At 38.0% G+C, this 72,089-nt stretch overlaps 2 protein-coding genes and 3 pseudogenes across 2 annotated transcripts; all 5 read right to left on the bottom strand.

Moving 5' to 3' along the window:
• Positions 1-10,558, bottom strand: part of LOC142440449 (exosome complex component RRP43 pseudogene) — a 17,212-nt pseudogene extending 6,654 nt beyond the window's left edge.
• A 3,839-nt stretch (positions 10,559-14,397) lies between these two features.
• LOC142441279 (olfactory receptor 2G3-like) lies at positions 14,398-15,333 on the bottom strand. Its single transcript, XM_075543319.1, has one exon. The coding sequence runs from the start codon at positions 15,331-15,333 to the stop codon at positions 14,398-14,400; it is 936 nt and encodes a 311-aa protein (XP_075399434.1).
• Positions 15,334-32,945: 17,612 nt separating this feature from the next.
• On the bottom strand, positions 32,946-33,899 carry LOC142441278 (olfactory receptor 2G3-like; annotated as a pseudogene).
• A 2,108-nt stretch (positions 33,900-36,007) lies between these two features.
• LOC142440448 (exosome complex component RRP43 pseudogene) lies at positions 36,008-53,395 on the bottom strand (annotated as a pseudogene).
• Positions 53,396-55,852: 2,457 nt separating this feature from the next.
• Positions 55,853-56,788, bottom strand: LOC142441277 (olfactory receptor 2G3-like). Its single transcript, XM_075543318.1, has one exon. It carries the CDS (start codon positions 56,786-56,788, stop codon positions 55,853-55,855), a length of 936 nt encoding a protein of 311 aa, XP_075399433.1.
• Positions 56,789-72,089: the final 15,301 nt, after the last annotated feature.

Below are 72,089 nucleotides of genomic sequence, written 5' to 3'. Positions count from 1 at the left end.
TAACTGTCTTCCAGGAGTATCAAAGGGCAACTCTGTGTCTGCTCTATTGAAGTTTTCAATCTGGTTACAAGTGTTATTTTATTTGGATTCAAGAACAATTTTAAATCATCAGCAATATGATGTTTTGTGCAAAGTTGAAGTACACATTCTATATGAACTACGAGTGAGACTTTTAAAGTCAACGTGAATGCAGACAATTTATTTGAACAATTATCTTAAAATCATAAAGAACAGAAATCAGTAACATGATTAATTAATGTGCCAGTTGCAGTAGCAATGATAGTCATTCACTTTTAAGCCAGTGTGTTTCAGAGTTCTGTTAATTGATATATCACACGCATATATGTTTCATGCATATATAATATCTACATATTTACATTTTAGCTCATTAGGAAAAGCATCCTTAGGACTCCTTAGCAGCTGTCTTCTTTTAGAGAACTTCACAAAATTCATGGTGGTTTTTATCCCCAATTTTCTTTTTGTGTTTATTGAAATTTTCTTGTCTTTTTAAATCATTTTATTGGGGGCTCATACAACTCATCACAATCCATACATACATCAATTGTGTCAAGCACACCTGTACACATGTTGCCATCATCCTTATCAAAACACCTGCTTTCTATTTGAGCCCTTGGTATCAGTTCCTTGTTTCCCCCCCTCCCTTCCTCTACCCCTCTCCCCCTTGAACACTTGATAATTTGTAAATTATTATTATTTATAATATCTTACACCATCCAACGTCTCCCCTCATCCACTTCTCTGCTGTCTGTCCCCCAGGGAGTAGGTTATATGTTGATCCTTGTAATCTGTTCCCCCTTTTCCCCTCACCTTCCCTCCACCCTCCTGGTATTGCCAGTCTCTCCACTGGGCCTGAGGGTTTCATCTGTCCTGGATCCCCTGTATTTCCAGTTCCTATCTGTGCCAGTGAATATCCTCTGGACCATTCGGATATGTAAGATTGAATCAGGATTGGGGTTGGAGGAGCATTCAAGAACTAGAGGGAAATTGTATATTTCATCATTGCTACAATGTACCCTTACTGGTTCCTCTCCTTCCTGCAGCCCTTCTGCAAGGGGATGTCCAATTTCCCACACATGTTCCCTGGGTTCCCACTCCACATTCCCCCTCTTTCACAATGCTATGATTTTCTTTATGTTTTGGTCTTTGATGCTTGATACCTGATCCCTTTGATGCCTTGTTATCTCACAGGCTGGTGTGCTTCTACCATGTGGCCTTTATTGTTTCTCACTTAGATGGTCCCACTATTTATCTTCCAACTTTTAGGTCCCAGATTCTATATATTTTGAAAGCCCAGTACCGTCAGTTTTCTTCACCGCATTTGCCTATGCACCCGCTTTGTATCAGGGTAGACTGGTGTGCTTCTTCCATGTGTGCTTTGTTGTTTTTTAGCTAGATGGCTTTAAGGCTTCAGGTGTTATATCGTTTGGTAGCAGGACACCCTCTGCTTTCTTCACCCCATTTGTTTATGCACCCATTGTCTTCAGCGACCTCAGGTGCTATATCTTTTGGCAGCTGGACACCATCAGCTTAGTTAACCATGATGGTATTTTGACGACTGTACACGAGGGAAATTATTTTTTAGTTTCTTATCAAGAAATCACTCTCAGATTCCAACTATTCCCCCTTTAGTCTCAAAGAAATTTTTTTCTGCACAGGAAGTAAAGGACATTTAAGTATGAACACTAGTTAATACTCTGAAATAGCTACACTTCAGAATAGCATAGATATATAATTAATTTCAACCTTATAGGATAGAGTAGTTTCCATGACTATGAATTTCCAAGGCTGTAACTTTTAAAACAAAAATTTGTTTCAATTTTCAGATGCTTCAATTTTTACAGAGTATCATGACAAAGAAGGAGGAAATTGACAAAAGGCAAGAAACCCTTTGTTTAGAGAATGGATTATAAGTTGTTAATTACTTGAAAGGAACAAATGGTCCACAACTATTTGTATTAAAAAGCTACTATTCTCCTTTGAAACACAGCCTTGAAGAATAATTTTCCCACCAACTTAAATGGAAATGGAGATTGTCTCTATCCAAGGAGACCAAAACTCTTTATGAAAGTAGAACACCCATCTTTCTCCTGAAGAGCACCAGGTGGATTTGAACTGCTAAAATTGCAGTTAGCAGCCCAATGTGTAACCACTATACCAGCAGGGCTTCTTGCAGTAGGCTAGCATTGTGAATGATAGCTTATCTTATGTAAATTCTTTGAAGACCATCCACATCAACCTCCCCTGCCACATCCCTCACCCTCAAGAACTCCAGACTTCTCAGAAAGTATTGTTTGTGTTAGGTGTCATCAGTAGGTTTGACTGGGACTCTATGTACAACAGAATGAAGTGCTTCAGGGTTCTGTGATGTACAATTGTGATGCTAGAGACCATTGTTACAGCCATCCAGTCAAAGGGCTTCCTCACTTTCCCTCAGACCACTATTTATTTTTCTATGTAATCAATGTTTTAAATTCTCAATCCACATAGTCATCTGTCCATTCATCAGCCAGTTATTGAACATATTATCTGGAGAGACTAGGCCTCAGAGAAGGACAGCATGTTTGTAAAGCAGAAGATCAATTGAAAGAAGGAAACTCCATGCGATGCACTGATGTAGTGGCTGCAAAAAGGGACTCAAGTATCATAAAAATTGTGAGGTTGGCACAATGTTTTATTATGTTTCACAAAGGGTCAGAAACCAATTCAATGATAACTCAATTAGTCAGAACCATCTCAGTGATAACTCAGTTAGAACCAACTCAGTGATAACTAAAAACCTATCCATTATCTATTTATCTAGCATCTGTCTATCTAACATCCCAATTTCTATTTTGCTAATAGTTTATGTTGCACTTGAAGGATTCTGCAGGCAAATATTGAATGATTCAGGAAGCATCAAGAGACGATGGAAGAATACAGAATAACTTTAACAAAAAGAACTAGTCAACAGTCCAACATTTCAGGAGATAGCATATAAGCAAGAACCAATGGCGCTGAAGGAAGAAGTTCAAACCGCACTGAATCTATTGGCCAAAAATAAGGCTCCAAGAATTGATAGAATATTCACTGAAATGTTTGCAAAAGTTGAAGAAGCACTCTAAGCACTCACTAATCTGTACCAGGAAATTTGGAAGACAATTACTTGGCCCACTGACTGGAAAAGATCCATATTCGATCCATTCCAAAGAAAGATGACCCAAAATAATGCTCAAACTGTAGAACAGTTTCATTGATATCACACACGAGTAACATTTTGCGTAAGATCATTGAACACAGTTGCATCAGGACATTGACAGGGAACAACCAGAAGTTCAGGCGGGATTCAAAAGAGGATGTGGAACAAGGAATGTCATTGTGTCCATTCTGAACTTGTGCGTGGATCAAGAGGCAGTTGTGCAAAGGGAACAATGGTTTAAAATCAGGAAAGGTGCTTCGGGATTGTATTCTTTCACCTTACTTATTCAATCTGTATGCCAGCAAATTACCAGAGAAGCTGTATTACATAAGGAAGAGTGTGGCATCAGGATTGGAAGATGGCTTATTAGGAACCTACGATATGCAGATGACACATCATGCATGCTGAAAGTGAGGAAGACTTGAAGTACTTGCTGATGAAGATGAAGGATTGTAGTCTTCAGTATGAATTAAACTCAATGTAAGGAAGACCCAAATCCTCACAACTGGACCAATGAAGAAAGGATTGAAGTTGTGAAGGATTTTGTTGTGCTTGGATCCACAGGCAGCTATCAAGCAATCAAAAGATGTGTTTCATTGGGTAAATCTGCTGGAAGAAAGCCCTTTTAAGTATTGAAGAACAAAGATGTTTCTTTGAGGACTAAGGTGCACCTGACCCAAGCCATGGTATTCTTCATTGCATTACATGCATATGAAAGTAGGACATTGAATAAGGAAGACCATAGAAGAATAGACGCATTTGAATTGTGGGCCTGGAGGAGATTGAAAATACCATGGACTGCTGAAAGGACAAACAGATTTGTATTGGAACAATTAAGACAAGAATGCTCCTTAGAGGAACAATGTTAAGACTTTTAAAAGACTTTGTCTTATACACTTTGGACACTCTTACTGGAATGCCATTTTTTTAGGTGTTCCCAGTCAATGAACTAGAAAATACACTTACACATACACTCATCTATATCAAGTTGTATATTATCCTCTAATTAGGAGGTTGGACTAATACTTCTAGTGTAATTTGGAATTTTAACAAACAGATGATGCTTATGCTACTGGTTTGATAACCACACTTTGAGAACCTCTTCTAATAATAATTCAACAATACGTGTTTATTCTGATTCACCTCTCACATTTTGCTTATATGGCATTTGCATATCTTATAGTAAGAAACAATATATTTACTTCTATGTTCAATATCCCAGTTAACAACCTTTGACAAAGTGTAAACATGTAGATGCTTCTTCATTCTCTCTTCTGGAAAACATACTTGTTGAGTCCTTAGTTGATCCCTTACACTCAGTAACACCTCAAGAAAATAATGCAGATACCTGAACCTATAGACTCTATTTTTTATATAGAATATTCTAAAATTTCTTTAGAGATTTTTTTATCTTAAATTGATTTAAAAAATCAAAAACATAAAACAAAATCGTATACTGCAAACAGAAACAAATACCACACGAGAGCAAAATTTTCTAGCGGAAATTGTTTATTGACCTAATTTAAACTTTTCATGATATATTACAACTCGATTATTTCTTCAACATTGCAAGTATATTTTCCCTTAAAAATGTAAAAAAATTCAGGTCTAGAACTTTGAATCTCTAACTTGATGTATGGATAGCTTCGAGAAGAATGGAAATTCCAGAACATTCCATTGTCCTCACGAGTAACTTGTATGTGCATCAAGAGGCAAGTGTGCCAACAGATCCAGAGGATAGTGTACACTTTAAAATCAGGAATGGTGTGCATCAGGATTGTATCCACTCACCATATTTATTCAACCTGTACACTGAACAAATAATCAAAGGAGATGGCTTAAATGTACAAGAGTGTGGCATCAGGATTGGTGGAAGATTTACTAACAACCTGTGATATGTAGATGATAAAACTTCCTTGATAAAAGTTGGCAGGACTTAAAGCACTTGCTGATGAAGATAAAAGGCGACAGTCTCAAGTATGGTTTATAACTCAATATGAAGATGACCAAAACACTCACAACTGGACCCACAGGTAGCGTTATGATAAATGGAAAAAAGATGGAAGTTTCCAAGGATTTTGTCTCGCTTGGTTCCAAAATCAATGGGCATTGAAGCAGCAGCCAAGAGATCTAGCGATGCATTGCATTGGATACATCTGCTCTGCGAGAACTCCTTAAAGTCTTGGTAAACAAGAATGCTACTCTGAAGGTTACGGTCCTTCTTGCTCAAGACATATGCATGTGAAAGTTGGATATTGAATAATCAAGACCATGGAAGAATTCATGCATCTTAATTATGGCGCTGACAAAGAATATTGAAAATACCACGTACTGCCAAAAGAACAAAGAAAAAAATGTGTCTTGTGAGAAGTAGCTGAATGTTCCTTAGAGGCAAGGGTGACAAGACTGCACCTCACATACTTTGGATATGTTGTTAGGAGAGATAAAAGCCTGGAAAGAATGTCATGGTTGGTAAAGCAGAGAGCCTTCATAAAAGAGGAAGACCCTGGACAAAATGTATCTCAGGCAAGGCTGCAACAGTGGCCTTAGATATAAGAACAATGGTGAGGATGGTTCAAGACTGGGAAGTCTTTTGTTTTCTTGTACACAGGAGCGTTATGAGTCACAACTGACTCAGTGGTAGTTAACAACAACAACAACAACTATAGGGACAGGTGCAGAGCCAAACCTAGGGGATAGGTGTCTGTCAGCTTTATTGCCTTACCATTGTTATTACTGTTTAAAGGGGCACATCTTTTTTTGACAAAATGGCTTAGTGTCCTAAATATATAAGAAATAAAAAAATTATTCTAAGCATGTTTTGTATGCTAATATGGGAATGTTTAATATTTCATTGAAAGATTCTCAAGCAATCAAATGCAGACAGTGGAAACAGACATAAACATAAAATGTTGAACATTAGTATTAAGATTTCATGATAATTATGGGAAAAATGAAAACAAACTAATAAACAGCACTAGTGTTGCGATAGCTAAGCACTCAGTTTTTTTTTGGAAGCCTGCCAATTAAACTTTTCCAGTGGATCCCTGGGAGAAAGAGCTGCTTCTATGCTTAATAAACACAAAACTAAATCCACTGCCATGAAGTCAATTCTAACTGATAGCCATGCTACTGAAGAGGTTAGAGTGGCCCTAGTCCAGATGGTTTCTGTGGCTACCGCATTGAAGAAGACGAATAATTCAACTTTGTAGCTGTTGTTCCAATGGTCAACTTTTTGGCCAGCAGGCTAATATTTTGGCTAGCAGGCAGAACAAGAAGGCGATATATGTACATATTACAACCAAGCCAATTCCGTAGTGAGAGGGGGCCACTATGAATTAAAATTAGACTCTATAGTACTTAGCAACACCCACAATGTTTACAAAAAATTGGTGCCAGTTAAATTTAAATTATTTTGTGTAAATCTCATTTATTTTAAAGGAGCCATAGAGAAATACATACATTAATTCTAGATACTCAGAAAACAGTATAATCACACTAAAACACATTCATCCATATACACAAATTCACTGATTCAACAAAGTTAAGGAGAAGCTTAGTATTATGTTTATGATGTGAAGGAAGAAATCTGGTGTTTTATCATGCACTAAGTGCTTAATTGCATCTTTAAAAACATTGCCTACTTCCTGAAATTTTAGGAAAGATAATGTAGACAAGACAGTCAGTCACACGAGCGTGTATTCTCATTCCATTTCTGTTACAGATCAGACTAGGAACCTAAGGAACATTGCAGCAAATAACTCAAGAGGCCACATCCAACCTCCTTTCACGTCTGTATCGCAATAAGGTAGAGATCAGTGATCCCTCTGCCCTTCACCTTATTTACCTAATCTGACATCAGCCATTCCCCCAGCAGCACACCACTGATACATTGGCTTTGATCATTTGTTTCAATGGCCACACAAATCTCAGACAATACTCACAGTTTTCAGGGTTTATTAGGAAACAACAGGGTGCCACAAGCCAGGGCCAGACAAGAAAGGGATATAGTCACTGGTCCTTAGCAGCAGTTCTCCTCATCAGTAGCCAATTTTCTCCGCAGTCTTCAACTTCTCAGCCATGTGGTCCCTTGGCCTCTTCCGTTGTGGCCAGAAAGCCAGCCCACTCTTCTGCCTCACAGTCTTGGAGTTTCAATGTGGCTCCTTTATTCGGTCTCATGGTCTTTATTCCTAGGATTCTGGTGCCTCTGCTCTCAATCTCTGCACTTCAGACAAGAGTTCTTGAATGTGCTGTACTGGGAACACTTCTTCCAATGGTTCTGGTCTTTCCCTTTCTTCCTGCCAGGATGGCTCACCCTGATAGCTACAAATGAACAAACACAAACAAACAAACACACCCATTGCCATCCAGTTGATTCAGACTTACAGAGAATCTACAGAAGAGAGTAGAACTACCCTTGTGGGTTTCTGGAACAGTAATTCACTAGGGAGTAGAGAGCCTCATTTTTCTCATGCAGAGCAACTGATGGTTTCGAACATGTGACTGGTGGCAAATGAAACTGATCAACCCCCTCTATTCATGTTACTCGTTTCCTATTTGCACTGTTCCACCAATCACTTGATGGGAGTTACAGAAACGTGGGTAGAAGAACCACATTAAGAAATTTTACTCTGCCGCACGACTTTTGGAAAAGACAATGTTTAACCAAGAGAAATATCTGCCAAATAAATATCACCGGAAAAGAAGATGTAATGTTAACATTTCAGTGTAAAAGCCTCCTTCTTAAAGTGTTATTACATATGAATATTTTATTAGTTCAAGAAAAGACAGGTCATATATAGCAAAACATATTTTTTTTAACAATTTATTGGGGCTGATACAATTCTTTTCACAGTTCATACATATACATACATCAATTGTATAAAGCACATCTGTACAGTCTTTGCCCTAATCATTTTTTTCTCTTTTCTTCTTTTACATTTTATTAGGGACTCCAACAACTCTTACCACAATCCATACATATACATACATCAATTGTATAAAGCACATCCATACATTCCCTGCCCCAATCATTCTCAAGGCATTTGCTCTCCACTTAAGCCCCTTGCATCAGGTCCTCTTTTTTTCCCCCCCTCCCTCCCCTTGCCCCCCTCCCTCATATGCCCTTGGTAATTTATACCTCGTTATTTTGTCATATCTTGCCCTATTCGGGGTCTCCCTTCCCCCCTTCTCTGCTGTCCCTCTCCCAGGGAAGAGGTCACATGTGGATCCTTGTAATCAGTTTCCCCTTTCCAACCCACTCACCCTCCACTCTCCCAGCATCGTCCCTCACGCCCTTGGTCCTGAAGGTATCATCCACCCTGGATTCCCTGTACCTCCAACCCTCATATGTACCAGTGTACAGCCTCTGTCCTATCCAGCCCTGCAAGGTAGAATTCGGATCATGGTAGTTGCGGGGAGGGAGGATCCAGGATCTGGGGGAAAGCTGTGTTCTTCATCGATACTACCTCACACCCTAATTAACCCATCTCCTCTCCTAAGCCCCTCTATGAGGGGATCTCCATTGGCCGACACTTGGGCCTTGGGTCTCCACTCTGCACTTCCCCCTTCATTTAATATAATATATATATACACATACATATATACATATACACATATATACACATACATACACACACTTATATCTTTTTTTTTGCATGATGCCTTATACCTGGTCCCTTTGGCACCTCGTGATTGCACTGGCTGGTGTGCTTCTTCCATGTGGGCTTATTTGCTTCTGAGCTAGATGGCCGCTTGTTCACCTTCAAGCCTTTAAGACCCCAGACACTATCTCTTTTGATAGCCGGGCACCATCAGCTTTCTTCACCACATTTGCTTGTGCACCCATTTGTCTTCAGCGATCCTATCATGGAGGTGTGCAGTCCATGATACGATTTTTTGTTCTTTGATGCCTGGTAACTGATCCCTTTGGGACCACTCGATCACACAGGCTGGTGTGTTCTTCCATGTGGACTTTGTTGCTTCTGAGCTAGATGGCCGCTTGTTTATCTTCAAGCCTTTAAGACCCCAGTCACTATCTCTTTTGATAGCCGGGCACCATCAGCTTTCTTCACCACATTTACTTGTTCACCCACTTTGGCTCCAGCCGCAAACCATATTTTATGGTGTTAAAATCATACTTTAAAGTTGCAATTCGTGGTCTGAGAAATTGATAGTTTGAACTCATTTGCTACTTATATTCTACTTTAGTAAGTTTTTATTTCATTGTACTTAATGGAATAGAAAATGTGAGATGGTTTTCAAAGGTCCTCTCTAGTTTGGGAACCCACTAACTACTAGCTAATTAAGGAATTCACAACTTAATTCATAACTTACTTGAAATTAATTTCTCTTTGTGAAAACTAGAGTCAGAATTTTCTTTTACAAAGTGTATTCAATACTATAAACATATACGCACAAATTATCAACAAATTGTAAACAGCAAGAATCCATGAAAATCGAATGTGCTATTTACTATTAAATCTCATAGTCGTGTGTAATGCCAGTTTAAAGAGTTAGATAGAATGTTACCAGCCACGTGGAAAGCTGACATTCTTGTCTGGATTGTTTGGGAAGTTGCCTGCAGTCCGTGATCCAAGGCAGACTTGCTCCATGAGAAGACATCTTCATTGGCTGGTCAAACTGGGCAAGGCCAACAGCAAACCATTGAGGATATGTTCACATTGGACTGTGCTGTTAGAACATCAACTTCCTTATGCAATAAGATGAGAGTGGGGAGACCAAAGTCCATTGGGTGGAACAGAGAGAAGGGAAGTTACCCTTGGTTTCTCAACCTGGCAATTGACAGATGAATGACTTATCTGAATTTTCTTTCTTCATCTTTACCATGTGGATGTTGTTTTCAGATGCTGCTGACTTCTGAATAATGTTGTTAGGTGTAGTAGAGAAGGTTGTGACTCATGGCCGCCCTCTGTACCACAGGATGAGACTCTAGCCTGTGCTGCGCCATTCTTACAATTTCCTTAGGGGTGAGTCCATCCATGTAGCCACCACGTCAGTCCATCTGGTTGATGGTCTTCTGCTGTTTCATTTTTTTCACTGCCCCACTCCTTAACCAAACATGATGTTCTTCATGGATTGATCTCTCCTGGTCGCATATACAAAGTTCCTTAAGCAAAGTTTTGCAATCCCTGCCTCTAAGGAACATTCTAAGTATACTCCTTTGAAGAGGGATTTATTTGTTCTTTTGGCAGTCCAAGTACTTTCAATATGTTTTTTGCCAGCACCATAATTCAATTGCATCAGTTCTTCACTGATCTTCTTTATTCAATGGCCAATTGTCTTATGCAAAGAGATGACTGAAAATACCATGGCTTGAATCAGACATACCTTACTCCTCATCGCAACATCCCTGTTCTCAACACTTTAAAGAGGTCTTGTAAGCAGATTTATCCAATGAAATGGCTGTAGTAGTGACAATGAGTCATTGCCTGGTTCTGCACTATCCTCATAAGCATTGTTATGTATATCCAGTGTTACAGCCATGAAGTCAATCCCTCTTCTTGAGTCTTTCTTTTATTCACTTGGTTTTCCAAGCATGGTGTCTTTCTCCAAGGATTGGTCCACCTGATAAATAAGTTTTAAGTCAATGAGACAAAGTTTCACCATTCTTCTTAATAAGGAGCATTCTGGTTGCATTTTCAACACAGGATTATTTTCCTTCGGGAGTCAAGGGTACTTAAAATATTCTTTTCCAGCATCATAATTCACAGGTATTGATATATATATCTTTCTAATTAAGTATACAGCATTCACATGCATATGAAATTATTGAAATTACCATTGCTTGGGTCAGGCACACCTTACTCCTTAAAGGGATATTTTTGCTTTATAAAGCATTAAAGCAACATTTTTGGTCAATGCAGTATGTTATTTGATTCATGCTACTTTCATTGGTATTGATTTTTTTGAATCAATGTAAAATGAAATATTTCACAATCTCAAAATTTTCTCCTTATGTTAATATGCAAGAATGCAATACTTTAAAAATAATTAATTTATGTTGTAGTTTGGATAATAGCTAACAGAGAAAATTAATTTTCCACTTAACAACTCAAAACATTTATATGTTATTTCCTAACATGAGTTGCAATCCCTTAAAGGTAACAACACTCTTCCCACTTCCTCCCTGTGCACCATTTTTCCATTTTTAAATCTTTCTTGTATCTGAGACTCATTTGGGGGCAAATACTGCCCTTTTGTATTATATGGTTGATTGAGGTGGGAGTACTTGCCTCCTCAGGGTTAATATGTCCTTTGGAAGTCTGCTACTTGATAGAGTGGATATCAAGGGTAGGTTCAGTTTCAGGTTTGAAAGGTGTCTAAGCATCACAGCCTCCAAGGTTCCCCCAGTGTCCACCAGTTCAAATCAGTAAGTCTGATGTTTTTTATACTTTTGAACTCTGGGTTTCTTAAGGCACTGCTTCAAGGTTGCTTGGTTCTCCACAGTTTTATGTTTTTAGCTTTGTGAGTTTCAGAGAAAATGAAATAGTTCCATTTTTATCTTTCCAAAGATCCAGAAATCAATTCTCTCTTTAGGAACACCTGCGACCACATTGAAGAACTTTCCCTGGTGCCTCCCTGGTGAGTTATACCTTCATACTGTGTGCGGAAGCATGGGCCTGCTCCCATTTCGGATGGTTAGACCCATCCATGAGGCTTTACCTCTGTAAACACGCTGACATTAGTTTTCCTCAGCCACTCTGACGATTCCACATCTCCAAGGAATTGGGGATTTAAAGTATCCTCTGCTCCATTACAAAGATAACACGGTACATCTTTATGGAGCTTAGAATAAAGTGGGTTCTGCTTGGTCCCAGGGGTGGTCTTCTATCCTCGGTTATGGGGTGACTCCATTTACGGGTGTGAGGTCAACACTTTCCAAGGTGGTGCTCAGCCTCTTCTCTTGCTCACCCACAAGGAGATGCTGCCCTTAACTGATTCTGATCTCTTCTGTGCAAAGTTCATTATTTCCCTTTGCAACTCTGCTACTTAAATGTTCAACGGGACACAAGGTTTTTAGTGTGTCCAAGGCCCTTGGGGGTTTTCCTTGGTATTTCTTGTGGACGAGCCAGAAACTGAAAGAGATCAGAATTATCTGCCTTGGTACTGACAATACTCTTGGTTAGGACCTGGAATTGAAATAAGGAGGGCTGATAAAATCTTACAGCCTCTATTTTGTGGGAAGAACACTCATGAGCATCGTTTTTCAGGAACTTGGTCATAGAAATGAGCTCTGTTTCTGTGTCTTTAATCTCTTGTATGTATCTGTATCTGTGTATACGCATCCTACTTATGGTCTCCATTTTGGAATAGAATCACTGCATCGTATTCAGAAATCGTATTCCAAATTCCACAAGGAGGTATGCACACACATGTAGAATAGATGTAATTATGTTATACCTACTTCACCATTCTTAGCTAGACCAAGTCACTGGCATTCTTAGTCATTGGCCCTGACCACAGACGCACACTGTTTCAGTGAATCTCTCAATTGCAATGACAGACAATTTGGCATACAAGGGCCTAATGATAGAATTTATCCTTATGAACAGTTTCCAGGGGAAAGCTTGAAAATCATCCTTAGTTTGCATGAGATGATTTAAAATGCATGATGTTCCCCTAACCTGAAACAAAGTAATGAACAGGATCTCTTTCAGTTAGTGGGATGTAGCACACAGCAATCAGCTTTAAGCAACCACAATCTTGGTCAGGATATCAAGTGCAAGAGTAATATAGGACTAGGAGGGACATGCCAAGTGAAAGAAGTGAGACTGAATGACTTTAAGTAATCTACTTTGTGGAAGGAGTGGCTTAAAAGAACCTGTGTAGGAGGTCTAATAAAGTCAATACAATCTCATTAAAAACATCTTGGTAGAAGCCCACTAGCCTGTGTGACCAGAGCTGAAGAAGGGACCATGTATCAGACATCAAAGAAGAAATAAATCACATCATCGGGTGCAAACCTTCACTATATGATCCCTGAAGACAAATGTGTGCATAATCAAATGTGGTAAAGAAAACTGATGGTGCCTGGGTATCAAAAGATATAGAATCTGGTGTCTTAAATGCTTGAAGATAAACAAGCGGCCATCTAGCTCAGAAGCAAGAAATCCCACATGGAAGAAATACACCAGCCTGTGTGACCACGTGGTGTTGAAGGGATCAGGTATCAGGCATCAAAGACCAAAAATAACATATCATTGTAAATGAGAGGGAGTGCAGAACGGAGACCCAATCTGTAGGCACTGGACACCCCCTTACAGAAGGGTCTTTGGGAGATGAGTCAGTCACGGTGCAGTGTAGCAGCGATGAAATATACAACTTTCCTCTAGTTTTTAAATACTTCCTCCCCCCACTATCATGATCCCAATTCTACCTTACAAATCTGGCTAGATCAGAGGGTGTACATTGGTACAGATAGGAAATTGAAACACACGAATCCAAGACAGATGATCCTTCAGGACCAGTGTTGAGGGTGGTGATACCATGAGGGTGGAGTAGAAAGGGGGAAGTGATTACAAAGATCTACATATAATCTCCTCCATGGAGGATGGACAACAGAAAAGTGGGTAAAACGAGATGTCAGACACCATAAGATATAACAAAATAACAATAATTTATAAATTATCAAGGGTTCATGAGGGAGTGGTTAGCAAGGGTGAAACATGAGGAGCTGATATCAAGGGCTCAATTAGAAAGCAAATGTTTTGAGAATGATGATGGCAACACATGAACAAATATGCTTGACCCAATCGATATATGTGGATTGTGCTAAGAGTTGTAAAAACCCCCAATAAAATGATTAAAAAAACCAGAAAAAAATCTTTTTTAAAATCAACTTTTCTGGGAGTCTGCCATGTAAAGTGGGGTTGTGGTAGCAGCAATTTGAAAAAATATTATAATTTCTTCTGCAGAGGCACAAACATTGGTGCTTGTTCTGTGTACTGAAAACAGCATTTGGTAAGAGTAAAGAAGGTATGAAAAAGCTCTATGGGAGATTTCAGAAGATAACATTTTCTGGATGAGTTTCCCTAAACTTCGGGATGGTTGATGAGGAGATATATGCCATCTTTTACTGGGGCTCTTGGACACTCATTTGGAAGCACAAAAGTATTCATGTTCATTGAAGATTTGTATGCTATGTTCAAAGAATCAAGATTCAAACATGTTTATATATGTTAGGATTTTAACCCCCTCTGGGATTGGTGGATCCTCCTCAATGCTTGTCTCACATCCTTATTTCTCAAGGTATAGATTAGTGGATTCAGCAGAGGGGTGATAACAGTATAGCAGAAAGACATGAATTTGGCTTGAGTACTGTTGGCAGGGGGCTGAAGATACATGTAGATGGCAGGTCCATAGAACATGATGATAACGACCATGTGAGAACTACAGGTGCCGAAGGCTTTGCGCCTTCCTTCAGCTGAAGGTAACTTCAATATAGCCCTGACAATGAAGGTGTAGGAAATCAGCACCAAAAATGGAGCAACCAGTGCAAAGGGAATAGATCCTACAGTTAAGCACAGATCATTAGCAGTGGTGTCTTCACAAGCTAGTTTGATCAGAACAGGCACCTCACAGAAGAAGTGGTTTAGGGTATGATGACCACAGCGGTGAAGTTGGAGAGTGAGAGTGGCTTGGATCAGAGAATTCACTAAGCCAGTGGACCAGGCTGCTACTGCCAGCTGTATACACACGTGGGAGCGCATGATAAGTGTATACTGGAGTGGTCGGCAGATGGCCACATAGCGATCGTAGGCCATCACTGCCAGCAGAGCGCATTCCGTGCATCCTGTCCAGTGGAAGAGATAGGCTTGTGTCATACAACTCCAGTAAGCAATCGTTTTTTTTGGTCCCCAGAGATTGAACAGCAGCTGGGGCACAATGGTTATGGTGACACAGAGGTCCAGGACAGAGAGATTGTCTAGGAAGAAGTACATAGGAGTTTGGAGCTTGGAATCCATCAGGGTAAGAAGGATGATGGCGCCGTTTCCTATCAGCGTTAGAATGGAACAGACTAGAACAATTCCAAAGAGGGGCACCTCCAGCCACGGGTGATCCGAGAAACCCAACAAGACAAATGCGTTTGCAAAACTCATATTTTCTCCTTCCATGGCCTGTATCTGATGTGTAGCTGCAACAAAAGAAGCACACTGTGGATGAATTCTGTTGCAATATTTTTAACAATCGTGTTGGTGAGATTCTTGAAATCATCAGGAGTTTTCTGAAAAGGACACTTGTTTATATAAATGTCTTAGTACTTGCTATTGAACTAGGGATAAAGATGGAATAGTCTACACATGATGATGTTTTCTCTGTGGATTCCATTCTTGTAGACCAATCATGTAAATGAAGATCTCTGTACCTTATTTCTCTTGCTTCTTCTCTCTCTCTCTGTCTCTCTCTCCTCTCTAACTACTTGATCTCTCAAGTCTGTTTGTTGTATAGTACTGCATGGTGCATCCAGAATCTAGAGTGCTTTCTATCACTTTGCTCTAGACTAAGTCATTTAACTTCTCTGGTTTCAATGTTCTTTAAAAAGATTGGGAATAAAGACTCTTTATTATATGGATTCCAATAATTCCATGAAATTTAAAATAATTTTATATCTATCTATCTCCATCGCTCATTATCTGTCATATGGTCAGGACTATGGGTTAAAAACAAAACAAAAACAAAGCCAAACCTGTAGCCATTGAGTCAATTCCAACTCATACAGACGCTTATTCCAAAGCTGTCATAGTAATGGAAGCCGGTCATCATGGCTTTTCCTATGGAGTGGTCGGTCAGCTCAAAGGACTCACCTTTCAAGTAGCAGAGGAGTACTTAACTACTGCTCTTTGTATTTAATCCATGTCTGTTTCTATGGCGACCTAGCCATTTCTCTCCATCTTCTTTATTCACTTCCCATCTTCCTTTTATTCATCAAGTATATCGTTATAAAGGAAAGAAAAAAATTTTAAACTAGCACAACTTTTAGAGAGTTACAAAAGAAATATTATTAGTTTTTCCTTTCAGTTCTATTAGATCAGTGGTTCTCAACCTTGCTAATGTCACAACCTTTTAAACTGTTACTCATGTGTGGTGACCCTCCTTTCCCAACCATAACATTATTTTCGTTGCTATTTCATAACTGTAATTTTGCTACTGTTATGAATTGGGTGGCCCCTGTGAAAGGGTCATTGGACCCCCCCAAAGGGGTCGTGACCCCCAGGATGAGAATGGGTGTATTAGATGACAGCTCTTTCTGTGAGCAGATAGAGAGTGACAGTGCTATTCTAGTCATGTGAAGCTCTAGTTACACTCCTATCTGTGGGGAGAGACCAGTACACGTCAAATTCTTTTATGCCTTCATGCTGATCTCTCTCTTTTAAAATATCTACCTCCAATCTTCCTCATTTTCAATTTTAGCTTTTCTCCTCATTTGCTTTTGCTTTTTTACCTCTTTCTCTTTTTTTCACTTCCCCTTGCTTTTTCAACTCACAATTTATTCTCCACATTCCTCCCCAAATAGTGTCATTTCTTATATATAGGCTCTGGAATTTGCAAATTGTATAAATTTCCAATCTGTAATTTCCTACATACTACACAAGATTTCTTCCCTGCGCCCCATCAATACCTCAAACTTGGCATATCCCAAATTTAGTGCATCACCACTTCGTGAAAAAGCAAGTACTTTCTACCCATTGCTTTATCATTGGGTTAAGCAAAATGATTATTGTTCTGCAATGCAACAATTTAGAATTATTCTCCAAGGAAGCCCAAAATATTTACAGCTCTGTCATAATTTAAAAACTTTGAGTAGTACACTGTTCCAATACATTTTCCATATTAGATTTGTAAAATTCTTTAATTTTTAAATATTATTTAAGTTTTATTTTATACTGCAAATTTCTACCATTGTGGATGATAAAAAGGAGTGTCACTTAAATAAACCTGTTATTTATTCAGGGGTGATTATAATACTAAAATATTATAATTTATTATTTATATATCATCATTATATTTATCATTTATATACATCATACCATAGTTCAATCACATCAAGCAGAATTGTACATTTGCTACCACAATATATTTCCAACATTCTTTTTCTACATGGACTCCTGACATCGTCTCCCTTTCACACCCCCTCCAACACTCACACCTCTCCCCACAAAACCCTTATTCTACCTGCAGTCTCTATAGGTCCATCAAGGTTGGGCCCCACTTATCGAAAAATGGACAAACAAATAACACAATTTTTAGAACGTGACCTCCAATGGTGAGACACCTCTGAGAAACATCCTAATATGGACAAGTGAAAACCAAACAGATCAATACAAAGCAAAGGCAGATACAATTTAGGAACCCAGATCAGGTATAGCATGCACAGTAGGAGGGGTATCTATTGACCAGGTTTTTACTATTCAACTCAGATTCATGCCTTTGTTCTTCTAGACTCACCTCTCCAAAGCTCTCTATTTAGTAACAACGCTCCTCCCATCTGTCAGTTGTAGATGGAGGGAGTTCTCTGGAGATGTCTTTCCTGGGTAGCTTCACAAATGAATCTTGGGCTCCCACAGTCAACGTTAGCCCTCTGTCCACCGGTTTCTCATAAGTTAGGCTCTGATACTCCCCTCTCCTTCAATGTCAGGTTATTTGGTTTACCATTCTTCAGTGACTGATGATGGTGTGCTTTTCCCCACGGACTTATCTGACCTCCCACTGGATGACTGGTTGTTGGAAACAAGCCTTTAAGACTCAGACACTATTTTATCTTAGAGCGGGTACCATGTACGTCCTTAGTCACATTTCACTATATCACTCATGTCTTCTGTGTTCTATTCTTGAGGGCGAGTATCAAGCAGGGCCTTGATCTAAGAACTAATTGTTCTTAACTTTGAGCCAGGGTTTAGTGTGAGCCCCAAACCCATGTCTGGATCTAGGCTTTAATTTTTTCTTTTAATTGGTATTATTTGTCGAACAGAATTGTGATTGCTTCCATTAACAGTTCCCAACATAGATTTCCTTGATATCATCTCCCTTTGATCTCCCAGCCCTCATTAATGGCTTTTTAGTAAAAAAAAGTCTTACTTTTTTGGAAAATTGATCGTAAAAAGCAGGAGATTTTAGGTAACTGAAAATATTTCCCTTCCAGAAGTTAAAATCAAATCCATTGTCATTCTTTACAACTTGAATTCATATTCTTTTAATTTTTGTTTCAAATTTTACATTTAAGAGGAAAATGTCCATCTACCAAGGCTTCCGTCTTCCTTCTTAGTGAAGAACATTAAAACTAATCAACAACACTGCCTGACTTTGTTTATTAGTTTCTTCAACACCTCCAGTCCTAGATTTTATTTTAGAGACTGTGGCTTTGCTGTTTTATTTTCTGCTTTTGAGCTCGCTCTTAGGTCACAGTTGAGATAGATTATGGATGCCCTTTCATCTCCACATGTAATTTATCCATTTATTGACTAACCAACTGACTGACAGACTCACTAAATGTAAATTTGTTTTAAAATTATTCCATTCTTTAATTTTTTCCATTCTTTATACTTCTGTGGAAGGCAAATATTTCTGTGAACATTAATTAAGACAATGTGTTGAAGAAGCTTCTATTTTCTATGTTGAGAAACAAAGTTTGCCTGAACAAAATCAGTCTTCCATGTACACACCTGCAATATTATCAGTGTTCTTATTTGCCAATAGTTTTATATTCACAATATCTTGGTGTTTATTATGTTTCTTTCTTTGAAAACATCATTTTATTGGGGGCTCATACATCTCTTATCACAATCCATACATCCATCCATTGTGTCAAACACGTTTGTACATTTGTTGCCAATATCATTCTCAAAACACTTGCTTTCTCTTTGAGCGCTTGGTGTCAGTTCTTCATTTCCCCCTCTATCCCCCACCCTGTGTCCCTCAAGAACCCTTGCTAATTTATAAATTTTTATGATTTTGTCATGTCTTACAATGTCATGTTTCTCTGGTTTTCCATATGACAATCATTCTGATACAAACTGTAGCCTTAATTTTTCTAAATAAGTTAAGCATCTTTTATCATAAATTATTTTCCCTGACTCTTTCTTCTAGTCTTTTAATTTCAGTCTTTTAGAATATGTCACAGAGTCTGGATACACATAAAACACTTTCATATGTTCCAATTTTAAAGAATGTTTTACCCCACAAATAGAAAGTGCATACATGATATACATACCTAAGCTCAAAAAGTCAAACTCATTTTCACGAAGTTGATTCCAACTCACAGAAGGCCCATAGGATGGAGTAGAACTTCCCCTTTGGGTTTCTGAGGCTATAAATCTGAGCCTCACTTTTCTCCTGTCAAGCAGCTGGTGGGTTCCAACTGCTGACCTTGCAGTGAGAAGCCAATGCATAACTAGTGCTCCTATGCAACCTAGTTTCAAGAAAACAAATATGAGGCTCTTGGAAAGATAAAGCGAGGATGTCTGGAACAAACATCATATTTAGTATTGGAAAAATACTAAAAACAATATTAATTTCACTTATCCCTGAAATGAAAAATACATGAATAAGGAACATTTCTCACCCTAAAAAGTCAATCTTAGGGAAAAAAATAAGGAGCTGATGCCGAGGACTTAAGAGGAGAGGCAATGTTTTGAGAATGATGAGGGCAACGAATGCAAAAATGTGCTTTACACAATTGATTTATATATGGATTGTGATAAGAATTGTATTAGCCTCCAATAAAATGATAAAAAAAGAAAACAACAGAGAAAATAATCTGTAGTGTTTGGTTCTTGAAACCTTATAGAAAAGAGAAAATATTCTTTAAAAAACCTTTCGTTTGTTTGGAAATATTATAAAGCAGTACTCTGTATATTATTAAAAATTGATAAATACAGTAAAATAAAATTAGTAAAACAATGAACTGATTTCATCTCCAGGAGAGAGAGAGAGAGAGAGAGAGAGAGAGAGAGAGAGAGAGAGAGAGAGAAAAGTGAATCTGCTCTAGAAAGAAATAGGTTCAAAATTGAAGGATTTTAAAGAGTGTCATATTATTTTAAGGATGTGCACCTTGCATCTTGACTCATGGAAATTACACCATGCTGTGTAAATGTCTAGACTTATTTTTGAGAAAAGATATGTTGGATGCTTTCAATGGAGAAAATACATCATATATGGACAAATTGTCGAAAGATAATTTTAGATATATAAAAATAATTTTGGAAAAAATAATCAACCCTGTCCAAGAACATTATAGGAAGTAATTTGGTTGTGGTTGAAACACCAACTTTTGGGAGTACCACAAAAAAAAGGAGAATTTTCCATGATATTCAACTAGGCGTTAAATGCCATATTGCCACAATGTAAGTCTTTGTCATGGTAATCATTCTGTTTGTAGAGTCACTCAAACCAAACAATGATTCATGGTAATTTCCTTGCGTGTTCTTAAAAAACTGTAACTCTCATCTTACCACTGCATTGTTTCACATACTTTGGACTTTGAAACCCCTACTTGTAGCACATAGGCGGTTCTGTAATCTGGTCTCTCTGGTCTTACTCATGCTCTCTGTGATATCAACTCACCATTCTCTACCATTTACTCGAACCATGTTCGCAAAGCCCGCACTCAAGCCTATGGGTTTTGTTGTTGTTTTTGCACATGATAGATCCTCTGTTGTCCCCTAGAGTAACTTCCTAGAGATCTATTCATCTGATGAGACCTAGATCAAGCACCATTTCCTCTGTGAAACTTATTCTTTTTTCTGCTGATATTTTATTTTTCCTCCATCAGGTTCTCATTTGCTTCCCCTTATTTCTTATGAATATTACAGACGCTTAATCTACGTTTTAATTTACCTTACTTCCAATGTATTTATCCTACAGGAACTATTTAATAAATAAATGCTAATCTAAATTTAATAATATAGAAGCTATTTAATACATGGATGACATGAATATTTGGAGTCTATTGTTACTCATATGGACATATTTAATTTTTCTCCAAAATGTCAACCTAACCTCATTTCAACTATTGCATTTATTTAATCGATGTTCAGGTATGATGATCATGCCAGTTTCTTCCATGCTCACTTGTAGTCATTTTTGTTTCAATTCAAGGTCTTTTAGTTGTGATATATATAATACATTCCCCCCCCCATCCTAATATATACCTCAGCTTGAAAGGATTATCCATTAGTGCTTTATCTCATGTTACCTAGAATAATCCTCCTTAAAATGAGATAATTTGCTTTAGGGATACTTTTGTGGGATTCATTAGAAGAGAAACAGGCATTAACAAAGGCACTCAACCTCTGCTGGCCTCTCTTACCCACTTTAATCAGCGATTGAAAGAAGGAAGAGGTGTAGAAAAGCCAGGAACCATGACAATAAGTTATAATCAAGATGAGAAAGATGTGGATTTTCTTCAGTTGAAAGAGGGTGGGAGACTAACCTGAAATCAGTCACAGGAGAGCAATCTTGGTGATGTGGGCTGGATCTTCTCTGAGATTTATTCTCCTGCATCCCGAGACCTGATTTATTTCTGGTACGTAATTATTTTAGGTGCCACATTTGCAGAGAGATGCGTGCAGTGGAGAATCTTATCTCCCTAGTTTCATCTTTGGAATAGTCTTTAGGGAGTATTCCTGAGAGAGCTGAGGGAAAAATCCTGAAGCAATAATAGCTTTCTGAAGCAAGACCAAAATTAGATTGTTGTAGACCTTTGTTTGTTTTTATACTGAATAATATGCAGAGGGATCTATTGACGTTCATCAAATGGACTTCTTTTTTTTTCTTTTGTAAAATTCTGGTGAATGACTTGTGGACCAGTATGAGCCCAAACCAAACCCACTTCCATGGAGCCAATGCGTGTCCTTAGAGGAGAGGGTTGGAATGTCTCTGTGAGTTTCTGAGACTGTCACTTTTTATGGGAGTAGAAAGGGCCATCTTTCTCCCATGGAGCTGGCTAGAGGTTTGAAACCGCTGACCTTGCTGTTAGCAGTAGAATGCTTAATGACTATGTCATCACAGTATATTAACACAAATACATAACTTCAGTGGAAAACCTTTTATATAGGTAAACTTATATTTTTTTCATCATGGGAACAATTTAATGCTATCTTTATAACATATTATATTCCACAACACTGCTTTCCATAATTTTTTTCACATACTGTAAAGCCATATTATTTTTCTTCTTTTCATGTATTGCTAACATCCGTACAGTTAGGAGAAATTTGGAGATCAGAAAAGCTGACCAAATTTTGTTTTGAATACATTATTGATGTGCAAGACTATTTTTATACCAAAGATGACTGGCAGCAAGTTGGAGCAAGAAATGCCCAAAAAACTTTATAATAAAACAGCAGACTTCTTAATTTTTAAAACTATCCCTTCTACGTTCACACCATCTAATTGCCAGCTATGGCATACATGAGGTTAAAAAAAATAACAAAAAGCATCCGAAAATAGCCTGAGCTCCAGGGAGATTGAAGGACAAGAAAGAACAATGGAAAACTATGAATGAAATACAGCATTTTCAGAAATATGTTAGAGTACTTTGAACAAAAAATTTATTGTTTGCACATTTCCTCTATATATGCCAATACCTTTGGACCGTGGCCTCTCTTAGGATCAATACTTAAGTTTTGTAGTATCAAACTCCTTCATATCTTTAAAATATTAATGTTCCTGAAATATTTTCCCATTGCAGAGAGGGTTGTAACTGTCTTCCAGAAGTATCAAAGGGCAACTCCGTGTCTGCTCTATTGTAGTTTTTAAGCTGGTTACACGTGTTATTTTATTTGGATTTAAGAAAAATTTTAAATCATCAGCAATATGATGTTTTGTGCAAAGTTGAAGTACACATTCTTTATGAACTACGAGTGAAACTTTTAAAATCAATGTGAATACAGATAATTTATTTGAATAAGTAGCTTAAAATCATAAAGAACAGAAAGAAACAGTAACATGATTAATTAATGTGCCAGTTGCAGTAGCAATGTTAGTCATTCACTTTTAAGCCAGTGTTTTTCAGAGTTTTGTTAATTGATCTATCACACGCATATATGTTTCATGCATATATAATATCTACATATTTACATTTTAGCTTATTAGGATAGACTGGTGTGCTTCTTCCATGTGTGCTTTGTTGTTTTTTAGCTAGATGGCTTTAAGACTTCAGGTGCTATATCTTTTGGTAGCCAGACACCCTTTGCTTTCTTCACCCCATTTGCTTATGCACCCATTGCCTTCAGCGACCTCAGGTGCTATATCTTTTGGTAGCTGGACAACATCAGCTTAGTTAACCATGATGGTTCTTCGATGACTGTATACTAGGGAAATTATTTTTTAGTTTCTGAACAAGAAATCACTCTCAAATTCCAACGATTCCCCCTTTAGTTTCAAAGAAATTGTTTTCTGCACAGGAAGTAAAGGACATTTAAGTATGAACACTAGTTAATACTCTGAAATAGCTGCACTTCAGCCAGCAGCCTGTCCTTAGACTCACATGAATGATAACCTAGGCCTATAGATAACCTGGGAGACTAAGCACTGCCATAGATGTTGTGCATGTATCCTGCTTCCCCCGTTCAGAAGAGCATAGATCTAAGAATGCATTTCAACCTAATGGGATAGAGTAGTTTCCATGACTATGAATACCCAAGGCTGTAACTTTTAAAACAAAAATCATTTCAATTTTCAGATGCTTCAATTTTTACAGGTTATCATGACAAAGAAGGGGGAAATTGACAAAAGGCAAGAAACCTTTTGTTTAGAGAATAGATTATAAGTTGTTAATTACTTGAAAGGAACAAAAGGTCCACAACTATTTTTATTTTAAAAAGTTACTATTCTCCTTTGAAAACAGCCTTGAAGAATACTTTTCCCACCAACTTAAATGGAAATGGAGATGGTCTCTATCCAAGGAGACCAAAACTCTTTGTGAGGGTAGAACACCCATCTTTCTCCTGAAGAGTACCAGGTGGATTTGAACTGCTAAGATTGCAGTTAGCAGCCCAATGTGTAACCACTATACCAGCAGGGCTTCTTGCAGTAGGCTAGCATTGTGAATGATAGCTTATCTTATGTAAATTCTTTGAAGACCATCCATGTCAACCTCCCCTGCCACATCCCTCACCCTCAAGAACTCTAGACTCAAGAAAATAATGCAGATACCTGAACCCATAGACTCTATTCTTAATATAGAATATTCTAAGATTTCTTTACTGATTTTTGACCTTAAATTTATTTAAAAAAATTAGAAACACAAAACAAAATTGTATACTGCAAACACAAACAAATACCACATGAAAGCAAAATTTTCTAGTGGAAATTGTTTATAATTTAAAACTTTTAACGATATATTACAACTCGATTATTTCTTGAACATTGCAAGTATATTTTTCTTTAAAAATGTAAAAAAATCCAGGTCTAGGACTTTGAATCTTTAAGTTGATGTATGGATAGCTTTGAGAAGAATGGAAATTCCAGAACATTCCATTGTGCTCATGAGTAACTTGTATGTGGATCAAGAGGCAAGTGTGCCAACAGATCAATGGGATAGTGTGCAGTTTAAAATCAGGAATGGTGTGCATCAGGACTGAATCCACTCACCATATGTATTCAACCTGTACACTGAACAAATAATTAAAGGAGATGGCTTAAATGTACAAGAGTGTGGCATCAGGACTGGTGGAAGATTTACTAACAACCTGTGATATGTAGATGATAAAACTTCCTTGATAAAAGTTGGCAGGACTTAAAGCACTTGCTGATGAAGATAAAAGGCGACAGTCTCAAGTATGGTCTATAACTCAATATGAAGATGACCAAAACACTCACAACTGGACCCACAGGTAGCGTTATGATAAATGGAGAAAAGATGGAAGTTTCCAAGGATTTTGTCTCGCTTGATTCCAAAATCAATGGGCGTTGAAGCAGCAGCCAAGAGATCTAGTGATGCATTGCATTGGATACATCTGCTCTGTGAGACCTCCTTAAAGTGTTGGAAAACAAGAATGCTACTTTGAGGGTTATGGTCCTTCTTGTTCAAGCCATAGTATCTTCAGGCTCCTCATATGCATGAGAAAGTTGGATATTGAATAATCAAGACCATGGAAGAATTAATGCATCTTAATTATGGTGCTGACAAAGAATATTGAAAATACCACGTACTGCCAAAAGAACAAAGAAAAAAATGTGTCTTGTGAGAAGTAGCCTGAAAGTTACTTAGAGGCAAGGGTGACAAGACCGCACCTCACATACTTTGGATATGTTGTTAGGAGCGATAAAAGCCTGGAAAAGAATGTCATGGTTGGTAAAGCAGAGAGCCTTCATAAAAGAGGAAGATCCTGGACAAAAGGGATCTCAGGCAAGGCTGCAACAGTGGCCTTAGATATAAGAACAATGGTGAGGATGGTTCAAAACTGGGGAGTCTTTTGCTGTCCTGTACACAGGGGCGTTATGAGTCACAACACACTCAGTAGTAGTTAACAACAGCAACAACAACTATAGGGACAGGTGCAGAGCCAAACCTAGGGGATAGGTGTCAGTCAGCTTTATTGCCTTACCATTGTTATTATTGTTCAAAGGGCACATCTTTTTTTGACAAAATGGCTTAGTGTCCTAAATATATAAAAAATAAAAAAATTATTCTAGGCATGTTTTGTATGCTAATATGGGAATGTTTAATATTTCATTGAAAGATTCTCAAGCATTCAAATGCAGACTGTGGAAACAGACATAAACATAAAATGCTGAACATTAGTATTAAGATTTCATGATAATTATGGGAAAAATTAAAACAAACTAATAAACAGCACTAGCGTTGTGATAGTTATGTACTCAGTTGTTTTTTGGAAGCCTGCCAATTAAACTTTTCCAGTGGATCCCAGGGAGAAAGACTGCTTCTATGCTTAATAAACACAAAACTAAATCCACTGCCATGAAGTCAATTCTAACCGATAGCCATGCTACTGAAGAGGTTAGAGTGACCCTTCTCTAGATGGTTTCTGTGGCTACCACATTTGAAGAAGACGAATAATTCAACTTTGTATCTGTTGTTCCAATGGTCAACTTTTTGACTAGCAGGCTAATATTTCATCCACAGAACAAGAAGGCTATATATGTACATATTACAACCAAACCAATTCCGTAGTGAGAGAGGGCCACTATGAATTAAAATTAGACTTTATAGTACTTAGCAACAACCGCAATGTTTACAAAAAATTGTTGCCAGTTAAATTTAAGTTATTTTGTTTAAATCTCATTTATTTTAAAGGAGCTATAGAGAAATATTTACATTAATTCTAGATACTCAGAAAACAGTAAAATCACACTAAAACACATTCATCCATATACACAAATTCACTGATTCAACAAAGTTAAGGAGAAGCTTAGCATTATGTTTATGATGTGAAGGAAGAAATCAGGTGTTTTATCATGCACTAAATGCTTAATTGCATCTTTAAAAACATTGCCTACTTCCTGAAATTTTAGGAAAGATAATGTAGACAAGACAGTCAGTCACTCGAGCGTGTATTCTCATTCCATTTCTGTTACAGATCAGACTAGGAACCTAAGGAACATTGCAGCAAATAACTCAAGAGGCCACATCCAACCGCCTTTCACGTCCGTATCGCAATAAGGTAGAGATCAGTGATCCCTCTGCCCTTCACCTTTATTTACCGAATCTGACATCAGCCATTCCTCCCACAGCACTGGACTGATACATTGACTTTGATAATTTGTTTCAATGGCCACACAAATCTCAGACAATACTCACAGTTTTCGGGGTTTATTAGGAAACAACAGGGTGCCACAAGCCAGGGCCAGACACGAAAGGGATATAGTCACTGGTCCGTAGCAGCAGTTCTCCTCTTCAGTAACCATTTTCTCTGCAATCTTCAACTTCTCAGCCATGTGGTCCCTTGGCCTCTTCCGTTGTGGCCAGAAAGCCAGCCCACTCTTCTGCCTCACAGTCATGGAGTTTCAATGTGACTCCTTTACTTGGACTCATGGTCTTTATTCCTAGGCTTCTGGTGCCTCTGCGCTCAATCTCTGCACTTCAGACAAGACCTCTTGAATGTGCTGTACTGGGAACACTTCTTCCAATGGTTCTGGTCTTTCCCTTTCTTCCTGCCAGGATGGCTCACCCTGATAGCTACAAATGAACAAACACAAACAAACAAAAACCCTCATTGCCATCCAGTTGATTCAGACTTACAGAGAATCTACAGAACAGAGTAGAACTACCCTTGTTGGTTTCTGGGACAGTAATTCACTAGGGAGTAGAGAGCCTCATTTTTCTCATGCAGAGCAACTGATGGTTTCAAACATGTGACTGGTGGCAAATGAAACTGATCAACCCCCTCTATTCACGTTACTCGTTTCCTATTTGCACTGTTCCACCAATCACTTGGTGGGAGTTACAGAAACGTGGGTAGAAGAACCACATTAAGAAATTTTACTCTGCCACACGACTTTTGGAAAAGACAATGTTTAACCAAGAGAAATATCTGCCAAATAAATATCACCGGAAAAGAAGATGTAATGTTAACATTTAAGTGTAAAAGCCTCCTTCTTAAAGTGTTATTACATATGAATATTTTATTAGTTCAAGAAAAGACAGGTCATATATAGCAAACCATATTTTATGGTGTTAAAATCATACTTTAAAGTTGTAATTCGTGGTCTGAGAAATTTATAGTTTGAACTCATTTGCTACTTATATTCCACTTTAGTAAGTTTTTATTTCATTGTACTTAATGAAATAGAAAATGTGAGATGGTTTTCAAAGGTCCTCTCTAGTTTGGGAACCCACTAACTACAAGCTAATTAAGAAATTCACAACCTAATTAATAACTTACTTGAAATTAATTTCTATTTGTGAAAACTAGTGTCAGAATTTTCTTTTACAACGTGTATTCAATACTATAAACATATACACACAAATTATCAACAAATTGTAAACAGCAAGAATCCATGAAAATCGAATGTGCAATTTGCTATTAAATCTCATAGTGGTGTATAATGCCAGTTTAGAGTTAGATAGTATGTTACCAGCCACATGGAAGGCTGACATTCTTGTCTGGATTGTTTGGGAAGTTGCCTGCAGTCCGTGATCCACGGCAGACTTTTTCATGTCAAGACATCATCATTGGCTGGTCAAACTGGACAAGGCCAACAGCAAACAATTGAGGATATGTTCACATTGGACTGTGCTGTTAGAACATCAACTTCATTATCCAGCAAGATCAGAGTGGGGAGGCCAAAGCCCATTGGGCGGAACAGAGAGAAGGGAAGTTACCCTTGGTTTCTCAACCTGGCAATTGACAGATGAATAACTTATCTGAATTTTCTTTCTTCATCTTCACCATGTGGATGTTGTTTTCAGATGCTGCTGACTTCTGAATAATGTTGTTAGGTGTAGTAGAGATGGTTGTGACTCATGGCCACCCTCTGTACCACAGTATGAGACTCTAGCCTGTGCTGCGCCATTCTTACAATTTCCTTAGGGGTGAGTTCATCCATGTAGCCACCACGTCAGTCCATCTGGTTGATGGTCTTCTGCTGTTTTATTTTTTTCACTGCCCCACTCCTTAACCAAGCATGATGTTGTTCATGGATTGATCTCTCCTGATCCATATACAAAGTTCCTTAAGCAAAGTTTTGCAATCCCTGCCTCTAAGGACCATTCTAAGTAGACTCCTTTCAAGAGGGATTTATTTGTTCTTTTGGCAGTCCAAGTACTTTCAATATGTTTTTTGCCAGCACCATAATTCAAATGCATTGGTTTTTCTTTATTCAATGGCCAATTTTCTTATGAATATGAGACGATTGAAAATACCATGGCTTGAATCAGGCATACCTTACTCCTCATTGCAACATCCTTGTTCTCAACGCTTTAAAGAGGTCTTGTAAGCAGATTTATCCAATGAAATGGCTGTAGTAGTGACAATGAGTCATTGCCTGGTTCTGCACTATCCTCATAAGCATTGTTATGTATATCCAGTGTTACAGCCATGCAGTCAATCCCTCTTGTTGAGTCTTTCTTTTATTCACTTGGTTTTCCAAGCATGGTGTCTTTCTCCAAGGATTGGTCCACCTGATAAGTAAGTTTTAAGTCAATGAGACAAAGTTTCACCATTCTTCTTATTATGGAGCGTTCTGGTTGCATTTTCAACACAGGATTATTTTCCTTCGGGCAGTGCAGGGTACTTAAAATATTCTTTTCCAGCATCATAATTCACAGGTATTGATATATATATCTTTCTAATTAAGTATACAGCATTCACATGCATATGAAATTATTGAAATTACCATTGCTTGGGTCAGGCATACCTTACTCCTCAAAGGGATATTTTTGCTTTATAAAACATTAAAGCAACACATTTGATCAATGCAGTATTTTATTTGATTTATGGTACTTTCATTGGTATTGATTTTTTTGAATCAATGTAAAATGAAATATTTCACAATCTCAAAATTTTCTCCTTATGTTAATATGCAAGAATGCAATACTTTAAAAATAATTAATTTATGTTGTCGTTTGGGTGATAGCTAACAGAGAAAATTGATTTTCCACTTAACAATTCAAAACATTTATATGTTATTTCCTAACATGAGTTGCAATCCCTTAAAGGTAACAACACTCTTCCCACTTCCTCCCTGTGCACCATTTTTACATTTTTAAATCTTTCCTGTATCTGAGACTCATTTGGGGGCAAATACTGCCCTTTTGTATTATATGGTTGATTGAGGTGGGAGTACTTGCCTCCCTAGGGTTAATATGCCCTTTATGATTCTGCTACTTGATAGAGTGGATATCAAGGGTAGGTTCAGTTTCAGGTTTGAAAGGTGTCTAAGCATCACAGCCTCAAAGGTTCCCCAGTGTCCACCAGTTCAGACCAATAAGTCTGATGTTTTTTATACTTTTGAACTCTGGGTTTCTTAAGGCACTGCTTCAAGGTTGCTTGGTTCTCCACAGTTTTATGTTTTTAGCTTTGCGAGTTTCAGAGAAAATGAAATAGTTCCATTTTCATCTTTCCAAGATCCAGAAATCAATTTTCTCTTTAGGAGCACCTGCGACCACATTGAAGAACTTTCCCTGGTGCCTCCCTGGTGAATTGTACCTTCATACTGTGTGCGGAAGCATGGGCCTGCTCCCATCTCTGATGGTTAGACCCATCCCTGAGGCTTTACCTCTGTGAACACGCTGACATCAGTTTTCCTCAGCCACTCTGACGATCCCACATCTCCAAGGTATTGGGGATTTAAAGTCATCCTCTGCTCCCTTACATTAATAACACGGTACATCTTTATGGAGCTTAGAATAAAGTGGGGTCTGCTTGGTCCCAGGGGTGGTCTTATATCCTCGGTTATCGGGTGACTATATATATGGGTGTGAGGCACAACACTTTAAAAGATGGTACTCAGCCTCTTCTCTTGCTGAACCACAAGGAGATGCTTCCACTAATTGATTCTGATCATTTCTTTTGAAAGTTAATTATTTCCATTTCAAACTCTCCTACTTAAATGTTCAACGTGATACAAGCTTTTTAGTGTGTCCAAGGCCCATTGGGTGTTTTCCTTGGTATTTCTTTGAAAGAGCCAGAAACTGAAAGAGAGCAGAATTATCTGCCTTGGTACTGACAATACTCTTGGTGAGGACCTGGAATTGAAATAAGGAGGGCTGATAAAATCTTACAGCCTCTATTTTGTGGGAAGAACACTCATGAGCATCGTTTTCAGGAACTTGGTCATAGAAACAAGCTCTATTTCTGTGTCTTTAAACTCTTGTATGTATCTATATCTGTGTATACGCATCCTACTTATGGTCTCCATTTTGGAATAGAATCACTGCATCCAATTCAGAAATCGTATTCCAAATTCCACAAGGAGGTATGCACACACATGTAGCCTAGATGTAATTATGTTATACCTACTTCACCAGTCTTATCTAGACTAAGTCACTGGCATTAGTAGTCATTGGCCCTGACCACAGACGCACACTGTTTCATTGAATCTCTCAATTGCAATGACAGACAATTTGAAAGAGAACCTGTGCATTACTTTGTTTCAGGTTAGGGGAACATCATGCATTTTAAATCATCTCATGCAAAGCTAAGGATGATTTTCAAGCTTTCCCCTGGAAACTGTTCATAAGGATGAATTCTATCATTAGGCCCTTGTATGCCAGTTAGTGGGATGTAGCACACAGCGATCAGCTTTAAGTAACCACAATCTTGGTCAGGATATCAAGTTCAGGAGTAATATAGGACTAGGAGGGACATGCTAAGTGAAAGAAGTGGGGACTGAATGACTTTAAGTAATCTACTTTGTGGAAGGAGTGTCTTAAAAGAACCTGTGTAGGAGGTATAATAAAGTCAATACAAATCTCATTAAAAACATCTTGGTAGAAGCCCACTAGCCTTTGTGACCAGAGCTGAAGAAGGGACCATGTATCAGACATCAAAGAAGAAATAAATCATATCATCGGGTGCAAACCTTCACAATATGATCCCTGAAGAAAAATGTGTGCATAATCAAATGTGGTAAAGAAAACTGATGGTGCCTGCGTATCAGAAGATACAGAATCTGGTGTCTTAAATGCTTGAAGATAAACAAGCGGCCATCTAGCTCAGAAGCAAGATTTCCCACATGGAAGAAATACACCAGCCTGTGTGACCACGTGGTGTTGAAGGGATCAGGTATCAGGCATCAAAGACCAAAAATAACATATCATTGTAAATGAGAGGGAGTGCAGAACGGAGACCCAATCTGTAGGCATTGGACGCCCCCTTACAGAAGGGTCATTGGGAGGAGATGAGTCAGTCACGGTGCAGTGTAGCAGCGATGAAATATACAACTTTCCTCTAGTTCATAAATACTTCCTCCCCCCAATTCTAACTTACAATTCTACCTTACAATCATGATCCCAATTCTACCTTACAAATCTGGCTAGACCAGAGGGTGTACATTGGTACAGATAGGAACTTGAAACACACGAATCCAAGACAGATGATCCTTCAGGACTAGTGGTGAGGGTGGTGATACCATGAGGGTGGAGGGAAGGTGGGGTATAAAGGGGGAAGTGATTACAAAGATCTACATATAATCTCCTCCATGGAGGATGGACAACAGAAAAGTGGGTAAAACGAGATGTCAGACACCATAAGATATAACAAAATAACAATAATTTATAAATTATCAAGGGTTCATGAGGGAGTTGGGAGTGGGTAGCAAGGGGGAAACATGAGGAGCTGATATCAAGGGCTCAATTAGAAAGCAAATGTTTTGAGGATGATGATGGCAACACATGAACAAATGTGCTTGACCCAATCGATATAGGTGGGTTGTGCTAAGAGTTGTATAAGCCCCCAATAAAATGATTTAAAAAAAACAGAAAAAAATCTTGTTTTTAAATCAACTTTTCTGGGAGGCTGGCAGCAATTTGAAAAAGATATTATAATTTCTTCTGCAGAGGCACAAACATTGGTGCTTGTTCTGTGTACTGAAAACAGCATTTGCTAAGAGTAAAGAATGTATGAAAAAGCTCTATGGGAGATTTCAGAGGATAATATTTTCTGGATGAGTTTCCCTAAACTTCGGCATGGTTGATGAGGAGATATATGCCATCTTTCACTGTGGCTCTTGGGAACTCATTTGGAAGCACAAAATTATTGATCTTCATTGAAGATTTGTATGCTATGTTCAAAGAATCAAGATTCAATCATGTTTATATATGTTAGGATTTTAACCCCCTCTGGGATTGGATGATCCTCCTCAATGCTTGTTTCACATCCTTGTTTCTCAAGGTATAGATTAGTGGATTCAGCATAGGGGTGATAACAGCATAGCAGAAAGACATGAATTTGGCTTGAGTTCTGTTGGCAGGGGGCTAAGGATACATGTAGATGGCAGGTCCATAGTACATGATGATAACGACCATATGAGAACTACAGGTGCCGAAGGCTTTGCGCCTTCCTTCAGCTGAAGGTAACTTCAATATAGCCCTGACAATGAAGGTGTAGGAAATCAGCACCAAAAATGGAGCAACCAGTACAAAGGGAATGGCTCCTACAGTTAAGCACAGATCATTAGCAGTGGTGTCTTCACAAGCTAGTTTGATCAGCTCAGGCACCTCACAGAAGAAGTGGTTTGGGATATGATGACCACAGCGGTGAAGTTGGAGAGTGAGAGTGGCTTGGATCAGAGAATTCACTAAGCCAGTGGACCAGGCTGCTACTGCCAGCTGTATACACACGTGGGAGCGCATGATAAGTGTATACTGGAGTGGTCGGCAGATGGCCACATAGCGATCTTAGGCCATCACAGCCAGCAGAGTGCATACCGTGCATCCTGTCCAGTGGAAGAGATAGGCTTGTGTCATACAACTCCAGTAAGCAATCGTTTTTTTTGGTCCCCAGAGATTGAACAGCAGCTGGGGCGCGATGGTTATGGTGACACAGAGGTCCAGGACAGAGAGATTGTCTAGGAAGAAGTACATAGGAGTTTGGAGCTTGGAATCCATCAGGGTAAGAAGGATGATGGCGCTGTTTCCTATCAGCGTTAGAATGGAACAGAATAGAACAATTCCAAAGAGGGGCACCTCCAGCCACGGGTGATCCGAGAAACCCAACAAGACAAATGCGTTTGCGAAACTCATATTTTCTCCTTCCATGGCCTGTATCTGATGTGTAGCTGCAACAAAAGAAGCACACTGTGGATGAATTCTGTTGCAATATTTCTAACAATCGTGTTGGTGAGATTCTTGAAATCATCAGGAGTTTTCTGAAAAGGACACTTGTTTATATAAATGTCTTAGTACTTGCTATTGAACTAGGGATAAAGATGGAATAGTCTACACATGATGATGTTTTCTCTGTGGATTCCAATCATTTAGACCAATCATGTATATGAAGATCTCTGTACATTATCTCTCTTGCTTCCTCTCTCTCTCTCTCTCTCTCTTCTCTAACTACTCAATCTCTCAAATCTGTTTGTTATATAGTGCTGCATGGTGCATCTAGAATCTAGCGTGCTCTCTATCACTTTGCTCTAGACTAAGTCATTTAACTTCTCTGGTTTCAATGTTCTTTAAAAAGATTAGGAAAAAAGGGTCTTTATATGGATTCCAATAATTCCTTGAAATTTAAAATTAATTTTATATCTATCTATTTCCTTCACTTCCCATCTGTCATATGGTCAGGACTATGGGTTAAAAACAAAACAAAAACAAAGCCAAACCTGTAGCCATTGAGTCAATTCCAGCTCATACAGATGCTTACTCCAAAGCTGTCATAGCAAAGGAAGCCGGTCATCACGGCTTTTCCTATGGAGTGGTCGGTGAGCTCAAACAACTCACCTTTCAAGTAGCAGAGGAGTATTTAACTACTGCTCTTTGTATTTAATACATGTCTGTTTCTATGGCGACCTAGCCATTTCTCTCCATCTTCATTATTCACTTCCCATCTTCCTTTTATTCATCAAATATATCGTTATAAAGGAAAGAATAAATTTTACATCTAGCACAACTTTTAGGGAGTTACAAAAAGATATTATTAGTTTTTCCTTTTAGTTTTATTAGATCAGTGGTTCTCAATCTTCCTAATGTCCCAACCTTTAAAACAGTTACTCATGTGTGGTGACCTTTCTTCCACAACCATAACATTATTTTCATTGCTACTTCATAACTGTAATTTTGCTACTGTTATGAATTGAGAGGTCCCTGTGAAAGGGCCACTGGAACCCCTAAAGGGGTCGTGACCCACAGGTTGAGAACGGGTGTATTAGATGAAGGATATTTCTGTGAGTAGATAGAGATTGACAGTGCTATTCTAGTAATGTGAAGCTCTAGTTACACTCCTATCTGTGGGGAGAGATCAGTACACGTTAAATTCTTTTATGTCATCATGCTTATCTCTCTCTTTAAAAAAATCTATCTCCCATCTTCCTCATTTTCAATTTTAGTTTTTCTCCTCATTTGCTTTTGCTTTTTTACCTCTTTCTCCTTTTTCACTTCCCCTTGCTTTTTCAACTCACAATTTATTCTCCACATTCCCCCCCACCCCCAAATATTGCCATTTCTTATATATAGGCTCTGGAATTTTCAAATTGTATAAATTTCCAATCTGTAATTTCCTACCTATCACACAAGATTTCTTCCCTGTGCCCCATCAATACCTCAAACTTGGCATATCCCAAATTTAGTGCACCACCACTTCGTGAAAAATCAAGTACTTTCTACCCATTGCTTTATCATTGTGTTCAGGAAAATAATTTTTGTTCTGCAATGCAACAATTTAGAATTATTCTCCAAGGAAGCCCAAAATATTTACAGCTGTGTCATAATTTAAAAGCTTTGAGTAGTACACTGTTCCAATACATTTTCCATATTAGATTTGTAAAATTCTTTAACATTATTTACGTTTTATTTATTTATTTTTCTGCGTCGCGCATTATTTATTTTTTTCTCTTTGAAAAGAACATTGAATCAAAAGTATTTTGAGTTTTTACTTCATTTGGTTTGGGTTTGTTTTTTTTTAACATGTTGGTATTTTACATTGCTAGATGTACAAACTTTATATAGAAGCACAACCCTATGATTTTTAAATAAACAGGGAAATGATTTAATGAACCTTGGGTGGTTTTGCCTAAGTCATTGCCTTTCCAAAAAATGGGTTTCCTGCACGTGACAGTGACCTACGGAAGACAAGGAATATCAAGAGTGTGGTTTGATATTGAATGCAAAGGCTGGTGCACAGTGCTAACAGACCCCGTTGTTACAAGACGTGTGGAAGATGTGGTTTACTTGGGTTTCATACTCTGAATTATTTCATGCATCAGTTTTTTCACTTCTTTGTGTCTTGTAACTGCTCGGCTCAGGCAGTCCTGCAGTTTAGTGCCAGTCAGTCCACTCCCACCTAGTTTGTGCAGACTGCACAGTTTGCCCTCCACATCCATCACTATCGTTAAGGCTCCAGTGGCCAGATGTTCCTCTTATCCAGTTGGGTCAACTATGAGTAAAGTGTGATCAACTATGGCAATGGAAGTTGCAACTGGATAATGTCTAATATTTAAATGGCTCCTCTTCTTTAAATTAACTTTGGCTAAGGCAGTTTCTTCACCTATGGTGACTCCCGGCAGCTGGACATTTTTTAAAGCAGCTAACAAAGCAAACGTGCAGGCGTCCAAAATGTTCCCATCATAGTCCAGACAAAGGAGATCGCAGTATAGAACCCAAGCCAGCTTTCCTGGAGAAATGCATAGGTCCTCTTTCTGAATTATCTGTGAGTTTTCAATGGCATCTGCAGTGAACTGGTTAGCCACTTGGGCGTCTTCCCCAGGAGGTCCAGACCGAAACCTCGGTGAGCACAGGGGTGGCAGATCCACATTAGGAACTACATATCCTTTATCAGGGGCATCTGTTGGTGGTGCTGCAAATTCTGATTTAATTCCACAAATAACTGTAGTATTTCCTAGCTTCACCAAAGCTGAACCATCTGCAGTACTAATTGAACCTATGTTGACAGTGGTGGTCCTAAATTCACCAAGTTCTCTTCCATCAGGACGGCAGTTCTCCTTCAAACACCTCCTGTAGTACTCCAGCGGCTCCTAGTTTTGAACCTGGTTGCCATCTTCCCCTAAGTTTTATTTTATAGTGCAAATTTTTACCATTGCGGATGATAATAAGGAGTGTCACTTAAATAAACCTGTTATATTTTCAGGGGTGATTATCATACTAATAGCCTTTTATTTATTATTTATATAGCATCATTATATATCATTTATCATTTATATACAACAACCCATAGTTCAATCACATCAAGCAGAATTGTACATTTGCTAACACAATACATTTCCAAACATTCTTTTTCTACATGGACTCCTGACATCATCTCCCTTTCACACCCCCTCCACCACTCACCCTTCTCCCCACAAAACCCTTATTCTAACTGCAGTCTCTATAGATCCATCAAAGTTGGGTCCCATTTATCGCAAAATCAACAAACAAATAACACAACTTTTAGAAAGTGACCTCCAATGATGAGTTACCTCTGAGATACATCCTAATATGGACAAGCGAAAACCAAACAGATCAATACAAAGCAAAATAGATACAATTTAGGAACCCGGATCAGGTCCAGCATGCACAGTAAGAGGGGATCTAATGACCAAGTTTCAATGATTCAACTCAGATTTATGCCTTTTTTCGTCTAGATTCACCTTTCCAAAGCTCTCTGTATAGTAACCACGCCCCTCCCATCTGCCAGTTGTAGATAGAGGGCGTTCTCTGGAAATGTCTTTCTTGAGTAGCTTCACAGATGAATCTTGGGCTCCCACAGTCAACGTTAGACCTCTGTCCACCGGTTTCTCATAAATTAGGCTCTGATACTAACCCCCCCCCCCAACAATGTCAGGTTATTTGGTTTACGATTCTTCAGTGACTGATGATGGTGTGCCTTTCCCCACGGACTTATCTGACCTCCCACGAGATGACTGGTTGCTTGGAAACAAGCCTTTAAGACTCAGACTCTATTTTATCTGAGAGCAGGTACCATCTACGTCCTTAGTCACATTTCACTATATCACCCACGTCTTCTGTGTTCTCGTCCTGAGGGCGAGTATCAAGCAGGGCCTTGTCTAAGGACTAATTGTTCTTAACTTTGAGCTAGGGTTTAGTGTGAGCCCCAAACCCATGTCTGGATCTAGGCTTTTATTTTTTCTTTTAATTCGTTATTACTTGGGGGTTAATACATATGTCACAGTCTTCCATAGTTCAATCTTGTCAAACAGAATTGTGTGATTGCTTCCACAAACAGTTCCCAACATAGATTTCCTTGATATCATCTCCCTTTGATCTCCCAGCCCTCATTAATGGTTTTTTAGAAAAATAAAAGTCTTAATTTTTTTGAAAATTGATCGTAAAAAGCAGGAGATTTTAGGTAATTGAAAAGATTTCCCTTCCAGAAGTTAAAATCAAATCCATTGCCATTCGTTACAACTTGAATTCATATTCTTTTAATTTTTGTTTCAAATTTTACATTTAAGAGGAAAATGTCCATCTACCAAGGCTTCCCTTTTCCTTCTTAGTGAAGAACATTAAAACTAATAAACAACACTGCCTGACTTTGTTTATTAGTTTCTTCAGCACCTCCAGTCCTAGATTTTATTTTAGAGACTGTGGCTTTGCTCTTTTATTTTTTCCATTTGAGCTCGCTCTTAGGTCACAGTTGAGATAGATTATGGATGCCCTTTCATCTCCACATGTAATTTTTCCATTTATTAACTAACCGACTGACAGACTCACTAAATGTAAGTTTGTTTTAAAATTATTTCATTCTTTAATTTTTTCCATTCTTTATACTTCTGTGGAAAGCAAATATTTCTGTGAACATTAATTAAGACAATGTGTTGAAGAAGCTTCTATTTTCTATGTTGAGAAACAAAGTTTGCCTGAACAAAATCAGACTTCCATGTACACACCTACAATATTATCAGTGTTCTTATTTGACAATAGTTTTATATTCACAATATCTTGGTGTTTATTATGTTTCTTTCTTTGAAAACATCATTTTATTGGGGGCTCATACATCTCTTATCACAATCCATACATCCATCCATTGTGTCAAGCGCATTTGTACATCTGTTGCCAATATCATTCTCAAAACACTTGCTTTCTCTTTGAGCCCTTGGTGTAAGTTCTTCATTTTCCCCTTTATCCCCCACCCTGTGTCCCTCAAGAACGCTTGCTAATTTATAAATTTTTATGATTTTGTCATGTCTTACAAAGTCATGTTTCTCTGGTTTTCCATATGACAATCATTCTGATACAAACTGTAGGCTTAATTTTTCTAAATAAGTTAAGCATCTTTTATCATAAATTATTTTCCCTGACTCTTTTCTAGTCTTTTAATTTCAGTCTTTTAGAATATGTCACAGAGTCTGGATACACATAAAACACTTTCATATGTTCCAATTTTAAAGAATGTTTTACCCCACAAACAGAAAGTGCATATATGTTATACATACCTAAGCTCAAAAAGTCAAACTCATTTTCACGAAGTTGATTCCAACTCACAGAAGGCCCATAGGATGGAGTAGAACTTCCCCTTTGGGTTTCTGAGGCTATAAATCTGCACGGGAGCAGAAAGCCTCACTTTTCTCCTGTCAAGCAGCTGGTGGGTTCCAACTGCTGACCTTGCAGTGAGCAGCCAATGCATAACCAGTGCTCCTGTACAACCTAGTTTCAAGAAAACAAATACGAGGCTCTTGGAAAGATAAAGAGTGGATGTCTGGAATGAACATCATATTTAGTATTGGAAAAATACTAAAACAATATTAATTTCACTTATCCTTTAAATGAAGATTACATGAATGAGGAACATTTTCCCCCCTAAAAAGTCAATCTTAGGGAGAAAAATAAGGAGCTGATGCTGAGAACTTAAGAGGAGAGCAAATGTTTTGAGAATGATGAGGGCAACGAATGCACAAATGTGCTTTACACAATTGATGTATGTATGGATTGTGATAAGAATTGTAAGAACCACCAATAAAATGATAAACAAAACAACAACAGAGAAAATTATCTGTAGTGGTTTGTTCTTGAAACCTAATAGAAAAGAGAAAATATTCCTTAAAAATCTTTCTTGTGTTTAGAAATATTATAAAGCGTACTATGTATATTATTAAAAGATTAATAATTACAGTAAAACAAAAATTAGGAAAAAATGAACTGATTTTATCTCCAGAAGGGAGCAAGAGAAAAGTGAATCTTCTCTAGAAAGAATTAGGTTCAAAATTGAAGGGTTTTAAAGAGTGTCATATTATTTTAAGGATGTGCACCTTGCATCTTGACTCATGGAAATTACACCATGCTGTGTAAATGTCTAGACACATTTTTGAGAAAAGATATTTTGGATGCTTTCAATGGAGAAAATACATCATATATGGACAAATTGTCAAAAGATAATTTACATATATAAGAACAATTTTAGAAAAAATAATCAACCCTGTCCAAGAACATTATAAGAAGTAATTTGGTTGTGGTTGGAACACCAACTTTTGGGACTACCGCCAAAAAAGGAGAATTTTCCATGATATTTAACAAGGCGTTAAATGACTTATTGCCACAATGTAAGTCTTTGTCATGGTAATCATTCTGCTTATAGAGTCATTCAAACTAAATAATTATTTATGGTAATTTCCTTGCGCTTTCTTAAAAAACTGTAACTCTCATCTTACCACTGCATTGTTTCACATACTTTGGACTTTGAAACTCCTACTTGTAGCACATAGGCGGTTCTGTAATCTGGTCTCTGGTCTTACTCATGCTCTCTGTGATATCAACTCACCATTCTCTACCATTTACTCGAACCATGTTCACAAAGCCCGCACTCAAGCCTACGGGTTTTGTTGTTGTTTTTGCACATGATAGATCCTCTGTTGTCCCCTAGAGTAACTTCCTAGAGATCTATTCATCTGATGAGACCTAGATCATGCACCATTTCCTCTGTGAAACTTACGCTTTTTTCTGCTGATATTTTATTTTGTTTTTCCTCCATCAGGTTCTCATTTGCTTCCCCTTATTTCTTATGAATATGTCAGTTGCTTAATTTATGTTTTTGTTTACCTTACTCCCAAATCTAAATTTAATAAATATGGAAGTTATTTAATACGTGGATGACATGAATATTTGGAGACTATTGTTAAACATATGGACATATTTAATTTTTCTCCAAAATGTCAACCTAACCTCAAGTTCAACTATTGCCTTTATTTAATCGATGTTCAGGTATGATGATCATGGCAGTTTCTTCCACGCTCACGTGTAGTCATTTTTGTTTCAATTCAAGGTCTTTTAGTTGTGATATATATAATACATCCCCCCCCATTCTAATATATACCTCAGGCTGAAAGGATTATCCATTAGTGCTTTATCTCATGTTACTTAGAATAATCCTCCTTAAAATGAGATAATTTGCTTTAGGGATACTTTTGTGGGATTCATTAGAAGAGAAACAGGCATTAACAAAGGCACTCAACCTCTGCTGGCCTCTCTTACTCAGTTTAATTAGCGATTGAAAGAAGGAAGAGGTGTAGAAAAGCCAGGAACCATGACAATAAGTTATAATCAAGATGAGAAAGATGTGGATTTTCTTCAGTTGAGAGAGGGTGGTAGACTAACCTGAAATCAGTCACAGGAGAGCAATCTTGGTGATGTGGGCTGGATCTTCTCTGAGATTTATTCTCCTGCATCCCGAGACCTGATGTATTTCTGGTACGTAATTATTTTAGGTGCCACATTTGCAGAGAGATGCGTGCAGTGGAGAATCTTATCTCCCTAGTTTCATCTTTGGAATAGTCTTTGGGGAGTATTCCTGAGAGAGCTGAGGGAAAAATCCTGAAGCAATAATAGCTTTCTGAAGCAAGACCAAAATTAGATTGTTGTAGACCTTTGTTTGCTTTTATACTGAATACTATGCAGAGGGATCTATTGACGTTCATCAAATGGACTTCTTTTTTTTTCTTTTGTAAAATTCTGGTGAATGCCTTGTGGACCAGTATGAGCCCAAACCAAACCCACTTCCATGGAGCCAATGCGTGTCCTTAGAGGAGAGGGTTGGAATGTCTCTGTGAGTTTCTGAGACTGTCACTTTTTATGGGAGTAGAAAGGGCCATCTTTCTCCCATGGAGCTGGTTAGAGGTTTGAAACCGCTGACCTTGCTGTTAGCAGTAGAATGCTTAATGACTATGTCATCACAGTATATTAACACAAATACATAACTTCAGTGGAAAACCTTTTATATAGGTAAACTTATATTTTTCTCATCATGGGAACAATTTAATGCTATTTTTATGACATATTATATTCCACAACACTGCTTTCCATAATTTTTTCCCATACTATAAAGCCATCATATTCGTCTTCTTTTCCTGTATTGCTAACATCCGCACAGTTAGGAGAAATTTGTAGATCAGAAAGCTGACCAAATTTTGTTTTGAATACATTATTGATGTGCAAGACTATTTTTATACCAAAGGTGACTACTAGCAAGTTGGAGCAAGAAATGCCAAAAATACTTTATAATAAAACCCCAGACTTCTTAATTTTAAAAACTATCCCTTCTACGTTTACACCACCTAATTGCCAGCTATGGCATACATGAGGTTAAAAAAAATAACAAAAAGAGTCAGAAAATAGCCTGAGCTTCAGGGAGATTGAAGGAAAAGAAGCAATAATGGAACACTATGAATGAAATACAGCGTTATCAGAATAATGTTAGAGTACTTTAAACAAAAAAAATATTGTTTGCTCATTTCTTCTATATATGCCAATTCTTTTGGACTGTGGCCTTTCTTAGGATCAATACTTAAGTTTTGTAGTATCAAACTCCTTCATATCTTTAAAATATTAATGTTCCTGAACAATTTTCCCATTTCAGAGAGGGTTGTAACTCTCTTCCAGGAGTATCAAAGGGCAACTCTGTGTCTGCTCTATTGAAGTTTTCAATCTGGTTACAAGTGTTATTTTATTTGGATTCAAGAACAATTTTAAATCATCAGCAATATGATGTTTTGTGCAAAGTTGAAGTACACATTCTATATGAACTACGAGTGAGACTTTTAAAGTCAACGTGAATGCAGACAATTTATTTGAACAATTATCCTAAAATCATAAAGAACAGAAAGCAGTAACATGATTAATTAATGTGCCAGTTGCAGTAGCAATGATAGTCATTCACTTTTAAGCCAGTGTGTTTCAGAGTTCTGTTAATTGATATATCACACGCATATATGTTTCATGCATATATAATATCTACATATTTACATTTTAGCTTATTAGGAAAAGCATCCCTAGGACTCCTTAGCAGCTGTCTTCTTTCAGAGAACTTCACAAAATTCATGGTGGTTTTTATCCCCAATTTTCTTTTTGTGTTTATTGAAATTTTCTTGTCTTTTTAAATCATTTTATTGGGGGCTCATACAACTCATCACAATCCATACATACATCAATTGTGTCAAGCACACCTGTACACATGTTGCCATCATCCTTATCAAAACACCTGCTTTCTACTTGAGCCCTTGGTATCAGTTCCTTGTTTCCCCCCCCTCCCTTTCTGTACCCCTCTCCCCCTTGAACACTTGATAATTTGTAAATTATTATTATTTATAATATCTTACACCATCCAACGTCTCCCCTCATCCACTTCTCTGCTGTCTGTCCCCCAGGGAGTAGGTTATATGTTGATCCTTGTAATCTGTTCCCCCTTCTTCCCTCACCTTCACTCCACCCTCCTGGTATTGCCACTCTCTCCACAGGGCCTGAGGGTTACATCTGTCCTGGATCCCCTGTATTTCCAGTTCCTATCTGTGCCAGTGAATATCCTCTGGACCAGTCGGATATGTAAGATTGAATCAGGATTGGGGTTGGAGGAGCATTGAAGAACTAGAGGGAAATTGTATATTTCATCATTGCTACAATGTACCCTTACTGATTCCTTTCCTTCCTGCAGCCCTTCTGCAAGGGGATGTCCAATTTCCCACACATGTTCCCTGGGTTCCCACTCCACATTCCCCCTCTTTCACAATGCTATGATTTTCTTTATATTTTGGTCTTTGATGCCTGATACCTGATCCCTTTGATGCCTTGTTATCTCACAGGCTGGTGTGCTTCTTCCATGTGGCCTTTATTGTTTCTTACTTAGATGGCCCCACTCTTTATCTTCCAACCTATAGGTCCCAGATTCTATATATTTTGAAAGCCCAGTACCGTCAGTTTTCTTCACCGCATTTGCCTGTGCACCCGCTTTGTATCAGGGTAGACTGGTGTGCTTCTTCCATGTGTGCTTTGTTGTTTTTTAGCTAGATGGCTTTAAGGCTTCAGGTGCTATATCGTTTGGTAGCAGGACACCCTCTGCTTTCTTCACCCCATTTGTTTATGCACCCATTGTCTTCAGCGACCTCAGGTGCTATATCTTTTGGTAGCTGGACACCATCAGCTTAGTTAACCATGATGGTATTTTGACGACTGTACATGAGGGAAATTATTTTTTAGTTTCTGATCAAGAAATCACTCTCAGATTCCAACTATTCCCCCTTTAGTCTCAAAGAAAATGTTTTCTGCACAGGAAGTAAAGGACATTTAAGTATGAACACTAGTTAATACTCTGAAATAGCTGCACTTCAGCCAGCAGCCTGTCCTTAGACTCACATATCACTTAGAATGATACCAACCTTATTTGTAACCCGGGAGCCTAAGCACTGGCATAGACATTGCGGATGTATCCTGTCCCCCCACCCCCATCAGAATAGCATAGATCTTATAATGAATTTCAACCTTATAGGATAGAGTAGTTTCCATGACTATGAATTCCCAAGGCTGTAACTTTTAAAACAAAAATTTATTTCAATTTTCAGATGCTTCAATTTTTACAGGGTATCATGACAAAGAAGGGGGAAATTGACAAAAGGCAAGAAACCTTTTGTTTAGAGAATGGATTATAAGTTGTTAATTACTTGAAAGGAACAAAAGGTCCACAACTATTTGTATTAAAAAGTTACTATTCTCCTTTGAAACACAGCCTTGAAGAATAATTTTCCCACCAACTTAAATGGAAATGGAGATGGTCTCTATCCAAGGAGACCAAAACTCTTTATGAGAGTAGAACACCCATCTTTCTCCTGAAGAGCACCAGGTGGATTTGAACTGCTAATATTGCAGTTAGCAGCCAAATGTGTAACCACTATACCAGCAGGGTTACTTGCAGTAGGCTAGCATTGTGAATGATAGCTTATCTTATGTAAATTCTTTGAAGACCATCCACATCAACCTCCCCTGCCACTTCCCTCACCCTCGAGAACTCCAGACATCTCAGAAAGTATTGTTTGTGTTAGGTGTCATCAGTAGGTTTGACTGGGACTCTATGTACAACAGAATGAAGTGCTTCAGGCTTCTGTGATGTACAATTGTGATGCTAGAGACCATTGTTACAGCCATCCAGTCAAAGGGCTTCCTCTCTTTCCCTCAGACCACTATTTATTTTTCTATGTAATCAATGTTTTAAATTCTCAATCCACACAGTCATCTGTCCATTCATCAGCCAGTTATTGAACATATTATCTGGAGAGACTAGGCCTCAGAGAAGGACAGCATGTTTGTAAAGCAGAAGATCAATTGAAAGAAGGAAACTCCATGCGATGCACTGATGTAGTGGCTGCAAAAAGGGACTCAAGTATCATAAAAATTGTGAGGTTGGCACAATGTTTTATTATGTTTCACAAAGGGTCAGAAACCAATTCAATGATAACTCAATTAGTCAGAATCATCTCAGTGATAACTAAAAACCTATCCATTATCTATTTATCTAGCATCTGTCTATCTAACATCCCAATTTCTATTTTGCTAATAGTTTATGTTGCACTTGAAGGATTCTGCAGGCAAATATTGAATGATTCAGGAAGCATCAAGAGACGATGGAAGAATACAGAATAACTTTAACAAAAAGAACTAGTCAACAGTCCAACATTTCAGGAGATAGCATATAAGCAAGAACCAATGGCGCTGAAGGAAGAAGTTCAAACCGCACTGAATCTATTGGCCAAAAATAAGGCTCCAAGAATTGATAGAATATTCACTGAAATGTTTGCAAAAGTTGAAGAAGCACTCTAAGCACTCACTAATCTGTACCAGGAAATTTGGAAGACAATTACTTGGCCAACTGACTGGAAAAGATCCATATTCGATCCATTCCAAAGAAAGATGACCCAAAATAATGCTCAAACTGTAGAACAGTGTCATTGATATCACACACGGGGAACACTTTGCTTAAGATCATTGAACACAGTTGCATCAGGACATGGACAGGGAACGGCCAGAAGTGCAGGCGGGATTCAAAAGAGGATGTGGAACAAGGAATGTCATTGTGTCCATTCTGAACTTGTGCATGGATCAAGAGGCAGTTGTGCAAAGGGAACAAGGGTTTAAAATCAGGAAAGGTGCTTCGGGATTGTATTCTTTCACCTTACTTATTCAATCTGTATGCCAGCAAATTACCAGAGAAGCTGTATTACATAAGGAAGAGTGTGGCATCAGGATTGGAAGATGGCTTATTAGCAACCTACGATATGCAGATGACACATCATGCATGCTGAAAGTGAGTAAGACTTGAAGTACTTGCTGATGAAGATGAAGGATTGTAGTCTTCAGTATGAATTAAACTCAATGTAAGGAAGACCCAAATCCTCACAACTGGACCAACGAAGAAAGGATTGAAGTTGTGAAGGATTTTGTTGTGCTTGGATCCACAGGCAGCTATCAAGCAATCAAAAGATGTGTTTCATTGGGTAAATCTGCTGGAAGAAAGCCCTTTTAAGTATTGAAGAACAAAGATGTTTCTTTGAGGACTAAGGTGCACCTGACCCAAGCCATGGTATTCTTCATTGCATTACATGCATGTGAAAGTAGGACATTGAACAAGGAAGACCATAGAAGAATAGACGCATTTGAATTGTGGGCCTGGAGGAGATTGAAAATACCATGGACTGCTGAAAGGACAAACAGATTTGTATTGGAACAATTAAGACAAGAATGCTCCTTAGAGGAACAATGTTAAGACTTTTAAAAAACTTTGTCTTATACACTTTGGACACTCTTACTGGAATGCCATTTTTTTAGGTGTTCCCAGTCAATGAACTAGAAAATACACTTACACATACACTCATCTATATCAAGTTGTGCATTATCCTCTAATTAGGAGGTTGGACTTATACTTCTAGTATAATTTGGAATTTTAACAAACAGATGATGCTTATGCTACTGGTTTGATAACCACACTTTGAGAACCTCTTCTAATAATAATTCAATAATACGTGTTTATTCTGATTCACCTCTCACATTTTGCTTATATGGCATTTGCATATCTTATAGTAAGAAACAATATATTTACTTCTATGTTCAATATCCCAGTTAACAACCTTTGACAAAATGTCAACATGTAGATGCTTCTTCATTCTCTCTTCTGGAAAACATACTTGTTGAGTCCTTAGTTGATCCCTTACACTCAGTAACACCTCAGGAAAATAATGCAGATACCTGAACCTATAGACTCTATTTTTTATATAGAATATTGTAAGATTTCTTTAGAGATTTTTTTACCTTAAATTGATTTAAAAAATCAGAAACATAAAACAAAATCGTATACTGCAAACAGAAACAAATACCACACGAGAGCAAAATTTTCTAGCGGAAATTGTTTATTGACCTAATTTAAAACTTTTCATGATATATTGCAACTCGATTATTTCTTCAACATTGCAAGTATATTTTCCCTTAAAATGTAAAAAAATCCAGGTCTAGAACTTTGAATCTCTAACTTGATGTATGGATAGCTTTGAGAAGAATGGAAATTCCAGAACATTCCATTGTCCTCACGAGTAACTTGTATGTGCATCAAGAGGCAAGTGTGCCAACAGATCCAGGGTATAGTGTACAGTTTAAAATCAGGAATAGTGTGCATCAGGATTGTATCCACTCACCATATTTATTCAACCTGTACACGGAACAAATAATCAAAGGAGATGGCTTAAATATACAAGAGCGTGGCATCAGGATTGGTGGAAGATTTACTAACGACCTGTGATATGTAGATGATAAAACTTCCTTGATAAAAGTTGGCAGGACTTAAAGCACTTGCTGATGAAGATAAAAGGCGACAGTCTCAAGTATGGTTTATAACTCAATGTGAAGATTACCAAAACACTCACAACTGGACCCACAGGTAGCGTTATGATAAATGGAGAAAAGATGGAAGTTTCCAAGGATTTTGTCTCGCTTGGTTCCAAAATCAATGGGCGTTGAAGCGGCAGCCAAGAGATCTAGTGATGCATTGCATTGGATACATCTGCTCTGCGAGAACTCCTTAAAGTGTTGGAAAACAAGAATGCTACTTTGAGGGTTATGGTCCTTCTTGTTCAAGCCATAGTATCTTCAGGCTCCTCATATGCATGAGAAAGTTGGATATTGAATAATCAAGACCATGGAAGAATTCATGCATCTTAATTATGGTGCTGACAAAGAATATTGAAAATACCACGTATTGCCAAAAGAACAAAGAAAAAAATGTGTCTTGTGAGAAGTAGCCTGAATGTTCCTTAGAGGCAAGGGTGACAAGACCACACCTCACATACTTTGGATATGTTGTTAGGAGAGATCAAACCCTGGAAAAGAATGTCATGGTTGGTAAAGCAGAGAGCCTTCATAAAAGAGGAAGACCCTGGACACAATGGATCTCAGGCAAGGCTGCAACAGTGGCCTTAGATATAAGAACAATGTTGAGGATGGTTCAAGACTGGGGAGTCTTTTGCTGTCCTGTACACAAGGGCGTTATGAGTCACAAAACACTCAGTGGTAGTTAACAACAACAACAACAACAACTATAGGGACAGGTGCAGGGCCAAACCTAGGGGATAGGTGTCAGTCAGCTTTATTGCCTTACCATTGTTATTACTGTTCAAGGGCACATTTTTTTCAACAAAATGGCTTAGTGTCCTAAATATATAAGAAATAAAAAAATTATTCTAAGCATGGTTTGTATGCTAATATGGGAATGTTTAATATTTCATTGAAAGATTCTCAAACAATCAAATGCAGACAGTGGAAACAGACAGAAACATAAAATGTTGAACACTAGTATTAAGATTTCATGATAATTATGGGAAAAATTAAAACAAAGTAATAAACAGCACTAGCGTTGCGATAGCTAAGCACTCAGTTGTTTTTTGGAAGCCTGCCAATTAAACTTTTCCAGTGGATCCCTGGGAGAAAGAGCTGCTTCTATGCTTAATAAACACAAAACTAAATCCACTGCCATGAAGTCAATTCTAACTGAAAGCTATGCTGCTGAAGAGGTTAGAGTGGCCCTATTCCAGATGGTTTCTGTGGCTACCGCATTTGAAGAAGGCAAATAATTCAACTTTGTAGCTGTTGTTCCAATGGTCAGCATTTTGGCTAGTAGGCTAATATTTCATCCACAGAACAAGAAAGCGATATATGTACATATTACAACCAAGCCAATTCCGTAGTGAGTGGGGGCCACTATGAATTAAAATTATGCTCTATAGTACTTAGCAACAACAGCAATGTTTACAAAAATTGTTGCCAGTTAAATTTAAATTATTTTGTGTAAATCTCATTTATTTTCAAGGAGTCATAGAGAAATATATACATTAATTCTAGATACTCAGAAAACAGTATAATCACACTAAAACACATTCATCCATATACACAAATTCACTGATTCAACAAAGTTAAGGAGAAGCTTAGCATTATGTTTATGATGTGAAGGAAGAAATCAGGTGTTTTTTCACGCACTAAGTGCTTAATTGCATCTTTAAAAACATTGCCTATTTCCTGAAATTTTAGGAAAGATAATGTAGACAAGACAGTCAGTCACACGAGCGTGTATTCTCATTCCATTTCTGTTACAGATCAGATTAGGAACCTAAGGAACATTGCAGCAAATAAATCAAGAGGCCACATCCAACCTCCTTTCACGTCCGTATTGCAATAAGGTAGAGATCGGAGATCCCTCTGCCCTTCACCTTTATTTACCTAATCTGACATCAGCCATTCCTCCCACAGCACTGGACTGATACATTGGCTTTGATCATTTGTTTCAATGGCCACACAAATCTCAGACAATACTCACAGTTTTCGGGGTTTATTAGGAAACAACAGGGTGCCACAAGCCAGGGCCAGACAAGAAAGGGATATAGTCACTGGTCCATAGCAGCAGTTCTCCTCATCAGTAGCCAATTTTCTCCGCAGTCTTCAACTTCTCAGCCATGTGGTCCCTTGGCCTCTTCCGTTGTGGCCAGAAAGCCAGCCCACTCTTCTGCCTCACAGTCTTGGAGTTTCAATGTGACTCCTTTACTTGGACTCATGGTCTTTATTCCTAAGATTCTGGTGCCTCTGCGCTCAATCTCTGCACTTCAGACAAGACCTCTTAAATGTGCTGTACTGGGAACACTTCTTCCAATGGTTCTGGTCTTTCCCTTTCTTCTTGCCAGGATGGCTCACCCTGATAGCTACAAATGAACAAACACAAACAAACACATTCATTGCCATCCAGTTGATTCAGACTTACAGAGAATCTACAGAAGAGAGTAGAACTACCCTTGTGGGTTTCTGGGACACTAATTCACTAGGCAGGAGAGAGCCTCATTTTTCTCATGCATAGCAACTGATGGTTTTGAACATGTGACTGGTGGCAACTGAAACTGATCAACCCCCTCCATTCATGTTACTCGTGTCCTGTTTGCACTGTTCCACCAATCACTTGGTGGAAGTTACAGAAACGTGGGTAGAAGAACCACATTAAGAATTTTTACTCTGCCTCACGCCTTTAAGAAAATAAAATGTTTAACCAAGGGAAATCTCCTCCAAATAAGTATCACAGAAAAAGAAGATGTAATGTTAACATTTAAGTGTAAAAGTCTCCTTCTTAAAGTGTTATTACATATGAATATTTTATTAGTTCAAAAAAGACAGGTCATATATAGCAAACCATATTTTATGGTGTTAAAATCATACTTTAAAGTTGTAATTTGTGGTCTGAGAAATTGATAGTTTGAACTCATTTGCTACTTATATTCCACTTTAGTAAGTTTTTATTTCATTGTACTTAATGGAATAGAAAATGTGAGATGATTTTCAAAGGTCCTCTCTAGTTTGGGAAGCCACTAACTATTAGCTATTTAAGTAATTCACAACATAATTCATAACTTACTTGAAATTAATTTTTTGTGAAAACTAGAGTTAGAATTTTCTTTTACAAAGTGTATTCAATGCTATAAACATATACACACAAATTATCAACAAATTGTAAACAGCAAGAATCCATGAAAATCGAATGTGCTATTTACTATTAAATCTCATAGTCTTGTGTAATGCTAGTTTAAAGAGTTAGATAGAATGTTACCAGCCACATGGAAGGCTGACATTCTTGTCTGGATTGTTTGGGAAGTTGCCTGCAGTCCGTGATCCACGGCAGACTTGTCCCATGTCAAGACATCATCGTTGGCTGGTCAAACTGGGCAAGGCCAACAGCAAACAACTGAGGATATGTTCACATTGGACTGTGCTGATTGAACATCAACTTCCTTATGCAGCAAGATGAGAGTGGGGAGACCAAAGCCCATTGGGCGGAACAGAGAGAAGGGAAGTTACCCTTGGTTTCTCAATCTGGCAATTGACCTATCTGAAATTTCTTTCTTCATCTTTACCATATGGATGTTGTTTTCAGATGCTGTTGACTTCTGAATAAAGTTGTGAGGTGTAGTAGAGATGGTTGTGACTCATGGCCACCCTCTGTACCACAGTATGAGACTCTAGCCTGTGCTGCGCCATTCTTACAATTTCCTTAGGGGTGAGTCCATCCATGTAACCACCATGTCAGTCCATCTGGTTGATAGTCTTCTGCTGTTTCATTTTTTTCACTTCCCCACTCCTTAACCAAGCATGATGTTGTTCATGGATTGATCTCTCCTGGTCCATATACAAAGTTCCTTAAGCAAAGTTTTGCAATCCCTGCCTCTAAGGAACATTCTAAGTATACTCCTTTCAAGAGGGATTTATTTGTTCTTTTGGCAGTCCAAGTACTTTCAATATGTTTTTTGCCAGCACCATAATTCAAATGCATTGGTTCTTCTTTATTCAATGGCCAATTTTCTTATGCATATGAGACGATTGAAAATACCATGGCTTGAACCAGGCACACCTTACTCCTCATTGCAACATCCTTGTTCTCAACACTTTAAAGAGATCTTGTAAGCAGATTTATCCAATGAAATGGCTGTAGTAGTGACAGTGAGTCATTGCCTGGTTCTGCACCCTCCTCATAAGCATTGTTATGTATATCCAGTGTTACAGCCATGGAGTCAATCCATCTTATTGAGTCGTTCTTTCATTCACTTGGTTTTCCAAGCATGGTGTCTTTCTCCAAGGATTGGTCCACCTGATAAGTAAGTTTTAAGTCAATGAGACAAAGTTTCGCCATTCTTCTTATTATGGAGCATTCTGGTTGTACTTCCAACACAGGATTATTTTCCTTCGGGCAGTGCAGGGTACTTAAAATATTCTTTTCCAGCATCATAATTCACAGGTATTGATATATATATCTTTCTAATTAAGTATACAGCATTCACATGCATATGAAATTATTGAAATTACCATTGCTTGGGTCAGGCACACCTTACTCCTTAAAGGGATATTTTTGCTTTATAAAACATTAAAGCAACATATTTGGTCAATGCAGTATGTTATTTGATTTATGCTACTTTCATTGTTATTGATTTTTTTGAATCAATGTAAAATGAAATATTTCACAATCTCAAAATTTTCTCCTTATGTTAATATGCAAGAATGCAATACTTTAAAAATAATTAATTTATGTTGTAGTTTGGGTAATAACTAACAGAGAAAATTAATTTTCCACTTAACAACTCAAAACATTTATATGTTATTTCCTAACATGAGTTGCAATCCCTTAAAGGTAACAACACACTTCCCACTTCCTCCCTGTGCACCATTTTTCCATTTTTAAATCTTTCCTGTATCTGAGACTCATTTGGGGGCAAATACTGCCCTTTTGTATTATATGGCTGACTGAGGTGGGAGTACTTGCCTCCTCAGGGTTAATATGTCCTTTGGAAGTCTGCTACTTGATAGAGTGGATATCAAGGGTAGGTTCAGTTTCAGGTTTGAAAGGTGTCTAAGCATCACAGCCTCAAAGGTTCCCCCAGCGTCCACCAGATTGGGCCAATAAGTCTGATCTTTTTTATACTTTTGAACTCTGGGTTTCTTAAGGCACTGCTTCGAGGTTGCTTGGTTCTCCACAGTTTTATGTTTTTAGCTTTGCGAGTTTCAGAGAAAATGAAATAATTCCATTTTCATCTTTCCATAGATCCAGAAATCAATCCTCTCTTTAGGAACACCTGCGACCACATTGAAGAACTTTCCCTGGTGCCTCCCTGGTGAATTGTACCTTCATACTGTGTGCGGAAGCATGGGCCTGCTCCCATCTCTGATGGTTAGACCAATCACTGAGGCTTTACCTCTGTAAACACGCTGACATCAGTTTTCCTCAGCCACTCTGACGATCCCACATCTCCAAGGAATTGGGGATTTAAAGTCATCCTCTGCTCCCTTACAATAATAGCACGGTGCATCTTTATGGAGCTTAGAATAAAGTGGCGTCTGCTTGGTCCCAGGGGTGATCTTCTATCCTCGGTTATGGGTGACTATATATATGGGCGTGAGGTCAACACTTTAAAAGATGGTACTCAGCCTCTTCTCTTGCTGAACCACAAGGAGATGCTTCCACTAATTGATTCTGATCATTTCTGTTGAAAGTTCATTATTTCCCTTTCCAACTCTGCTACTTAAATGTTCAACGGGACACAAGGTTTTTAGTGTGTCCAAGGCCCATTGGGTGTTTTCCTTGGTATTTCTTTGAAAGAGCCAGAAACTGAAAGAGAGCAGAATTATCTGCCTTGGTACTGACAATACTCTTGGTTAGGACCTGGAATTGAAATAAGGAGGGCTGATAAAATCTTACAGCCTCTATTTTGTGGGAAGAACACTCATGAGCATCGTTTTCAGGAACTTGGTCATAGAAACAAGCTCTATTTCTGTGTCTTGAATCTCTTGTATGTATCTATATCTGTGTATACGCATCCTAATTATGGTCTCCATTTTGGAATAGAATCACTGCATCCAATTCAGAAATCATATTCCAAATTCCACAAGGAGGTATGCACACACATGTCGACTAGATGTAATTACGTTATACCTACTTCACCATTCTTAGCTAGACCAAGTCATTGGCATTCGTAGTCATTGACCCTGACCACAGATGCACAACTGTTTCATTGAATCTCTCAATTGCAATGACAGACAATTTGTAAGAGAACCCGTGCATTACTTTGTTTCAAGTTAGGGGAACATCATGCATTTTAAATCATCTCATGCAAAGCTAAGGATGATTTTCAAGCTTCCCCCTGGAAACTGTTCTTAAGGATAAATTCTATCATTAGGCCCTTGTATGCCAGTTAGTGGGATGTAGCACACAGCGATCAGCATTAAGCAACCACAATCTTGGTCAGGATATCAAGTGCAGGAGTAATATAGGACTAGGAGGGACATGCTAAGTGAAAGAAGTGGGGACTGAATGACTTTAAGTAATCTACTTTGTGGAAGGAGTGGCTGAAAAGAACCTATGTCGGAGGTATAATAAAGTCAATACAAATCTCATTAAAAACATCTTGGAAGAAGCCCACTAGCCTTTGTGACCAGAGCTGAAGAAGGGACCATGTATCAGACATCAAAGAAGAAATAAATCATATCATCGGGTGCAAACCTTCACAAAATGATCACTGAAGTCAAATGTGTGCAAAATCAAATGTGGTAAAGAAAGCTGATGGTGCCTGGGTATCAAAAGATATAGAATCTGGTGTCTTAAATGCTTGAAGATAAACAAGCGGCCATCTAGCTCAGAAGCAAGAAATCCCACATGGAAGAAATACACCAGCCTGTGTGACCACATGGTGTTGAAGGGATCAGGTATCAGGCATCAAAGACCAAAAATAATATATCATTGTAACTGAGAGGGAGTGCAGAACGGAGACCCAATCTGTAGGCACTGGACGCCCCCTTACAGAAGGGTCATTGGGAGGAGATGAGTCAGTCACGGTGCAGTGTAGCAGCGATGAAATATACAACTTTCCTCTAGTTCTTAAGTACTTCCTCCCACCACTATCACGATCCCAATTCTACCTTACAAATCTGGCTAGACCAGAGGGTGTACATTGGTACAGATAGGAACTTGAAACACACGAATCCAAGACAGATGATCCTTCAGGACCAGTGGTGAGAGTGGTGATACCATGAGGTTGGAGGGAAGGTGGGGTAGAAAGGGGGAAGTGATTACAAAGATCTACATATAATCTCCTCCATGGAGGATGAACAACAGAAAAGTGGGTGAAACGAGATGCCAGACACCATAAGATATAACAAAATAACAATAATTTATAAATTATCAAGGGTTGATGAGGGAGTGGGGAGTGGGCAGCAAGGGGGAAACATGAGGAGCTGATATCAAGGGCTCAATTAGAAAGCAAATGTTTTGCAATGGTGATGGCAACACATGATCAAATGTGCTTAACCCAATCGATATATGTGGGTTGTGCTAAGAGTTGTATAAGTCCCCAATAAAATAATTAAAAAAACTCAAAAAATCATGTTTTTAAATCAACTTTTCTGGGAGGCTGCCATGTAAAGCGGGGCTGTGGTAGCAGCAATTTGAAAAAGATGTCATCATTTCTTCTGCAGAGGCACAAACATTGGTGCTTGTTCTGTGTACTAAAAACAGCATTTGGTAAGAGTAAAGAAGGTATGAAAAAGCTCTATGGGAGATTTCAGAGGATAATATTTTCTGGATGAGTTTCCCTAAACATCGGGATGGTTGATGAGAGATATATGCCATCTTTTACTGGGGCTCTTGGGCACTCATTTGGAAGCACAAAAGTATTCATGTTCATTGAAGATTTGTATGCTATGTTCAAAGAATCAAGATTCAATCATGTTTATATATGTTAGGATTTTAACCCCCTCTGGGATTGGTGGATCCTCCTCAATGCTTGTTTCACATCCTTATTTCTCAAGGTATAGATTAGTGGATTCAGCAGAGGGGTGATAACAGCATAGCAGAAAGACATGAATTTGGCTTGAGTACTGTTGGCAGGGGGCTGAAGATACATGTAGATGGAAGGTCCATAGTACATGATGATAACGACCATGTGAGAACTACAGGTGCCGAAGGCTTTGCGCCTTCCTTCAGCTGAAGGTAACTTCAATATAGCCCTGACAATGAAGGTGTAGGAAATCAGCACCAAAAATGGAGCAACCAGTACAAAGGGAATGGCTCCTACAGCTAAGGACAGATCATTAGCAGTGGTGTCTTCACAAGCTAGTTTGATCAGCTCAGGCACCTCACAGAAGAAGTGGTTTAGGGTATGATGACCACAGCGGTGAAGTTGGAGAGTGAGAGTGGCTTGGATCAGAGAATTCACTAAGCCAGTGGACCAGGCTGCTACTGCCAGCTGTATACACACATGGGAGCGCATGATAAGTGTATACTGGAGTGGTCGGCAGATGGCCACATAGCGATCGTAGGCCATCACTGCCAGCAGAGCGCATTCCGTGCATCCTGTCCAGTGGAAGAGATAGGCTTGTGTCATACAACTCCAGTAAGCAATTGTTTTTTTTGGTCCCCAGAGATTGAACAGCAGCTGGGGCGCGATGGTTATGGTGACACAGAGGTCCAGGACAGAGAGATTGTCTAGGAAGAAGTACATAGGAGTTTGGAGTTTGGAATCCATCAGGGTAAGAAGGATGATGGCGCCGTTTCCTATCAGCGTTAGAATGGAACAGAATAGAACAATTCCAAAGAGGGGCACCTCCAGCCACGGGTGATCCGAGAAACCCAACAAGACAAATGCGTTTGCGAAACTCATATTTTCTCCTTCCATGGCCTGTATCTGATGTGTAGCTGCAACAAAAGAGGCACACTGTGGATGAATTCTGTTGCAATATTTCTAACAAACGTGTTGGTGAGATTCTTGAAATCATCAGGAGTTTTCTGAAAAGGACACTTGTTTATATAAATGTCTTAGTACTTGCTATTGGACTAGGGATAAAAATGGAATAGTCTACACATGATGATGTTTTCTCTGTGGATTCCAATCATTTAGACCAATCATGTATATGAAGATCTCTGTACCTTATCTCTCTTGCTTCCTCTCTCTCTCTCTCTCTTCTCTAACTACTCAATCTCTTAAGTCTGTTTGTTATATAGTGCAGCATGGTGCATCCAGAATCTAGAGTGCTCTCTATCACTTTGCTCTAGAGTAAGTCATTTAACTTCTCTGGTTTCAATGTTCTTTAAAAAGATTGGGAATAAAGAGTCTTTATATGGATTCCAATAATTCCTTGAAATTTAAAATTAATTTTATATCTATCTATATCCGTCACTCATTATCTGCCATAAGGTCAGGACTATGGGTTAAAAAACAGCAAAAACAAAGCCAAACCTATTGCTATTGAGTCAATTCCAACTCATACGTATGGTTTCTCTAAAGCTGTAATTGAAGTGGAAGCTGATCATCAAGGCTTTTCCTATGGAGTGGTCAGTGAGCTCAAAGGACTCACCTTTCAAGTAGCAGGGAAGTACTTAACTACTGCTCTTTGTATTTAATCCATGTCTGTTTCTATGGTGACCTAGCCATTTCTCTCCATCTTCTTTATTCACTTCCCATCTTCTTTTTATTCATCAAGTATATCGTTATAAAGGAAAGAAAAAAATTTTAAACTAGCACAACTTTTAGAGAGTTACAAAAGGAATATTATTAGTTTTTCCTTTCAGTTCTATTAAATCAGTGGTTTTCAACCTTCCTAATGTCACAGCCTTTTAAACAGTTACCTGTGTGTGGTGACCCTCCTTCCACAAGCATAACATTATTTTCGTTGCTACTTCATAACTGTAATTTTGCTACTGTTATGAATTGGGCAGCCCCTGTGAAAGGGTCATTGGGACCCTTTCACACATTGGGACCAAAGGGATCGTGACCCACAGGTTGAGAACGAGTGTATTAAATGAAGTATATTTCTATGAGTAGATAGAGATTGACAGTGCTATTCTTGTAATGTGAAGCTCTAGTTACACTCCTATCTGTGGGGAGAGACCAGTAAATGTTAAATTCTTTTATGTCATCATGCTTATCTCTCTCTTTTAAAAAATCTACCTCCCATCTTCCTCATTTTCAATTTTAGTTTTACTCCTCATTTGCTTTTGCTTTTTTACCTCTTTCTCTTTTTTCACTTCCCCATGCTTTTTTAACTCACAATTTATTCTCCACATTTTCCCACAAATAGTGTCATTTCTTATATATAGGATCTGGAATTTTCAAATTGTATAAATTTCCATACTGTAATTTCCTACCTATCACACAAGATTTCTTCCCTGTGCCTCATCAATACCTCAAACTTAGCATATCCCAAATTTAGAGCACCACCACTTCGTGAAAAAGCAAGTACTTTCTACCCATTGCTTTATCATTGGGTTCAGTAAAATGATTATTGTCCTGCAATGCAACAATTTAGAATTATTCTCCAAGGAAGCTCAAAATATTTACAGCTGTGTGATAATTTAAAAGCTTTGAGTAGTACACTGTACCAATACATTTTCCATATTAGATTTTTAAAATTCTTTAAATTTTTAATATTTTTTAAGTTTTATTTTATACTGCACATTTTATACTGCAAATTGTGGGTGATAAAAAGGAGTGTCACTTAAATAAACCTGTTATATTTTCAGGGGTGATTATCATACTAAAATATTTTAATTTATTATTTATCTATATCATTTATAATTTAAGTACATCATCCCATAGTTCAATCACATCAAGCAGAATTGTACATTTGCTACCACAATACATTTCCAAACATTCTTTTTCTACATGGACTACTGACATCGTCTCCCTTTCACTCCCCCTCCAGCATTCACCCCTCTCCCCATATACCCCTTATTCTACCTGCAGTCTCTATAAGTCCATCAAGGTTGGGCCCCACTTATCGAAAGATGGACAAACAAATAACACAACTTTTAGAAAGTGACCTCCAATGATGAGACACCTCTGAGAAACATCCTAATATGGACAAGTGAAAACCAAACAGAACAATGCAAGCAAAGGTAGAGACAATTTAGGAACCCGGATCAGGTCCAGTATGCACAGTAAGAGGGGATCTAATGACCAAGTTTCAATGATTCAACTCCGATTCATGCACTTGTTCTTCTAGACTCACCTCTCCAAAGCTCTCTGTTTAGTAACCACTCTCCTCCCATCTGTCAGTTGTAGATGGAGGGAGTTCTCTGGAGATGTCTTTCCTAGGTAGCTTCACAAATGAATCTTGGGCTCCCACTGTCAACCTTAGCCCTCTGTCCACCGGTTTCTCATAAGTTAGGCTCTGATACTACCCCCCCCCTTCAATGTTGGGTTATTTGGTTTACCATTCTTCAGTGACTGATGATGGTGTGCCTTTCCCCACGGACTTATCTGACCTCCCACGAGATGACTGGTTGCTTGGAAACAAGCCTTTAAGACTCAGACACTATTTTATCTGAGAGCGGGTACCATCTACGTCCTTAGTCACATTTCACTATATCACCCACGTCTTCTGTGTTCTCGTCCTGAGGGCGAGTATCAAGCAGGGCCTTGATCTAAGAACTAATTGTTCTTAACTTTGAGCCAGGGTTTAGTGTGAGCCCCAAACCCATGTCTGGATCTAGTCATTTATTTTTTCTTTTAATTGGTTATTACTTGGGGGTTAATACATATGTCACAGTCTTCCATAGTTCAATCTTGTCAAACAGAATTGTGATTGCTTCCATAAACAGTTTCCCAACATAGATTTCCTTGATATCATCTCCCTTTGATCTCCCAGCCCTCATTAATGGGTTTTTAGAAAAAAAAGTCTTACTTTTTTTTTTGAAAATTGACCATATAAAGCAGGAGATTTTAGGTAAGTGAAAAGATTTCCCTTTCAGAATTAAAATCAAATCCATTGTCATTCGTTACAACTTGAATTCATGTTCTTTTAACTTTTGTTTCAAAGTTTACATTTAAGAGGAAAATGTCCATCTACCAAGGCTTCCGTCTTCCTTCTTAGTGAAGAACATTAAAACTAATCAACAACACTGCCTGACTTTGTTTATTAGTTTCTTCAGAACCTCCAGTCCTAGATTTCATTTTAGAGACTGTGGCTTTGCTCTCTTATTTTCTCCTTTTGAGCTCACTCTTAGGTAACAGTTGAGATAGATTATGGATGCCCTTTCATCTCCCCATGTACTTTTTCCATTTATTAACTAACCAGCTGATTGAGAGACTAACTAAATGTAAGTTTGTTTTAAAATTATTCCATTCTTTTATTTTTTCCAGTCCTTATACTTCCAAGGAAAGCAAACATTTCTGTGAATATTAATTAAGACAATCTGTTGAAGAAGCTTCTATTTTCTGTGTTGAGAAACAAAGTTTGCCTGAACAAAATCAGTCTTCCATGTACACACCTGCAATTTTATCAGTGTTCTTATTTGACAATAGTTCTATATTCATAATATCTTGGTGTTTATTATGTTTCTTTCTTTTAAAAATCATTTTATTGGGGGTTAATACATTTCTTATCACAATCCACCCATCCATCCTTTGTGTCAAGCGCATTTGTACATCTGTTGCCAACATCATTCTCAAAACACTTGCTTTCTATTTGAGCCCTTGGTATCAGTTCTTCATTTGCCCCCTGCATCCCCCACTCTGTGTCCCTCAAGAACCCTTTCTAATTTATAAATTTTATTATTTTGTCATGTCTTACACTGTCATGTTTCACTGGTTTGCCACAGGACAATCATTCTGATACAAACTCTAGGTTTAATTTTTCTAAATAACTTAAGAATCTTTTATCATATATTATTTTCCCTGACTCTTTCTTCTAGTCTTTCAATTTCAGTCTTTTAGAATATGTCACAGAGTCTGGATACACATAAAACACTTTCATATGCTCCAGTTTTAAAGAAAATTTTACCCCACAAACAGAAAGTGCATACGTGGTATACATACCTAAGCTCTATAAGCCCAACTCATTTTCACGAAGTTGATTCCAATTCACAGAAGGCCCATAGGACGGAGTAAAAATTTCCCCTTTGGGTTTCTGAGGCTATAAATCTGCATGGGAGCTGAAAGCCTCACTTTTCTCCTGTCGAGCAGCTGGTGGGTTCCAACTGCTGACCTTGTAGTAAGCAGCCAATTCATAACCAGTGCTCCTATTCAACCTAGTTTCACAAAAACAAATACAAGGCTCTTGGAAAGATAAAGTGAGGAAGTGTGGAAAAAACATCATATTTAGTATTGGAAAAATACTAAAAACAATATTAATTTTGCTTATGCTTGAAATGAAGAATACACGAATAAGGAACATTTCCCCCGCTAAAAAGTCAATCTTAGGGAGAAAAATGAGGAGCTGATGTCAGGGTCTTATGTGGAGAGCAAATGTTTTGATAATGATGAGAGCATGAATGTACAAATGTGCTTTACACAATTGATGTATGTATGGATTGTGATAAGAATTGTATGAGCCACCAATAAAATGATAAAAAAGAAAACAACAGAGAAAATCATTTGTAGTGTTTTGTTCTCAAAACCTAATAGAAAAGAGAAAATATTCTTTAAAAAACCTTTCGTGTGTTTAGAAATATTATAAAGCAGTACTCTGTATATTATTAAAAATTGATAAATACAGTAAAACAAAAATTAGTAAAACAATGAACTGATTTCATCTCCAGAAGAGAGAGAGAGAGAGAGAGAGAGAGAGAGAAAAGTGAATCTGCTCTAGAAAGAAATAGGTTCAAAATTGAAGGGTTTTAAAGAGTGTCATATTATTTTAAGGATGTGCACCTTGCATCTTGACTCATGGAAATTACATCATGCTGTGTAAATGTCTAAACTTATTTTTGAGAAAAGATATGTTGGATGCTTTCAATGGAGAAAATACATCATATATGGACAAATTGTAGAAAGATAATTTTAGATATATAAAAATAATTTTGGAAAAAATAATCTACTCTGTCCAAGAACATTATAGGAAGTAATTTGGTTGTGGCTGGAACACCAACTTTGGGAGTACCACCAAAAAAGGAGAATTTTCCATGATATTCAACTAGGCATTAAATGACATATTGCCACAATGTAAGTCTTTGTCATGGTAATCATTCTGTTTGTAGAGTCACTCAAACCAAACAATGATTCATGGTATTTTCCTTGTGTGTTCTTAAAAAACTGTAACTCTCATCTTACCACGGCATTGTTTTACATACTTTGGACTTTGAAACCCTTACTTGTAGCACATAGGCGGTTCTCTAATCTGGTCTCTCTGGTTTTACTCATCCTCTCCCTGATATCAACTCACCATTCTCTACCATTTACTCGAACCATGTTCGCAAAGCCCGCACTGAAGCCTATGGGTTTTGTTGTTGTTTTTGCACATGATAGATCCTCTGTTGTCCCCTAGAGTAACTTCCTAGAGATCTATTCATCTGATGAGACCTAGATCAAGCACCATTTCCTCTGTGAAACTTATTCTTTTTTCTGCTGATATTTTATTATATTTTTCCTCCATCAGGTTCTCATTTGCTTCCCCTTATTTCTTATGAATATTACAGATGCGTAATCTATGTTTTAATTTACCTTACTTCCAATGTATTTATCCTACAGGAGATATTTAATAAATAAATACAAACCTAATTTAATAAATATAGAAGCTATTTTATGCATGCATGACATGAATATTTGGAGTCTATTGTTACTCATATGGACATATTTAATTTTTCTCCAAAATGTCAACCTAGCCTCAAGTTCAACTATTGCGTTTATTTAATCGATGTTCAGATATTTTCATCATGGCAGTTTCTTCCATGCTCACTTGTAGTTATTTTTGTTTCAATTCAATGTCTTTTAGTAGTGATATACATCATACATTACCCCCCCCCCCAGTCCTAACATATACCTCAGGCTGAAAGGATTATCCATTAGTGCTTTATCTCATGTTACCTAGAATCATCCTCCTTAAAATGAGATAATTTGCTTTAGGGAAACTTTTGTGGGATTCATTAGAAGAGAAACAGGCATTAACAAAGGCACTCAACCTCTGCTGGCCTCTCTTACCCACTTTAATCAGCGATTGAAAGAAGGAAGAGGTGTAGAAAAGCCAGGAACCATGACAATAAGTTATAATCAAGATGAGAAAGATGTGGATTTTCTTCAGTTGAGAGAGGGTGGGAGACTAACCTGAAATCAGTCACAGGAGAGCAATCTTGGTGATGTGGGCTGGATCTTCTCTGAGATTTATTCTCCTGAATCCCCTGAGACCTGATGTATTTCAGGTACGTAATTATTTTAGGTGCCACATTTGCAGAGAGATGCGTGCAGTGGAAAATCTTATCTCCCTAGTTTCATCTTTGGAATAGTCTTTAGGGAGTATTCCTGAGAGAGCTGAGGGAAAAATCCTGAAGCAATAATAGCTTTCTGAAGCAAGACCAAAATTAGATTGTTGTAGACCTTTGTTTGTTTTTATACTGAATAATATGCAGAGGGATCTATTGACGTTCATCAAATGGACTTCTTTTTTTTTCTTTTGTAAAATTCTGGTGAATGCCTTGTGGACCAGTATGAGCCCAAACCATACCCACTTCCATGGAGCCAATGCGTGTCCTTAGAGGAGAGGGTTGGAATGTCTCTGTGAGTTTCAGAGACTGTCACTTTTTATGGGAGTAGAAAGGGCCATCTTTCTCCCATGGAGCTGGCTAGAGGTTTGAAACCGCTGACCTTGCTGTTAGCAGTAGAATGATTAATGACTATGTCATCACAGTATATTAACACTAATACATAACTTCAGAGGAAAAACTCTTATATAGGTAAACTTATATTTTTCTCATCATGGAAACAATTTAATACTATTTTTATGATATATTATATTCCACAACACTGTTTTCCATAATTTTTCCCATACTATAAAACCATCATATTCGTCTTCTTTTCCTGTATTGCTAACATCCGCACAGTTAGGAGAATTTTGGACATCAGAAAAGCTGACCAAATTTTTGTTTTGAATACATTATTGATGTGCAAGACTATTTTTATACCAAAGGCGACTGCTAGCAAGTTGGAGCAAGAAATGCCTAAAATACTTTATAATTTTTAAAACTATCCCTTACTTAATTTTTAAAACTATCCCTTCTATGTCCACACCATCTAATTGTCAGCTATGGCACACATGAGGTTAAAAAAATAACCAAAAGTGTCAGTAAATAGCCTGAGCTTCAGGGAGATTGAAGGAAAAGAAAGAATAATGGAACACTATGAATGAAATACAGCGTTATCAGAATAATGTTAGAGTACTTTAAACAAAAAAATTATTGTTTGCTCATTTCTTCTATATATGCCAATGCTTTTGGACTGTGGCCTTTCTTAGGATCAATACTTAAGTTTTGTAGTATCAAACTCCTTCCTATCTTTAAAATATTAATGTTCCTGGACTATTTTGCCATTTCAGAGAAGGTTGCAGCTGTCTTCCAGGAGTATCACAGGGCAACTCCGTGTCTGCTCTATTGTAGTTTTCAAGCTGCTTACATGTATTATTTTATTTGGATTTAAGAAAATTTTAAATCATCAACAACATGATGTTTTGTGCAATGTTGAAGTACACAGCTTTTATGAACTACGAGTAAGGCTTTTAAAGTCAACGTGAATGCTGATAATTTATTTTGAATCATTACCTTACAATCATAAAGAACAGAAAGCAGTAACATGAATAATTAATATGCCAGTTGCAATAGCAATGATAGTCATTCACTTTTAAGCCAGTGTTTTTCAGAGTTTTGGTAATTGATATAGCACATGCATATATGTTTCATGCATATATAATATCTACATATTTACATTTTAGCTTATTAGGAAAAGCATCCCTAGGACTCCTTAGCAGCTGTCTTCTTTTAGAGAACTTCACAAAATTCATGGTGGTTTTTACTCCCAATTTTCTGTTTGTGTTTATTGAGATTTTCTTTTCTTTTTAAATCATTTTATTGGAGGCTCATACAACTCATCACAATCCATACATACATCAATTGGGTCAAGCACACCTGTACACATGTTGTCATCATCCTTATCAAAACACCTGCTTTCTACTTGAGCCCTTGGTATCAGTTCCTCGTTTTCACCCCTCCCTCCCCTTGCCCCTCTCTCCTTTGAACACTTGATAATTTGTATATTATTATTATTTATAATATCTTACACCATCCAACGTCTCCCCTCATCCACTTCTCTGCTGTCCGTCCCCCAGGGAGTAGGTTATATGTTGATCCTTGTAATCTGTTCCCCCTTTCTCCCTCACCTTCCCTCCACCCTCCCGCTATTGCCACTCTCTCCACTGGGCCTGAGGGGTTCATCTGTCCTGCAATCCCTGTATTTCCAGTTCCTATCTGTGCCAGTGAATATCCTCTGGACCAGCCTCATATGTAAGGTAGAATCGGGATGGCGGGGAGGAGCATTCAAGAACTAGAGAGAAATTGTATATTTCATCATTGGTACAATACACCCTTACTGGTTCGTCTCCTTCCCGCAGCCCTTCTGCAAGGGGATGTCCAATTTCCCACAGATGGTCCCTGGGTCCCCACTCCACATTCCTCCTCATTCACAATGATATGATTTTTTTTTGTCTTTGATGCCTGGTACCTGATCCCTTTGATGCCTTTGTGATCTCACAGGCTGGTGTGCTCTTCCATGTGGGCTTTATTGTTTCTCACTTAGGTGGCCCCTTTTTTATCTTCCAACCTATAAGACCCCAGATTCTATATATTTTGAAAGCCCAGTACCTTCAGCTTTCTTCACCGCATTTGCCTATGCACCCCCTTTGTCTTCAGCATTTGTATTGGGGTAGACTGGTGTGCTTCTTCCATGTGTGCTTTGTTCTTTTTTAGCTAGATGGCCACCCGCTTATCTTCAAGCCTTTAAGACCCCAGACACTATATCATTTGATAGCTGGGCAACATCAGCTTTCTTCACCACTTTTGCTTATGCACCCACTTTTTCCTGAGCCATCGAGTCAGGACAAGCTGGTGTGCTTCTTCCGTGCTGGCTTTGTTGTTTTTAGCTAGATGACTGTTTGTTTATCTCCAGGTCTTTCAGACTTCAGGTGCTATATCTTTTGGTAGCCGGGCAACCTCTGCTTACTTCACCCCATTTGCTTGTGCACCCATTGTCTTCAGCGACTTCAGATGCTATATCTTTTGGTAGCTGGGCACCATCAGCTTAGTTAACCATGATGGTTTTTTGATGACTGTTCATTAGGGAAATTATTTTTTAGTTTCTGAACAAGAAGTCACTCTCAGATTCCAACTATTCTCCCTTTAGTCTCAAAAAAATTGTTTTCTGCACAGGAAGTAAAGGACACTTGTGTATGAACACTAGTTAATACTCTGAAATAGCTGCACTTCAGCCAGCAGCCTGTCCTTAGACTCACATATTACTTAGAATGATAACCAATCTTATTTGTAACCCGGGAGCCTAAGCACTGGCATAGACATTGCGGATGTATCCTGTCCCCCCACCCCCATCAGAATAGCATAGACCTTATAATTAATTTCAACCTTATAGGATAGAGTAATTTCCATGACTATGAATTCCCAAGGCTGTAACTTTTAAAACAAAAATTTATTTCAATTTTCAGATGCTTCAATTTTTACAGGGTATCATGATAAAGAAGGGGGAAATTGACAAAAGGCAAGAAACCCTTTGTTTAGAGAATGGATTATAAGTTGTTAATTACTTGAAAGGAACAAAAGGTCCACAACTATTTGTATTAAAAAGCTACTATTCTCCTTTGAAACACAGCCTTGATGAATAATTTTCCCACCAACTTAAATGGAAATGGAGATTGTCTCTATCCAAGGAGACCAAAACTCTTTATGAAAGTAGAACACCCATCTTTCTCATGAAGAGCACCAGGTGGATTTGAACTGCTAAGATTGCAGTTAGCAGCCCAATGTGTAACCACTATACCAGCAGGGCTTCTTGCAGTAGGCTAGCATTGTGAATGATAGCTTATCTTATGTAAATTCTTTGAAGACCATCCACATCAACCTCCCCTGCCACATCCCTCACCCTCAAGGACTCCAGACATCTCAGAAAGTATTGTTTGTGTTAGGTGTCATCAGTAGGTTTGACTGGGACTCTATGTACAACAGAATGAAGTGCTTCAGGGTTCTGTGATGTACAATTGTGATGCTAGAGACCATTGTTACAGCCATCCAGTCAAAGGGCTTCCTCTCTTTCCCTCAGACCACTATTTATTTTTCTATGTAATCAATGTTTTAAACTCTCAATCCACACAGTCATCTGTCCATTCATCAGCCAGTTATTGAACATATTATCTGGAGAGACTAGGCCTCAGAGAAGGACAGCATGTTTGTAAAGCAGAAGATCAATTGAAAGAAGGAAACTCCATGTGATGCACTGATGTAGTGGCTGCAAAAAGGGACTCAAGTATCATAAAAATTGTGAGGTTGGCACAATGTTTTATTATGTTTCACAAAGGGTCAGAAACCAATTCAATGATAACTCAATTAGTCAGAATCATCTCAGTGATAACTAAAAACCTATCCATTATCTATTTATCTAGCATCTGTCTATCTAACATCCCAATTTCTATTTTGCTAATAGTTTATGTTGCACTTGAAGGATTCTGCAGGCAAATATTGAATGATTCAGGAAGCATCAAGAGACGATGGAAGAATACAGAATAACTTTAACAAAAAGAACTAGTCAACAGTCCAACATTTCAGGAGATAGCATATAAGCAAGAACCAATGGCGCTGAAGGAAGAAGTTCAAACCGCACTGAATCTATTGGCCAAAAATAAGGCTCCAAGAATTGATAGAATATTCACTGAAATGTTTGCAAAAGTTGAAGAAGCACTCTAAGCACTCACTAATCTGTACCAGGAAATTTGGAAGACAATTACTTGGCCAACTGACTGGAAAAGATCCATATTCGATCCATTCCAAAGAAAGATGACCCAAAATAATGCTCAAACTGTAGAACAGTGTCATTGATATCACACACGAGGGACACTTTGCTTAAGATCATTGAACACAGTTGCATCAGGACATGGACAGGGAACGGCCAGAAGTGCAGGCGGGATTCAAAAGAGCATGTGGAACAAGGAATGTCATTGTGTCCATTCTGAACTTGTGCATGGATCAAGAGGCAGTTGTGCAAATGGAACAATGGTTTAAAATCAGGAAAGGTGCTTCGGGATTGTATTCTTTCACCTTACTTATTCAATCTGTATGCCAGCAAATTACCAGAGAAGCTGTATTACATAAGGAAGAGTGTGGCATCAGGATTGGAAGATGGCTTATTAACAACCTACGATATGCAGATGACACATCATGCATGCTGAAAGTGAGGAAGACTTGAAGTACTTGCTGATGAAGATGAAGGATTGTAGTCTTCAGTATGAATTAAACTCAATGTAAGGAAGACCCAAATCCTCACAACTGGACCAACGAAGAAAGGATTGAAGTAGTGAAGGATTTTGTTTTGCTTGGATCCACAGGCAGCTATCAAGCAATCAAAAGATGTGTTTCATTGGGTAAATCTGCTGGAAGAAAGCCCTTTTAAGTATTGAAGAACAAGGATGTTTCTTTGAGGACTAAGGTGCACCTGACCCAAGCCATGGTATTCTTCATTGCATTACATGCATGTGAAAGTAGGACATTGAATAAGGAAGACCATAGAAGAATAGACGCATTTGAATTGTGGGCCTGGAGGAGATTGAAAATACCATGGACTGCTGAAAGTACAAACAGATTTGTATTGGAACATTTAAGACAAGAATGCTCCTTAGAGGTAACAATATTAAGACTTTTAAAAGACTTTGTCTTATACACTTTGGACACTCTTACTGGAATGCCATTTTTTTAGGTGTTCCCAGTCAATGAACTAGAAAATACACTTACACATACACTCATCTATATCAAGTTGTATATTATCCTCTAATTAGGAGGTTGGACTAATACTTCTAGTATAATTTGGAATTTTAACAAACAGATGATGCTTATGCTACTGGTTTGATAACCACACTTTGAGAACCTCTTCTAATAATAATTCAACAATACAGGTATATTCTGATTTTCCTCTCACATTTTGCTTATATGGCATTTGCATTTCTTATAATGAGAAACAATATACTTACTTCTATGTTCAATACCCCAGTTAACAACCTTTGACAACGTATAAACATGAAGATGCTTCTTGATTCTCTCTTCTGGAAAACATACTTGTTGGGTCCTTCGTTAATCCCTTACATTGAGTAACGCCTCAAGAAAATAATGCAGATACCTGAACCCATAGACTCTATTCTTTATATAGAATATTCTAAGATTTCTTTAGAGACTTTTTACCTTAAATTGATTTTAAAAATCAGAAACATAAAACAAAATCGTATACTGCAAACACAAACCAATACCACACGAGAGCAAAATTTTCTAGCGGAAATTGTTTATTGACCTAATTTAAAACTTTTCACGATATATTACAACTTGATTATTTCTTCAACATTGCAAGTATATTTTCCTTAAAACTGTAAAAAAATTCAGGTCTACAACTTTGAATCTCTAACTTGATGTATGGATAGCTTTGAGAAGAATGGAATTTCCAGAACATTCCATTGTCCTCATGAGTAACTTGTATGTGGATCAAGAGGCAAGTGTGCCAACAGATCAAGGGGATAGCATACAGTTTAAAATCAGGAACGATGTGCATCAGGTTTGTATCCACTCACCATATTTATTCAACCTGTACACTGAACAAATAATCAAAGGAGATGGCTTAAATGTACAACAGTGTGGCATCAGGACTGGTGGAAGATTTACTAACAACCTGTGATATGTAGATGATAAAACTTCCTTGATAAAAGTTGGCAGGACTTAAAGCACTTGCTGATGAAGATAAAAGGCGACAGTCTCAAGTATAGTCTATAACTCAATGTGAAGATGACCAAAACACTCACAACTGGACCCACAGGTAGCGTTATGATAAATGGAGAAAAGATGGAAGTTTCCAAGGATTTTGTCTCGCTTGGTTCCAAAATCAATGGGCGTTGAAGCAGCAGACAAGAGATCTAGCGATGCATTGCATTGGATACATCTGCTCTGTGAGACCTCCTTAAAGTGTTGGAAAACAAGAATGCTACTTTGAGGGTTACGGTCCTTCTTGCTCAAGCCATAGTATCTTCAGCCTCCTCATATGCATGAGAAAGTTGGATATTGAATAATCAAGACCATGGAAGAATTCATGCATCTTAATTATGGTGCTGACAAAGAATATTGAAAATACCACGTACTGCCAAAAGAACAAAGAAAAAAATGTGTCTTGTGAGAAGTAGCCTGAATGTTCCTTAGAGGCAAGGGTGACAAGACCGCACCTCACATACTTTGGATATGTTGTTAGGAGAGATAAAAGCCTGGAAAGAATGTCATGGTTGGTAAAGCAGAGAGCCTTCATAAAAGAGGAAGACCCTGGACAAAATGTATCTCAGGCAAGCTGCAACAGTGGCCTTAGATATAAGAACAATGGTGAGGATGGTTCAAGACTGGGAAGTCTTTTGTTTTCTTGTAAACAGGGGTGTTATGAGTCACAACTGACTCAGTGGTAGTTAACAACAACAACAACAACTATAGGGAAAGGTGCAGAGCCAAACCTAGGGGATAGGTGTCAGTCAGCTTTATTGCCTTACCATTGTTACTACTGTTTCAAGGGGCACATTTTTTTCTGACAAATGGGCTTAGTGTCCTAAATATATAAGAAATAAAAAAATTATTCTAAGGATGTTTTGTATGCTAATATGGGAATGTTTAATATTTCATCGACAGATTCTCAAACATATTAAAATGAAAACAGTGGAAACAGATATCAACATAAAAGTTGAATATAAGTATTAAGGTTTCATGATAAATATGGAAAAAGTTAAAACAAACTAATAAACAGCACTAGCATTGCGATAGTTATGTACTCAGTTGTTTTTTGGAAGCCTGCCAATTAAACTTTTCCAGTGGATCCCAGGGAGAAAGAGCTGCTTCTATGCTTAATAAACACAAAACTAAATCCACTGCCATGAAGTCAATTTTAACTGCAAGCCATGCTACTGAAGAGGTTAGAGTGGCCCTACTCTAGATGGTTTCTGTGGCTACCACATTTGAAGAAGACGAATAATTCAACTTTGTAGCTGTTGTTTCAATTGTCAACATTTTGGCTAGCAGGCTAATATTTAATCCACAGAACGAGAAGGCTATATATGTACATATTACAACCAAGCCAATTCTATAGTGAGAGAGGGCCACTATGAATAAAATTAGACTCTATAGTACTTAGCAACAGCAATGTTTACAAAAAATTGTTGCCAGTTAAATTTAAGTTATTTTGTGTAAATCTCATTTATTTTAAAGGAGCCATAGAGAAATATATACATTAATTCTAGATACTCAGAAAACAGTATAATCACACTAAAACACATTCATCCATATACACAAATTCACTGGTTCAACAAAGTTAAGGAGAAGCTTTGCATTATGTTTATGATGTGAAGGAAGAAATCAGGTGTTTTATCATGCACTAAATGCTTAATTGTATATTTAAAAACATTGCCTACTTCCTGAAATTTTAGGAAAGATAATGTAGAAAAGACAGTCAGTCACACGAGCGTGTATTCTCATTCCATTTCTGTTACACATCAGACTAGGAACCTAAGGAACATTGCAGTAAATAAATCAAGAGGCCACATCCAACCTCCTTTCACGTCTGTATGGCTACAAGGCAGAGATCAGCTATCCCTCTGCCCTTCACCTGTATTTACCTAATCTGACATCAGCCATTCCTCCCACAGCATTCGACTGATACATTGGCTTTGATCATTTGTTTCAATGGCCACACAAATCTCAGGCAATACTCACGAAAGGGATATCATCACTGGTCCGTAGCAGCAGTTCTCCTCATCAGTAGCCAATTTCTCCGCAGTCTTCAACCTCTCATGTGGTCCCTTGGCCTCTGCCTACGTGGGCCAGGAAGCCAGCCCACTCTTCTGCCTCACAGTCTTGGGTTTCAATGTGGCTCCTTTATTCTGTCTCATGGTCTTCATTCCTAGGCTTCTGGTGCCTCTGCTCTCAATCTC

This window comes from Tenrec ecaudatus, chromosome 2 (assembly GCF_050624435.1).
Source record: "Tenrec ecaudatus isolate mTenEca1 chromosome 2, mTenEca1.hap1, whole genome shotgun sequence".
In the NCBI taxonomy this organism is placed as follows: Eukaryota; Metazoa; Chordata; class Mammalia; order Afrosoricida; family Tenrecidae; genus Tenrec; species Tenrec ecaudatus.
This window is presented reverse-complemented; position numbering and strand designations above follow the sequence as displayed.

Coding starts and splice junctions, on each gene's coding strand:
- LOC142441279 (XM_075543319.1), bottom strand. CDS start 15,333: ATGGAAGGAGAAAATATGAGTTTTGCAAACGCATTTGTCTTGTTGGGT.
- LOC142441277 (XM_075543318.1), bottom strand. CDS start 56,788: ATGGAAGGAGAAAATATGAGTTTCGCAAACGCATTTGTCTTGTTGGGT.